Consider the following 72,089-nt stretch of genomic DNA (forward strand, 5'->3'; position numbering starts at 1 on the left):
TGAAATTAATTTATTTATTTATTTATTTTTGGCTGCATTGGGTCTTCCGTTGCTGCGTGTAGGCTTTCTCCAGTTGTGGCAAGCGGGGGCTACTTTTTGTTGCAGTGCATGGGCTTCTCACTGTGGTGGCTTCTCTTGTTGCGGAGCACCGGCTCTAAGCGCATGGGCTTCAGTAGTTGTGGCGCATGGGATCAGTAGTTGTGGATCGCGGGCTTAGTTGCTCCGCGGCATGTGGGATCTTCCCGGACCAGGGCTCGAACCCGTGTCCCCTGCATTGGCAGGCGGATTCTTAACCAGCGTGCCACCAGGGAAGCCCCTGAGTTCCAGTTTTATTTGGGAATTTACTGAGGCTATAGCCGAGGGGACAGTCTCTCAGGTTGCTCAGAGGAACTGCTCAAAAGAGGTTGGGGAGGCCAGTATGTGTGTGATTTTGGCGAAGGGGTGTGTGCACGCAAGTGCATATCTCGGCAGAAGATTGCTGCTAGTCACGAGGAACAGATATCCCAGTTAATGATTTCAGTGCTTTTCTAAGTATGGGAAGATGCAAGGATCTGGGTTCATAAAAATTTCTCCCGAAATATATCTAACTATCTAAGGGCCTGTTGGCTGTTAATGTCTCTTCCTGATCTTTGCTCTGAATTCCTTTCAGTGTGTACTATAGGTCAGCAACTGCAGTGGCTAATGACTTGATTCTTGTAGAACTGGATGGTGGGCAACATGCTTTATTTTACGGATAGAACAGAGAGGTTAAGCAGTTTGCTGAAGTTCACACAGCCAGTATCTCACGGAGACAGAATTAAAAGCCAGGTGGTCCAGCTCCACCATCCATACGTGCGTCACTTTTCAAGACTGATTCAGGATGGCGCGGTTTAGGAATATTGTTTTTCTCCTGTGAGTGCAAGGGAGCCACTGAAGGTTTATGGCAGAGAAATGTACCTCCTAAAATTTCACTAGTTCTTAAAAAGAAAAAAACTTGTCAAAGTGATTTACTTGTTCTTTATGTCTTTTGTCTTTATGGCATTCCTAGACTGGGCAAATTCGCTTTATTACAAAGGTGGAAATTCAGAGGACTTTGGTGATTTGCCCAATACCTACCAGGAGGGGGCACCAGAGGCAAGAAAAACATGCAGGTCCAGCTCAACATCACCAGTGCTCTTGAGCTGAGGCTGTCTTATGTTGGGTGCCGCTGGAATTCCTAGTGAGTCTCCAAAATGTCAGTTCCCCCAAAGCCAGGGGCTTGGATGGAAATGACACCTGGGGAAGTGGCACCTACCATCTCTGTCATTGTGGTTACACTGCTTTCTTCTCTAAGCCTCAGCTTCCTTGCCTGCAGGGCTGATGTTCTCTGGACTCCCTGCCCTGGGCTGAACCAGCCTGTTTTCCAGCTATAATCAGAGCTCTCCACCTAGGGGCCTTTTTTCAGACTTCAGTCAGAACGAGGCGAAGATAACAAGGACGGGGGGTGGGGGGCTGGGGGTGGGGGGAGGCCCAGTTTCCCTCCCCTTAGGACTGCCCTCCACACCCCACAACACACCGGACTCCCCAGCCAACTGCGCCACAGTCACCTCAGCCCAGTTCTGCTCCAAAAAGTCAAAAGCAAAGCTCTCAGCTGCATTACCACAGGGAGCCCCCGGCACACGCAGACCCAGAAGTCACTGGTAGTGAAAGCAATGACAAGTGCTGTCACTTTATTGGCAACTGATTCCACACTGTGCTAGAAGCTCTGCTGAAATGCTCACCTCAACCTTTACTCATTCCCATTCTACCATCAGGACTGTAACTGCAGCCACACACCATCTGTGCTGGAAATCAGCTCACCTTTCAAAGAAAATATCTAAACCCTAAGCAATATAATATGCATGGAAAGAGGAGTCTGTAGTTCAGTTAACTTTTTCTAATGCTCATCAAAATAATCATGAACATGAAAACTGCTCATCTAAAATCACCTTGCAAAACCCACTTTAGGGAAAACTGATCCGATCTAATTCTAGTTATTATAAGAAGAAAGTATTATAAGAAGTAAGAAAGAAGAAAAGTATTATAATCTCCTAAAAAGGAAGTATTATAATCTCCTAAGAAGAAAGGATTATAATCTCCGTTTAACAGATAAAGAGACTGAAGGCCAGTGGGGACTTGCATAGCAGCTCCTCCCTGGGTCTCCACTCCTTTTTCTGTCAGGAGCTGGAGACCCTACCAAGACCCCTTCCAACCTTTCCAGTGGGAAAACAAGATTTCTGAATTCTTGTTAAAAAACAAAATTCAACCAGGTACATTTGAAGATCTAAGTGGCTTTATTCAATGATTTATGAACAGGGCAGTATCTCGTCTAGCAACCTGGAGGGTGCTCCCAGGGTTGCATAAAATAGAAGGTTTTTAAGGAAGAATGGTGGAGAAAGGAAGCTATTAGCAAAAGAAAAGAAAGGCTTATTTTTAGGCCAGGGCATCTTCTTTTGGAGGAGAAGGAAAGGCAAGGGCAAGGGTTTTATCATGCAGATGCCCAGGGGATTACCTCATTGATGCTAATAAGAAAATTCCAAACGGGTTGGTTAAGATTACGTTTCTGGTGAAGGTTGAAACTGCAATTTGGTCAGGTATTAAAACCTAAGTTTGGTATCATGGCTTTAACACAAGTGATACCATTTGGGGCCTGTGGTTTTTCTCTTTAACAGTCTGCCTTCTTGGACTCCGCCCCTGTCCTTTTCCTACCGAACTTCCCCTTGTTCTTCAACTTTGCCTCTTCCTGGCCTGAGGGCTCAACTTAGCCGCTCACGTGGCTCAGCTTTTAAAGTCACTCCTTTTGCAAAGCTCCCCTGGATCCCCATGTGAGGAACTTTTGGGGGATCCCAGGATACCCTACCTAACACGATGGTGGCAGAAATGATGGAGACATTGAGTGGGCTGGGCTTGATGGGCTACTGTCAGAAAATAGCTCTATTTTTTACTCCTGTCACTAATATTCAGTGCCACTATGTCTTCTCTCTCTTCCTCACCCAAAGGACTGTATATCCTCAGGCAGATCCCTTATCTTTTTGTTCCTTCTCAAGCCTCATTTTCAGGTACTAAAATGTTTAGTCCAGGGCTTCCCTGGTGGCGCAGTGGTTGAGAGTCCGCCTGCCGATGCAGGGGACACAGGTTCATGCCCCGGTCCGGGAAGACCCCACATGCCGCGGAGTGGCTGGGCCCGTGAGCCATGGCCGCTGAGCCTGCGCGTCCGGAGCCTGTGCTCCGCAATGGGAGAGGCCACAACAGTGAGAGGCCCGCGTACCACAAAAAAAAAAAAAAAAAAAAAAAAAAAATGTTTAGTCCAAACTAAATCAAAACTTAAATCCAGCTTAGAGCTGCTCCTCTTCCCCAGCCCTGCCTTTTACCCAAGGCGTGTGTTGTCTTTTTTTTACACTTTTTTCTACACGTCAGTCTGTGTTTTTCTTCATAGCCCTTATTTACTAATCCAGATATTTACTGAGCACCTACTCGGTGCTAGATATTTTACAGAGTTCTTGAACTAAATCAATGAACAAAACACGGCAAAGAGCTGTCTTCATGTAGCTTAGATTCTAAAGGAAAGAGACAGATAAAAAATAATGTGTAAGTAAATTCTATAATGTGATAGAAAGCAATGAGTATTAAGGAAAAAATAGTACTGTGTAAATGTGGGGAGGGAGAACCAGTGGCTCGAAATTTGAAGTAGGCGGTCAAGGTAACAAAGAAGGTGACAAAAATCTTTGCCAAAGATTTGAAGGAGGAAGGGGGTTATCCACAGATACCAGGGAAAAGTAGTCTGAGAAGAAACAGCACATGCAAAGGTCCTGAGGCAGAACGTGCCTTCAAGGAACAGGAGGCCAGTGGGGCTCTTTCGCAGTGAGTGGTAAATGGACAGAACATAAAGCCAGAGGATGGGAGTGTGTATGAAGACCATGTGGGGCCTTGGATGGTGTGGTAAATACTTTGCCATTTCTTTTGCATGAAATTAGGATTCACTGGTAGGTGATGAGTAGAGGTGAGACCTATCTGACCTCTGACCTATCCTTAACAGTATCTAAAATGAACTTAATCATTTTACATGTTATTAGCTGTCTCACCTCCGCACTGGGAGGGAGCTGTCTTGGTTACCTCTGTGTCCGTCTGAGAGCAGCAGTCAATAAATATTTGTTGGCTAATTGACAGGGACAGATATTTCCAGGGAAGACAGTGTTCCACGGCTTATCATGGGGAACTTGGCTCCAGAAGGTCTAAACCAAATGATCGGGCGGGTCCTTTTGCCTCCATTTCTGGGAGGACAAATGACTTTGTCTTAGGTTCCCTTCCATTCGTGGGACCCTAACTACTGTTCCCAGGATCAGGACCCTCCTTCTTCAAATCTCTTGCATCCACATGGTCTGCAGGAAGGTCAGTGACCCCAGGCCCCCTGCCCAGGCTGCTGTGTGAATTTAAGTCCAAAGACTCCCCTTCAAATCTCTCCCATTGTGATTTACTAAGTGCTTACTATGTGCTATGCATTTGGTTTAGTTTTTAACTATGAAAACTTTTAAGTAAATAAAAATTCAAATTGAATCAGTTTAAAAAAAAAAAAAAGGACACTTTGACCTGTTTCAAGGTCAAACTGGCTCTCCTCTCCAGAAGCAGCTGAGGTTAGCAAGTTCTGATACTAGAAATGTTGTAAACATGTTCGTGTGCTGGATGCTTGACGTGCATGAAGTTCAATCCTCACACGTCTAAGAGGTATTTTAGAATTATCCCCCATTTTCGGATGAGAAGACTGAGGCTTGAGGCGTGGCAAGGGCAACAGAACTTCTTCAAGAGCACACGATTCAGTAATAGAAGAGGCCAAGTTCAAATCTAGACAAATTTCAGGCCCCCGATACTTAACCATGAATCCTACTGCATAGTCATGAATGAAGAGATTGCCAACCACTGAAGCTGACGAACCAGAGGGTATTTGTACACAGAAGAGGGGGTGACTGGTACAGAAGAAAGCACAAATCCAATCTCAGGCAGAGGGGCAATTAAGGCACTCAGAGCAGCAGTGAGGAGGAATGCATGGGACAAGGTGAAATCCCTCCTCAACCCACGGAAGTAAATGAAACAGAGGTGAGAGGCCTTGATGTCTCTGATAGACACCCAAGACGGAGTGGGGAGCCTTTAAAAGGAGAGGAGGCAACAGGAGAAACAGCTGACCATTTCAGGGTTCCTGGTAGACCCATAGAGAGCCTGAGATTCTCAAGAGACTCCAAGAACTAACAAGGAGGTAATTCTTATGTCTTGCCGTCAAATTCCTTCAGAAAGCCTCATCTCCCTTTCCAAGCGTTTTCAACTATTTCTTAAACAGAGCCTTAGCAGGGACAGCAACTCAGGTGTCTTATTCTTCAAGATCTAGGTCTCCACTCTAGGTATTCTCCTACTCTTTGTGGCAAATAGGTCAAAATAAAGGGAGTGACTGGAAAGAAGGGAAGGATTTGTACAGCTATCCTCATGGTCTTGGTTCTCTGAAGCCTCTCTGTCAGTAGGTAGTGAGAGGGCACACAGCAGTGACAGCAAGAGGGATTTAGGGCAGACATTGGGGAGAACTTCCTAGAAGACAGTTGAGTCTCATGACTGTGTGATTTTGAGACATTCAGAAATACCTTTTGCAGGGGTATTTAAGAAAGGATGGATACCTTTAGGACTGGAGGGGCTAGGTGGTGAAATTCTATGAATTTCTCCAGAAAGTGTCTGGAATTCTTCCCAGGACACACAGCTGCTGCTCTACATAAACAGGTTTCTCAAGCGTATTATTTCTAGGGTTGCCCAGAGAAAAGCAAATTGCTTCGGGTATCCTCTCCAGATATATCTCTTCTCTTGTCTCGCCAGACCCTGGACCCTGGCTTCTAGGATCTTTAAGCCCTTCTGGCTTCCCTAGATGTCCCCTAACGTGGGTCTCTGTCACTCGTGTCCTCAGCAATTAGTCACTGCCAGGTAACCGGCACCCTCGTCTTGCCCCCGGCCTGTGAGCCTCCAACAGAGACATCTGTTTTTAGGAAGCCCCCATTCCTGCCTGTCACGGGGCTCTTTTAGCAGCTGCATGGCTGGTGGCCAGCACGTCGAAGGAATAACTCTCTAAGAGTGGGCACGGGGTGCAGGGGAGCGGGCGGGGAAGCGCCGTGGCATCAGGGGTCCTTTCCCCATCCGCGAGGATACAGGAGCCAAGGTGGCCTGAGATGCTTTTCCTTTGGTGGGTGTTCCTGGAACACAGTCTGTCTCAGCAGCTTAGAGCCCACTGATTTCCAGCTCTAGTCTTTGTGCCCGAGAATCCACTGTAAGTCAGCAGCCTGGGCATGAGCCACCCTTCCGGAGGCTAGGGTTCCAGGCCTGGGCCGGAGACCGATTTTCTGTGTGGCCTTAAGCAAGTTACTGTTCCACTCTGAGTTTTTATATTATCCACTCAATGATCTGGAAAGGGTTTTGTTTTTCTGACCCTGTGACTCAAAAAGAGCTGCGTAAGAGGTAACGTTCACTGAGATGGCCAAGGGGGCAGGCGGAGTGGGATGCTTCGCGGAGGGGGAGAAGCTCAGGTGCTCAGCTCTGGACAAAGCATGTTTGACAGGCCTGTTAGAGGAGGCCTGTTGGAGGAGAGGCCTGTTGGAGGAGAGGAGGCCTCCATCTGAGGAGAGAGGTCAAGCTGATCAGGGTGCAGGAGAGAGACCCAGGCTGGAGACACATGTACGGTCCTCGGCAAGGCAGCTGGGGTTCAAGCTACAATACTGGATGAGATCATGCATGGAGTGCGTGTGAGTAAAGGAAATGAGGAGGAATCATTAAAAGAGACTGAGAGTAAGAGGGAAATCAGGTGGAGGAAAGGGCTAAAGGAAGTGAGAGGACAGGACGTACATCAAGCCAATGTGAGCTCTGCTTCTCCCTTCCTGGTTGGAGCATGAACCTACTGGCACTAACCAATCTTTAGAAGTCAGGGCTAGCAAGGAGACTGACAGTCCACAGGGAAAAGCAGTCTGCCATCTCTAGGGGCCGAGACAGGTCTTCCAGGTCTTAGTGCTACAATTATCTGTAGATAGAAGGAGGAACTCACCCTGAAAAAGAATAGTCACCTCACTTGCATTCAATATTATCTCAATATCAGGTTCAAGTTGTGCAATGTCAGAAGAGGTGGTCGTTATATCACATGATAAAAAGTTTGGACTTTATCTGGACAGTAATGAACTCAGTCAACAATTTATTTCTAAATGATTAGCTTGGTAACCGAGTGGTAAATGTATTAAAGGAGAATTTGAGAAATGCTTAGAAGAAGAATTCCTTCTTCTTGGAACCTGGTAACTTAGTGACTAAGTAAGGCAGATAGGGTTAAGGGCAAGGAGACACAGAAGTGTGATGTCTAGGTGTTTGACTAAGTAAACTGGGAGAGGTGGTTGTAAGACTCTGAGAGGAATAAGTTTGGAGGCAGGAACACAGACTTCAATTGTGGTCATGATAATTTATCTATGCTGTCTATGAAATACTGAGGTTAGTGTATATTTAGTAATCAGCTGCATATTTAAGTTTGAACTCTGGGGGAAGTAAAGATTTTAATGTGGTTAGGAAATTATTGAGAGAGAGAGAGAGGGAATAAATGGAATGAGAGAAACGGGTGTGCATGAGTCCTTGGAGAACAACAATACTTTAATAGAATAAAGAGGAAGAGAATCCAATAATCAATATTGAGAAAGAAGACTCAGAAGAGGCAGGATGTGATAACAGAAAGGTAGAAGAGAGCAATGAAAGGGCTGATTAACTTCGCTGTTTAATTTTAGCTACCCTTAATTAAAACTTCAGTCCACCAAAAGAGCCAGTCTGCCTACAAAAGGAGAGAGAGAGGGGAGGAGTGAGCAGGGCAGGGGCATTTGCTCAGAAGAGCAGGTATATTTTCAGACTCTAAGATCCAGCTTTTTGATGGAGTCATGACTTTTTTCAGTCATTCTTCTCTACCCACCCATGGGCACCATTCTATCATCCACGTCCCTCCAGGGCCCAGGTACTCTGAAAAGAAGAGGGTCCTGGGAGAAGAGAAACAGAGACCCCAGGGGCTGTGAGCTGGATATAGAGCCTATCCACAGTGGGTTTGGGAGGTCCAGATGTCCCAGCAAGCCCCGCAGAAGGTATGACAGAATGTGATATCTGAAACATGTAATGCAGAAAGGGCCCTACTAGGGTCTATCAGAACTAGGCTGATAGGATCTCTGCCATATTTTGATGCTACTATCTCCCCACACAGCTACCAGGACAATTGAGTCAGGAGAAGATTATAGAGAACTCATACCAGCTCTTAAATGACCTAGACCAGGAGTGACTTGTGTCACTTCCACCTGCAGTTCATTGTCCAAAAGTGGAATTCAATAGCCTCACCCTCACTATAGAAGAAGCTTGGACATGAGAGAGACGTGCACATGGAATCTTTAGAGAATTCTACTGTCTCTGAGGGATGAAGGGATAATAAACTCGCTCAGTGTCCCAGAGCTGGTAACGGATAAAAGCTAGACTGAAACCCAGGCTGCCTGGCCCCAGAGCCTGTCTTCTTGTCCACAACGCTGGTATTACAGTTCCACACGGGAGATCTACTGAGATCCAGAGGGCACCTTGTGCACTTTCCTCCTGTTCCCTTTCTCTTCTCAAAAATGACTGCCTCCTCTGCTTGAGTAACAGGGTGTTTTGTACTCCATAATCTTTAGCTCACTATGGCCAGTCAGTCAGCCCTGCCTTCTTACTTGCTCCTCTCCATAAAATAAGAGTCTGTCCTGAGCAAGGATTCACCATGAATGCATCAGCCAGAAAGAGCAAGACCCACCCCTCAGAAGCCCGGCTTGCCCCTCAGCCCTAGCAGGGGTGTTCTAGCTGTCTCTAGCAGTCTTTGGTGGTGGCTTTGCGCAGAGGTATTTTTCTCCCTGGTTCAATGGAGGTTGGGAGGCAAAAGGTGCTGGGAAAGTTGCACCAGGATACTAGACATCCCCCTTCCCCTTACAACTCCCCAAAATGGCTCTAGAAGAAAACGAACAGTACAAGCCACTACTTGTGACGATCTGGACTTATCCAATGCAACATCAGTGTCAACCCAGTGTCTACGTGCCTGGGCCAGGCACGCTGCAGACTTTACATTGTGCAAACCTTTCAGAGATCCCCTGGGACAAATCTTATTAACAGCCACCCACTCCTCCACTTTTCAGATGAGAAGACAAAAGTTAGAAGAGGTAAATGGCTTGCCATGGGCCATCTTATAAGTGTCTGTGCCAGGACTTAAGCTCGAGACTTTGGGATTCCAAAGACCCTGCATCTTGCCAGTACACCACACTGTTCCTCTTAGAATTCCACGTTAGTACAAACAGCCAACATTGATTACGCCAAGCACTGTGTTATGTACGTTTCATGAATTATTTCATCTAATACTAACAATGACAACAACAAAGAGCAACCATAGGAAATAGGTGTCACTATTAGCACTCCCATCTCATAGAAAAGGAAACTGAAGTGTAGAAAAAGGAGGTCCACGAAAGTCAAAGAGAGCGTAAGCGGCAGACCTAACGCTTAAACCCAGATCTCTCTGCCTCGGATCACAGGCTTTAACTACTAGGCAATGCTGCCACCTGACTGTCATTGAAACGAGAACATTGGAGACCTGGGACTGGGAGAGGGGAGCAGGTTAGCTACAGAGAACTTGTGAAAGTGCTCCATTTGGCTGTATCTGTTCATTCACACTGCAAGGCCTCCCTACCATAACTGGAGATTACGTTATATAGTTTTTCTAACCGATTTTCTCTCCATGAGGGCTTGTGATTGCTTTCTGACCTGTTATACGTGAGCATCTCCTCCCCCTTCTGAATCATTCAATTCCTGCCAAGTTCTCCACCCCAGCTGTGGCCAGGAACCAGGTTCTGTTGTGTGCACAGAGAGAACTGAACTTCTGATCAGAGAGAACTGAAACCGCAAAGTCCCCATCCAAGACCTAACCCCAGTGTTTCCTAGACAGTACCAGGTAAGATGGAGGTGAATGACAGCTTCTTTGGTGGGGGGGTGTTTATATGTGTGTGTTTATCTGCCACAGGGCAGTAAAGTATATACTGAACTTAAAATCTGAAGACCCAATTTCAAATTCTGGCAGTGCCACTTACAGCCCTTGAGCATATCTTGTAACTTCTCTGACACTTCTTTTCCTTTACTGCAAAATGAGGATGGCGATATCGAGACAGAGGGCTCAATGGGAATATACATGTGATATGCCTAGCACCGTGGCCGGCACGTGGGTGACTGATTTAATGTTAGACAGCTCTGAATGTGGTGGGCTGTGGGAGGAGGGTACCGAGAGGGGTAAAAAAGACCCAGAAGTTAGACACTGGAAAGAAAACTCCATTATGCAGAAGTTTGTTCACAGTATATAAGGTGAATGCCTTTTATTAAAAAATATCTTTTTAGGGCTTCCCTGGTGGCACAGTGGTTGAGAGGCTGCCTGCCGATGCAGGGGACGTGGGTTCATGCCCTGGTCCGGGAAGATCCCACATGCCGCGGAGCGGCTAGGCCCGTGAGCCATGGCCTCTGAGCCTGCGCGTCCGCAGCCTGTGCTCTGCAACGGGAGAGGCCACAGCAGTGAGAGGCCCATGTACCGCAAAAAAAAGAAAAAAGAAAAAAATATAGATCTTTTTAATATTTAACATGGAAGGGGCTGGCCTCAGAATTTGCTGGGAGTTAGAAGGCACCTCAACATTTACTGAGCCCTTATTCTGTATCAGACTCAGTGCTGGCAAAGTGATTTATATTGACTATCTTGCTAATCCTTGTGGAAGCCAGATAGTGGGTGTTACTATGATGCCCTCAAGTTTGGAGACATGAATGGTGGTCAAGATCACTCAGCTGGTACCCAGTGGAGCCCAACCTGGCTCTGTAACTCTAGGATCCCCTGTAACACACTAAGGATGGTGCCTCATAAAATAAACAGCTTTTCAGTCCAAATGCTTGTGAAATCAAAGTTCTGTTGCAAAAACTCTTCAAGGCACTGTGCACCAGTCATATGAGATTACAGTCCATATAATGACCTCGTTTTAACTTCATTACCTCTTTAAAGATTCTATGTCCAAATACAGTCACATTCTGAGGTATTGAGGGTTAGGACTTCAACATATGAATTTTGAGGGGACACAATTCAGCCCATAATAAAGGATTAATTAATTTCCTCATTATTTCTCTTGGTGGTGTTTTGGTTTTTAGCCACTTATTAAGGGGTTGTTTGCACTGTCCTTGAGTATTTTAAGGAGGATCCTGCAGTGATGTAAACACCTGTGTATAAAAATAGCAACTGAGTCTGGTTTCTTGCTCTCAGTGAGCTCATGCCTGTGTAGAGAGGTATGTGTTGGAAAAAATAGCAGGAAAAGCAGGTTTAAAACTAGCTCTGCTACTAAACTTGCCTTGAAACCTTGGGGAAATCCCTGTCCCTCTTGGGATGTTGGCCTGGAATGGGGGTTTTAAGCTCAAATGTCGACAAGAGCTGGATAGGTACCGTAAGGGCAGTAGCAAGTAGCTGTAACAACATAGGGAGTAGTGGAAACCCTGTTGAATTGGACAACATTCCATTTAATTTTCAGCTCCAACCAGTTGGTGCCAGGTTGAAATAAAGGCCCCGCGTTGCCAGGCCTTCTGAGTTTTCAAGAGAAATCTTCAATTCACATTTTAAATGAAATCTCCCAAATTTTAAATATTGGCAATTCAAATTTTTTCCTCCAAAGGATGAGGGTCAAACGTCTGAGCCAGCTGGTTATCTTAGGGTCTTTCTTCCCTTAAGTGCTCTGAACAAAAGACAGTACTGTTTATTGACAGGCACTAAAAAGGAAGGGGACATACTTCAGTTCATGTGGTCTAAGGATCCACACAGACAAGGAAACTCTAAGGGATGAAGCTTTCCCATTATCTGTCCTCTTTTCTGCAGACAGTAGCAGGGTTCTGAGGGCAGCATCAGAATTAATTGTGGTTTGGTTATTGCGTCTAAACAGGCTGAAAATAAATTGAGTCAAGTTTTATTGATCTCTTTTATGGGTCTGTTGTCAAACAGTATTATCTTATTGCTGAAACGGGGAGGAGGCTTAATTGTTGGCAGTGATGAAGTGCTTGAACCTCAGAGCTATCTGTGAAGTGGCTTTCTTCTCACAGAACAAAAGTTCTAGCTTAAGCCAATTTTCACAATCAAACTTCAAGAAGCATCCTAATAAATGAGTGTTCTGCTCCCATGTTAGAAGCATTTGTTGGGATCTGGAGTGGCAAAGAAACTCTATTTCACAGGTCAAGTGATGGATTGGTAATAGCTACCTGGATGCTGTCCTGGGGAAAACCCCGAGGCCAGATCCCAGTCCAGTAAGGAAGGTGCTGTGATATTAGCCTCCTCTGTCCTGAGTGTGCTGGTGCATATTTGTCAATATTCTTAGAGTCTCAAGTGACAGAAACCCAATCTCAGGCAGGGAAAACTGTTGGCTCATAGAATTCAGGACAGGATATTACCTAGACAGGGGTAGAGATGCAGACGGGCCTCAGGAACAATAGTTCTGAACCAGAGACTTGCATGCCTCTGAGATACTCTCTGCCCCTTATTTCCATGTCTCTGAAATCTTCCATGTTTTCTTCACTCATGCAGAGCAGTTATCTCCACATGACAGGAATTATAGCCACCGACAGTGTCCAAAGTGTGCATTTCGTGGCTTCCACCAGGCGAGACTGCCTTATATACCCTTTGGTAACAAGCACACACACAGATTTTGGAGAGGGATTATGATTAGCCCAGTTTGGATTAAAAAATCATAGGAAATGACTGCTCAGCTCTGGACCAGTCAACTTTGAACAGGGGGTGGAATCATCTAAAAATACGTTCGTTTCCATGAGAACCATACATTTGGGCTCGGTGGGAAGAGAGGTCTCCAGAGCAAGGATAACATGAGGTACAGGACTTTCAAAATGATGAGTTTCTACCAGAAAGGGGATGACCACATGGCTGCCATCCCAGGCGGTCCAAAAAGAGAAGGAGACCCTCAGAAATATGTGCCAACCTTACCTGGTAGCTATAGCCCCTCCCCATCATTTTTGGCCTCATCTGGGAAGAGAAATCCCCACCTAAATCAGTAAGTTGTGCCTTCCAAATTCCAGTGAGCTGAAACAAAGTTATCACTCTAGCAGTTAACCAGGAATGTGCCTTCATTTTGTGGAAGAAGTTCCTGCTCTAATGACCGACGTATTAGCCGTCTCTTCTCAAGGCAGGTGGTGGCCTGAGAATTCCGTGCCTGCTTCCTGAGGACTGCTCCACCATGCGATGGCTGATGAAGTTCCGGGTCCTCTGGGACATCCACAGATCCCGCTGTGGCTTCTACCCTGCCCCTCAGTACCTGCGCTGCCAGTCTTTGTCGGGAGCTGGAGCCCCAAGATGGAATGACTGTGATACACCTGAGGAATTTAACTTTGCAAGTGATGTACTGGACTACTGGACTCAAATGGAGAAGGTAAGGAGGCACCCAAGCTGGGGTTGAGAACAGGATTAACCTCTTGCTCCTAGTAGGTTGAGGGGCACAGAACTAAGAATGGCTTCTGGCTAAGCTTACAAGTATCATGAAAAGCTTATGTTTTGGGCTACAATTCTCAGCCTGGACACTTCCTCAATTTTCTGAGCCCCAGTGGTTTTATCCGTGAAATGGGGATAATCTCATTTAAGAAACAAGACAGCAGGTGAAAGTATCTGGTACACAGTCAGGTAACTGTGACCAAGTGTCAAGTTCTAATCACAGGTCAGCAAGTTGTTGTTGGTCTGGATTCTCACCTTCAACTACTGGAACTGTGAGTCTAACTAGAATTCATCTCATCACACTTGGGCTTGACTTCAGCCTACACCGAGAGGGAGGGTACAGGCAACCTGACTGTGCACATGAACATCTGACCATGTAACAAAATCATGTCATCTATCTTCCTATGAGGATGGCAAGTACATCTGGAGTCTTCCCTATCAACTACCTACTTGAGCGTGTGGCTTTACGGTGTGTCCAGAGAATCCTGTCCCTGTGGTATCTGCAGAAAAACGCACGTTCTTGGTTTGTCTTTTACCAAGAGACAGACCAAGAGGGGAGCAGTGGTGACACTAGGAATTGGGATAGACAGTGGGTGGTGTTCCAGCTACTAAGTCCCAGCTGGTAATGTCCACATTGTGAAAACCCACTGAACACTGTCTTTGTACAGAAGAAAGAATTCACCTGAGATGGAGTCAGAGAGTTGATGTATTTTTAATTTCCCATGAACATACATTCATATGTTAGTATTCAAAGCTTACATGCCTTTCATAGGGACTTTTTTCCTACCTCCATCTTTTTCCTTTTTCTGAATTTCCATAATAACTCCAGGGAAAATAGAGCCCTCAGTTATGGAGAGCCTTTTTTTTTATGTGCCATGTCAAGCACTTTGCACTTAATATTCTGATTAGATGGACACTTTAATTATCCCCATTTTCCAGCTGAGGAAACTGAGGTTCCAAGGGGTCAAATAACCTGCAGAACTCACAAACCTATTAAGTGAAGGAGCAGGATTTGGGTCCAGGCTGTCTGATTCTATAATCCACTGTTTAACCTGGTCTCACAATCTGATGACGTCCAAACATCTCTGCCTTCAGACTACAAACTGACTTTCATCACTGCCCAGACCAAAACTCTGGTTAGACCTTTTGAATCATGAGAAATGGCTGGAGAGGCCATCATTTTTTTTCTGTATTTGTCTTCATAAAGTCCTTATTAGTTCACACATCAGCCCCTGGAGATTATCACCATGTAAATATTTGCTCAGGGAATGCCGCATCTTTGTTGGGTCATTGTCAGTTCCTCCATATCTCCAAACTTCTCCTATCCCCAGCATCTCCACCCCATTTACATTCATTCTCACAACAGTTCTGATCTGTCTGTTTCTACTTTTCCAATTGCCTTGATCGTGATCCGTGTCTCTCTAGTGACGTATGGTGTCTGACACCTAGCAATCCCTCAGTACACCTTTGTGGGATACATTAATTTTGAAACTTGCCGTATGAGCACTGTATGGATTGATGTTGCTCCCATGGAAGACCTTCTAGAGGGCATGCCACCATAGTCCACTCTGGCTTTCTGGGCCTCCCCTTACAACTTAACAAACATCATTCAGAAACTGATCCGTAGCCTAATCAACAACACAACCCAAACCATGACAAACAGAATTGATTTTGACTCAATTTTCAACACATTTTACTTTTTAAAAATGTTAAGTTAGAAATCCAACATTTTAATGTAACTTTTTTTTTTAGCATAATCCAGGCAACATACGTCCAGGGGTGGAATATAGTCACTCATTCAGGCCACCAATTTACAACCCCTGACTATCCTTGGGAATTAAACCCTATATTACTCTAGGCTCCAAGGATACTACACTCCAACTGATTCATGGAGCAGCCTCCCAAATCTATTCATGAGAGGTCACGTTCATGTCCAAAATCATTCATTCTGTCTCTTTGATACTGCATTCATTCATTCAGTTAGGATTTAATGAGTACCTTACATGTGTTTTCAGGATACAAGTTTTTTACCTCTTCGGTTAGAATTATTCCTAGGTCTTTTATTCTTTTTGATGCAATTGTAAATGGGATTGTTTTCTTAATTTTTCTTTGTGATAGTTAATTGTTTGTGTATAGAAATGCAACAGAACCCACACAGTTCAAACCTGTGTTGTTCAAGGGTCAACTGTATTTGCTTTATGCATTAGGTGCTCTTATGTTGGCTGCCTATATATTTACAATTGTTATATCTTGTTGGATTGATTCCTTTATTATTATGAAATGTCCTTCTTTGTCTCCCGTTATGCTCTTTGTTTTATTATTTTATTTCTATTTTTTTTAATTTATTTTATTTATTTATTTTTGGCTGTGTTCGGTCTTTTTTGCTGCGCGCAGGCTTTCCCTAGTTGTGGCGAATGGGGGTTACTCTTCGTTGTGGTATGCGAGCTTCTCATTGCAGTGTCCTCTCTTGTTGTGGAGCATGGGCTCTAAGAGCACAGACTTCAGTAGGTGTGGCTTGTGGGCTGCAGAGTGCAGGCTCAGTAGTTGTGGTGCCCAGGCTTAGTTGCTCTGCAGCGTGCGGGATCTTCTAGGACCAGGGCTTGAACCCATGTCCCCTGCATTGGCAGGTGGATTCTTAACCACTGTGCCACCAGGGAAGCCCCGCTCTTTGTTTTAAAGTCTATTTTGTCTGATATGTGTATTGGCACACCAGCTTCTTTTTTTTTTTTTCACTTCCATTTATATGGAATACTTTTTCCATCCCCTCACTTTTTCAGTCTGTGTATGACTTTAGATCCGAAGTGAGCCACTTCACAGGATATAATGGGTCTTTTTTTTTTTATCAATTCAGCTACTCTATGTCTTTTGATTGGAATATTAATCCATTTATATTTAAGTAATTATTGCTAGGTATGTACTTATTGCCATTTTGCTGTTTTCTGGTTGTTTTGGTAGTTCCTGTTTTGTTCTTTTCTTCTTTTTTTCCTCTCGTCCCTTGTGATTTGATGACCATGTTTAGTATTATGCTTGAATTTCTTTCACTCTTCTGTGTGTGTACCTATTATAGGGTTTTGGTATGTGGTTGTCATGACATATATATATATATATATATATATATATATATATATATATAGTTTTTTTTTTTAAGTTGATGATCTCCTAAGGTCAAATGCATTCTAACCACCCTACATTTTTACTGTTCCTCCCCATGTTTGTTGTTTTTGATGACATATTTTACATATTTTTCTTTTGCATATCCATTAACTACTTATTGTGGGTATAGATGATTTTATTTCTTTGCCTTTTAACATTCTTACATAAGTGGTTCCTGATCTTGGAGAAGTGGCCTAATGTAGGAGATGTCCTATGGGCCCAGCAGCACACTCCCCTCTGGTCACCAGTGTTATATGCTCTAGGGTTATATGCTCTAGGGTCCCCCCCTCTGTGGGCTATGTGGGCCCTTCTGTTGTGGCATGGCCAACTACCGTGGGTGCACTGGTAGTCAAGGCTGGCCCCCAGACTGGTTGGCTGACATTTCCTGTCTCACGTAGTGGTTGCCAGCCTGTAGCCAGGGATGGTCCCTGATGTGGCTGGCCATGTGGCCTGGGATGTTCCAGGGCTGATCTTGGCCCTCTGATGGGTGAAGCTGGATCCTGGGATAGCCGGCCATGGGGTTGGGGCACCTGGAGCTGGGGTTGGCCCACCGTGATTGGGGTCATCTTTAGATTTAATTTAACCCTGAAATTCCTTATTTATATTCCAGAGTTGTTGTTTTTTATTTATTCATTCAGTACATATTTAACGAACATTTACTATGTACCAGGTGCTCTTCTAAGAGCTTTAATAAAGAATTTAAAAGTTATCACTATTTTTTTGTTATTGTTTTATTGAGATATAATTAAAGTATAATTATCACTGTTTTCCTAAAAAAATAAAAACCAGCAGTTTTTCAGGTCAAACTCAGCACACTAGCATGCATATCGAAATATTTAGACATAAAATCTGGGGGTTTCACTGCAGAAAAGCTTTTAGTAAAGGATTTAATTTTTTTTAATAGATAGGTTATTAAGATTTCTATTCATCAACTTTGGAAAGTTAAATTTTTTTAGCAATTTGTTCATTTCATTCAAAATGTCATAAAGTTATTTTCTGACATAAAGTTATTAATATTTTTATTATTGCTATTTTAATGTCTGTAAGATTTGTAATAATGTACACTTTTTTTTCTTGATATTTTTAATATGTTATTCTCTTTTTTTTTCTTGATAAGTCTTCCTAAGAGTTTACCAGTTTTATAAATCTTTTCAGAACCAGTTTTGGTTTTACTGATATTCTCTATTGTGTATTTGCTCTCCATCTGATTGATGCCTACTGTTATCTTTATTATTTCTTTTCTTGTATCCTCCCTTGATTTAATTTGTTATTCTTTTTTTAGCTTCTTGAAATGGAAGCTTATGTCCTTACTTTTAAGCCTTCCTTCTTTTCCAATATATGCATTAAAAGTATAAATTTCCCACTTAGCACTCCTCTTAGGTACATTACACAAATTTTGATATGTCATATTTTATTACCATTCTGTTCTAAACATTTTTTATTTGCCTTTTGATTCTTCTCTGGCCCATAGATTACATAGAAATGTATCGGTTAGTTTCCTGATAGTTGAGGTGGGTTTCTCATTGTCTTCCTGTTAAAGATTTCTAGCTTAATTCCACTGTGGTCAAAAAGTATACTCTGAGTTTTGAAACTTCTGGAGGTTAGTAAACATTACAAATGCAATGGAAGAGAATGTGAGTTATATCATTGTTGGGGAAAGTGTTTTATCTATGTCAATTAGGATTTAAATTCTATGAAATCTATCATATTCTATCATTAATTTACAAAAACTATAGAAATTCTACTTGTATTTCATTTTAATTAAAAATAAGGGAAATTCACATAAATTCTTATGTGTTTTAACATTCAGAAAGAATCATCTCATTCATCAATCACATGAGTAATTGATCTACCTTTCCAATTTTCCTTCTTTATATTTTAGTTAGAGATTAACAAGGAGTAGCTATGTAGGTTTTTGTTTATTTAAATCAACTGTATTTATCTACAATTTACCTAGAATACAATTCGCACACTTTATATGATAGTTTAATAAGTTTTAGAACATTTCAATCACCTCAAAAATTTCCTTTTGTCCTTTCCTAGTCAATACCCACCCATCCCCACCCTGAGCCCCAGGTAGACACTAATTTACTGTCACTAGCCATTATATTTCTCTTTCCTAGGGTTTCCTAGGGTTTCATAGAAATGGAATAATATAAGATACACTCTTTTGTGTCTGGTTTCTTTTACTCAGCATGTTTTTGAGATTCATTCATACTGTCTTGTGTATTACTTCTTCATTCCTTTTTATTGCTGACTTAGTGTTTTATTTTTTAGATCTATTTCTCAATTTTCCTTTGGCTTCAAACCTCACTGCATAAAACTTTAAATCTCATATCCAGTTTAAAGGTTGTGTTTTATCTTTTGAAAACATGCTAATCTTAATATCACATTATCAGATTAATTCTGAGACCCCAAACCATAAATGCTTAAGCAATATCTTCTTCAAGTTGCAAGAGTTAGGAGTCTAAACATTTGTCTGAATAAAAACAAAAATTATTTTTACCTTGATACGCCAAACTTTCTATCATTTTGTAAACTCATACACAAATATTATATAGTCTGTTCCCCTTATATAGACAGTGCACAACTAGTCATTTATACTTGCTAACATTCCTTAATCTGTTGGAGAATAATTTTTTTCATAGCACTGATTTTTCCATAGATATGACTATATGTATATACATATATCTGTGTGTGTGTATGTATGTATATATGTATATAAGTCTTATCTCAGGTGAGACACACTCTTTTGTTCCAATCATATGAGGCAAAGATGGTAGGATTATGTTTGCACACATGTGGGAAATAATTTCTGGTAGATTATACACCAAACAATTATCAGTGTTGACCTTCAGGGAGTGAAAATGTGATGAGAAACTTGAAGACATTTTTCTGTTCAGAAGAAATTTTTCTGTTAGTAAGATTGTGCCTTGCGTGAACTTTTACTCTGAACATGCTTTGTTTGGGGAATTAAAAAAACTTTAAAAAATCATTTTACTTGGGGAAAATAAAAGACTTGATTTAAACAAGAAAATGAAAGTTGTCCATAAACATTTAAAACTGTTTACATACATGTGTATATGTATGTCTTGTTCACCATTGTATCCTTTTGGTCTAAGAACAGTGCCTAAGAAATAATGAGAATTTGGCAAATATATATTGAATGAATGAATGGATACTATTATATAAATTTGGTTTTAATGTAAATATGGTGTTGCTTTTCTAAATTGATATTGTATTATAAGATTTCTACTGCAAAAATATTCTGAAAGTTTTCTTGATTGGTTTTATCATATTCCATCACATGGAAGTAACAATTCTGTCGAAAGCATATAGTTGAATTCTGGGTTTTTTATCCATTTTGCCAATCTAGTTCTTTTGATTGGGGAATTTCATTCACTTACATTTAAAGTAATTACTGATAAGGATGACTGACTATTGCCATATTGTTAATTGATTCCTTGATGTCACAGCTTTTGTGTCCCTCAGTTCATCCCTTACTGCCTTCCTCTGTATTTAGTTGATTTTTTGTAGTGATATGTTTTGATTTTCTTTTCGTTTCCTTTTGGGAATATTCTGTAGATAATTTCTTTGTGATTACCGTGGGGATTACATATAACATTCCAAATTATAACACTTCATTTGAAACTAATAACAACATAACTTCATTCACATACAAAACCCTACTGTTTTCCAGTTCCCTTGCACCTTCCTATATTATGTTATTGATTTCACAATCTTTACATATTGTCTACCCATTAACATAGATTTATCATTATTTTTTATGCTTTTGTGGTTTCTATACAGTGAAAGAATAAAAAGTGAAGTTATGAACCAAAATTATAACAATACTGTTTTTATATTTGTCTTTATATCTATCTTTATTAAAGAACTTTATACTTTTATATTTAAGTTACTCTCTAATGTCCTTTCATTTCAACTTAACTCCTTTTAGCATTTCTTGTAGGGAAAGTCTAAGGATAATGAACTCCCTCAGTGTTGTTTTTTTTTTAATCTGAGAATGTCCTAATTTCTCCCTCATTTTTAAAAAACTATTTAATTTATATTGGAGTATAGCTGACTAACAATGTTGTGACAGTTTCATGTGCACAGTGAAGCAACTCAGCCATACATATTCTCCCTCATTTTTGACGGACAATTTTGCTAGATATAGAATTTTTGGTTGACAGTTTTTTTTTCTTTATCACTTTAAATATATAATCTCACTGCCTTCTGGTCTTCAATCCACTGGTAATCTTATTAAGAATTTCACCTGATGAGTCACTTTTCTCTTGCTGCTTTTAAGATGCTCTCTTTGTCTTTGTCATCTGTAGTTTGATTGTAATGTCTCTCTGTGGGTGTCTGGGTTTTCCTACTTGGAGTTCATTGAGCCTCTTGTATTTGTCTCTCCATGCCTTTCCTCAAATTTGAGAAGTTTTTAGCCATTATTACTTCAGATAAGTTCTATGCTCCATTTTCTCTCTTTTTTCTCCTTCTGATAGTCCCATAATGTGTATATTGGTCTATTTGATTGTGGCCCATAAGTTTCTTAGGCTCTGTTCATTTTTCTTCTTGTATTTTTCTTTTTGTTCTTCTGACTCAATAATTTTAGATGACTTGTCTTCAAGTTTATTGATTCTTTCTTCTGCCTACCCTGTCTACTGTTGAGTCCCTTTGTGAAGTTTTCAATTCAGTTATTATATTTCTCAGCTTCAGAATTTCTGTTTGGATCTTTTTGTAATTTGTATCTCTTTGTTGATATTCTCATTTTGTGCATATATTATTTTCCTGATTTGCTTTAGTTCTTTGTGTTTTCCTTTAGCTTTTTCAGTGTATTTAAGACAGTCATTTAAAAATCTTTGTCGGGGGGCTTCCCTGGTGGCGCAGTGGTTGAGAATCTGCCTGCCAATGCAGGGGACACGGGTTTGAGTGCTGGTCTGGGAAGATCCCACATGCCGCGGAGCAACTAGGCCCGTGAGCCACAACTACCGAGCCTGCACGTCTGGAGCTTGTACTCCGCAACAAGAGACGCCACGACAGTGAGAGGCCCGTGCACTGCGATGAAGAGTGGTCCCTGCTCGCCGCAACTACAGAAAGCCCACGCACAGAAACTAAGACCCAACACAGCCAGAAATAAATAAATAAATAAATAAAATTTAAAAAAAAAATCTTTGTCTAGTAACTGCAGCCTATGTCTCTTTAGGGTCAGTTCCTGGAGATCCAAGTTGTTACTTCGAATAGGCTGCTTCTCTTTTTCTTTGTAGACCTTGTGATCTGTTGTTAAAAATTGCATATTTAAAAAAAGTAGCCTCCTCTCTCAGTCTTTGCAGCCTGGCTCCACGCAGGGAAAGACCTTCAATAATCTGCTCAGTACGAAAACTTAAGGTCTTCTCTGGCATGTGTCTTTCCTGGTCCTGTGCATGAGCTTTTTTTTTTTTTTTTTTCTAGTTTTGGCTGCTGTTTAAAGTTTTAATTTTCTTAAAAGTCTCCCTAGGGGGCTGCCCTGGTGGCACAGTGGTTGAGAGTCCTCCTGCTGATGCAGGGAACATGGGTTCGTGCCCCGGTCCAGGAAGATCCCGCATGCCGTGGAGCAGCTGGGCCCGTGAGCCATGGCCGCTGAGCCTGCGCATCCGGAGCCTGTGCTCCACAACGGGAGAGGCCACAACAGTGAGAGGCACGTGCACCGCAAAAAAAAAAAAAAAAAAAGTCTGCGGCTTCTGGGGGACTTAAATATTCTATTCTTTTTTGTCTGTAGTCTCTAATCCCTAGGTAACCACAGGTCTACAGTTTCCACACACTGTGACATTTGCCACTGTTTTAAGATACCTCCAATATGCCATCATACCCATCTGAGCTCCAAGTCAGTCAAGACAGAAACCAGTGCCTAAGGCCGCCTCCAGACTAGCCAGAACGTTGCACACAAGTTTCAATCTTTTTCATCTATCCCAGGAGAGGGGCTGGGAATTGGGTGGCTTCCTCTGACTACACTGTACCACATCAGAGAGTGGGTGGTGCAAGAATAAGCAAAATCACCACAAAATTTCTTACCATTTTGATTATGACTTTTTATTGTTTGGGCATTTGTTGGTTGCTGTGGGTTTGTGACTCTTTTCTAAATTCCTACAAAGCCATCTTAGTCTATTGTTGTTTACTTGATGTTTTTGTGAGGAGAAAAGGGCCCTGGAGCTTCCAAGACTGACTTCTTGCACCTCTTGAGGTACCTAAATTTAAAAAATAATTTCCCGGCTTCCCTGGTGGCGCAGTGGTTGAGAATCCGCCTGCTAATGCAGGGGACACGGGTTCGGGCCCTGGTCTGGGAGGATCCCACATGCCGCGGAGCAACTAGGCCCGTAAGCCACAACTACTGAGCCTGCGCATCTGAAGCCTGTGCTCCGCAACAAGAGAGGCCACGATAGTGAGAAGCCCGCGCACAGCGATGAAGGGTGGCCCCCGCTCGACACAACTAGAGAAAGCCCTCGCACAGAAACCAAGACCCAACACAGCAAAAATTAATTAATTAATTAATAAAAGGTGTCGTTATTAAAAAAAAAAAAGACCTGGGACAGCCAAATAAATGAATAAATATATTTTTAAAAAATAATAATTTCCCCAAATATTTAGGAATTAAATTATCCTCTTTTATTTTGTTGTAATAACAATAACAGCAGTAATTTTATTGAGCACCTACTATATTCCAGGCATTATTATACACACTTGACCTTTTAAAATAATTAATTTGAACTTTACTACAGTCTAGGTAGTATTATTATACCCTTTTAATAGGTGAGAAAACTGAGGCACAGAGAGTAACCTACTGTCCATGTGGAACTAAGACAGACACATGGGGAATAAAATTGTAAGTCTTCAATAAGTAACATGAAGGCTCTTCATGGTTTTATGTGACTTAAGACGAGGGAGTTACAGTAGACCCGAAGAAGTTGGCTGGATCACACCTCCCCCCAACTTCTCTTGGCGCTATAAATGCTTTAAAATGGGATCTAAGACCTTGAGCTACACTCACAGTGGAATGTGACTGTGGTAGTGGATTGGCCAAATTAGTACCCCTTTCCTTTGAATCAGGAAATAACATGTAGCATATGATCCTAACCAGGAAGGCAAGAGAGGTCCAAACCCAGCCCTGTGGTGGGTGAATAATCAAGGGGATGAAGTGAAGTGGAGTTTCAGAGAGATGACAGACTTAACCCGTCGTGCAGCCAACGTCTTCACACAGACCTGTGGCCTCCAGGAGGGAGACCATCTAGCCTTGATTCTGCCTCGAGTGCCTGAGTGGTGGCTGGTGATCGTGGCCTGCATCCGAACAGGTCAGTGACCCAAGCAGACCTTTGGGCTCACCTAGAGCCAGTGTGTCCTGAAATACTAGGTGTTTTCTCTTCCCCCCAGTTTTTATTCTAAAAGTCTTTCTTTTTCTCAGACTCACTCAAATATTATTTTACTCCTTCTCATCCACTCTCTCCCTTATACTCACACCCTCTCAAACACAATGTCATAATTCTCTCTCTGTCTCTCTCTCATAAACACACACACACACACACACACACACACACACACACTTTCTCTTACACGGTCTCAGACATTCTTGCTTCTTTATAAGATTCATCAATTGTTAACGTTTTGCCATATTCGAGCCCTCTCTCCCAGTGAGTCATTTAAGAATCAGTTGCAGACACTGTGACACCCATAAACACCAGATAAACACTGCAGCATGCATCTGCTAAGATGCAAGACATTTCCTTCACATAACCACAGTAGAGTTATCACACAAGAAGTTTAACACTGATGCAATAGAGTTACCTGATATACATCCATCGTCAAAATTCCTCGATTCTCCCAATAATGTCCTTTATAGCATTTATTTGGTTTAAATCAAAAATCCAATGCATTGCATTTAGTTGTTATATCTCCCCCCGTCTCCTTTAATCTAGAATGTTTCTCTACGTTCTACACTGTCTACATGACGATGACAATTTTGAAGCATCTAAGCCAGTTGTTTTGCAGAAGGTCCATCAAAATGTGTATTTCTGACTCCTTCTTCATGATTATCTTCAGGTTAGACATTTTTAGCCCAGGCACTAGAAGGGCAACATTGTGTCTTCCCTGGTGCCTCACATTGGGGATATATAAGGTTGGTTTGCCCTAATATCATTGATATTATCACTTTAGAAAGGTAGTATCCACCTTTGTAGAGGTACCTTTTCCTTTTGTAGTTAGTAAGTAATCTGTCGTATAATATTTATGGGACTGTGTGAATATCCTGTTCCCCAACTGTCTTTCCCTTTATGGTTTGAGAATCCACTGATGATTCTTGACTGAATTGAATATTTTTATGGTGGTCTTTTATTAGGATTTTCTATTTATATCATTCCTTCTACATTTATTAGTTGGCATTCTTCTATAGAGATTTTCCTTTCCCTTTTAACTGCTTATCTATGCATTAATCTATATAATCAGTATGGGACTCATGGATTCTTTTTCGAATCACTTCAGTTGTTCTATAATGCATGCTCATACAACAATATGTCGTGCTCTTGGTCACATATTCTCTGTCTCATGTTTTCTCACAAATAGTTGATTAATCCGTCAAGATCAAGAATTAACAGCAGTGGCTGAGGGAGTATAGAGAAGCCATGCCATCTGTATAGTGAAGAGATGGTCCATGAGAAACCCAAGACATGACTTGAGACCTCTGGGATAAGAAGAATTAAAGAGGAGTAGAAGCAAAGGATGGAAATTCCGAGAATGGTCATAGCACATGGAAATGCTTAGAGTCAGGAGTAGCCTATACGAAGAATGGTCATCTTGAAATAGAGAATAGAGTTGTGCGAGAGAAAGATGGAGAGTGAGCAGTGCCCTCAGAGTCAGGATGGGGAGTGTGGTGTTTTCCTGGAGACAGGGTCCAGGTCTTAGTGGGGAGAAGAAATGTGGAGGGGAAATAGTCAGTGCTCTGTGGAACTAAGCAGGCTAATAAAATGGAAGATGGGTAGTAGGAAGATTCAGGACAGGGCATCTGGTGGAGAAATTAGAATGCAATAGGGGCACACAAGACTTGAGCTAATTGTTGGTGATGGAAGATGGAAGGGAAAGTAGAAAAGTTCAAAGGACATTGTAGTTAACTTTGGGTATGACGAACGAAGGAAAGAGAGGAGATTCAAGATGACACAAGGAATGATGACAACAGATGACAAGAGATTCACAATGACAGAGAAGGAAGTGAGAGGAGAAAAATGGGGGCAGGGAGGCAGAGTCAGGGACACTGTCCTACTTGTATCTTTCCCAGATCCTGTGTAAATTTGTATGGAGAAGGACTCACCTGTCTACTGGCTAGATCCATTTAGAGTAGAAATTATTAGGGCAGGCTTTTCCAATTTTAATGTGCATAGAAATCCCTTGGAGATCTTGTTAAAATGCAGATTCTAATTCAGTAAGTTTGGGGTGGGGGGTAAGATTCTGTGTCTTAGGCGGTGTTGATGCTGTGTACCATCCTTTGCATACCAAGAAGTTAGGGAATTTCTTTGCAGATAAACCAGATCTGACAGCCAAGGTTGTGAGGCTGTGAAAGAGATACCAGAACAGGCAGTTTCTTTCTCATCCCTAGGGATCGTCTTCATGCCAGGGACCACCCAGATGAAGGCCAAGGACATTCTCTACCGACTACAAGTGTCTAAAGCCAAGGGCATCGTGACCACAGATACCCTTGCCCCAGAGGTGGATTCTGTGGCTTCTGAGTGTCCTGCTCTGAAAACCAAGCTCCTGGTGTCTGACCACAGCCGTAAAGGGTGGCTGGACTTCCGATCACTGATGAGGTGAGTTTCTGGTCTGATGAATGTGCTTTCTGAGGAATGGCAGGAGAAAGCCACTCACTGCCTAGTGCTGGTACAGAAGCAGCCAGTGGGAGGAAGCTCACCAGGTCTGAGCTTCTCTTCACAGCTATGTCACTGATTTGCTGTGCAACTCTGGGCTAGTTCCTACTCCTCTCTTGGCTGCAATTGTTTTATGTATTAAATGAGGAAATTGAACTTCTATTGAAATTGAACTCACTAAAATATCATCACCCCTGTGCAAAGGAGATGTGTAAAGTCAGAGGGTTATTGTGTTGCATGTTCCTTGTAGGTGGGGAATCTGAATATTATTTTTATGTAAATAATTAGCAATTAAAGAAGTTGAACAAAAGGTTAAGATGAATTTTTACGGTGAAACATGGTACTGAGGAAAAAATGACAGGCAGCTTTGGGAGCAAACACTTTCCATGTCCTAGGGGGTGGGTGTCTATAGGGACTCCTTGAAGGAAAAGTTAGGGAAGTGCTAAAGGTAAGAAAGACCCCTCCACCTCCAAAACTCTGTTTCTGCAAGTCTTCAGGCATTTTTCATATCACACACAAACCATGCTGGATTTGTTTTCTTGAAGTAATTCCACAGTTTTTAAAGCTCTTTACTTCAACCCCCAAGAGCAAATATTACAGTGAAATCGCATCTTATGCTAGATTCTAAAGTCGGAGAATTAGATTAAAATAGCTTAAACAAAGAATACTCATTAAAACTCGCCTAAATTTCCCAGACTCAGTATGGTATCATTTCTCCACAAGAGCCAGGGCTCCCTCCAGCACTGGGATTGCTTGCAGCCTCTCTGCCTGAGTACTATAGGAAGCTTGCATTTACAATTGTAATAGGCCCAAGAAAGAGACTCTCGGCCAAGGAGAAGCTCCCCAAGAACTGAGGCCGACGGAGGGAGCTACGGATCCTACCTTCCACCTCTAGCTCATGCTAGGGCAGATGTACATGTATATATTCCTTACACTGTCGTTCTCCCTAGCTTTCTCTTTCCCACCCTTCAACACCAAGTTTATGAGGTTAAATTCCCGTGAAGCTAGTCTGTGTAAAATACAAGGTTAGCAGTGTGACTAAAAGCATAGTATATGGATCGCACTGTCTGAGTTTGAATCCTGGCTCTGCAACTTGCTGGCTATATGTCTTCAGGTAAGTTACCTAACCTCTCTGAGCCTCAGTTCCCTCATCTACAAAATGGGCATAAAAGCAGTACTTGCCTCTTAGGGTTGCTCTGAAGATTGAATGAGTTCTTATTTGTAAATCATTTAGAGCATTGTCTGGAATCATTGGAAATACTATTTCAATGTTTATTAAATTAAAAATAATCCATCATATTTTCCCCACTTTTTAAAATGAAGAAATGTCAGTCCACCTATCCAAGTCACCCATAAACTTTGTTTGGTGCCTAATACTGGGAGCGCAAACCCCAGTTTTCTGACTCCAAGACTCATATTGCTTCTTTTGCTTCCCCAGAGGATGGAAAAACAGGAAACATGACTTCTGTCCTTTTGTGTTGAATCCCTTTGCAGATCAGAATCCCCAGTTCACACCTGTATTAAGTCAAAGACCCTGGACCCAATGGCCATCTTCTTCACCAGTGGGACCACAGGCTTCCCCAAGATGGCAAAACACAACCATGGACTTGCTTTGCGATCCTTCTTCCCTTCATGGTAGGAGAGAGGGCACCAGCTTAGAAGCTGGGCCACGGATCTGGGGTGAAGTGTGTATGTATATGTGTATGTGTATGTGCTGGGAAAGGAGCTCTTGGTGGAATTGACCCCATGCTGTTTATGCTTTCTGCTCTCTTTGGTTCAGACCCCTAAGGGTGTGAGAAGTATAGGCTGACAGAGGCATCTGAATGACAAAGGAGGCACATTTGGGTCCTGCCTGAGCACCTTTACAGGAGGAATGGAGGAGATGTGGGTGGAAACGGCAGGCATTCTGCAAACCACACAAATGACAAGCCCCTGTGTCTCTATCAGTAGTTCCAGGGTTTGGTGGGGAAAGATAAAATGCTCCAGCAATGTGACCTTACGTGACAGGTCCTCTCCTCTCCTTGATTGTGGACAAATTCGGCATAGAGTTTCCCAGTCATGAATGTTAGGAAAAAATAATACCTGGAACTAAGCCACTCCAAGCCACTGCCCTAACCTGGAACAAACATAGAGGCTGAAGCTGGGTTAACCATTTAATCAATTTTAAACCAAACTCTTCTCCCTTCTCTCCATCCCCCAACTAGTAATATTCAAACCAGACCATGTTCTATATACTTTGTACCTTATTAACCAGACCAGGGGGACAGAGAAGGCTTTTTGTAGATAGTTGGTATCTGTGCTAATGATAACAACTGAGTAGCAAAATCCTGGAGGAATGCGGGTGGAGAGAAGGGAAGGATAGTATAGTAGTCAGAATGGTATCTGAGGCTAACTGTATTTTGGAGTTAGCAGGAAATTACTGCAGCTGAAGACGTCTGATGTCCTCTGGTGCCTGTCAGACACAGGCTGGATTCTGGCTGTCGGAGGGTCCCTGCTTGAACCATGGACAGCGGGGTCTACAGTCTTTGTCCATCATCTGCCCCAGTTTGACCCCAAGGTCATTGTACAGGTAAGAAGACGAACCTTTCGATATCAACAAACTCCCAGAAAAAACTCATTTCGAGTTCAAACACTGGATCCAACTGAGAAAATACTTGATTAGCAAAGAAGCCTCTTAGTATAACTCTTAGCATAATATAACCCTGGCTCTGGGTTTCTCAAAGTGTGAAGCACTGAATCAACCATCGTATCAGAATTACATCAAGAGGTAACTTTGAAGAAAACACATATTCCAAACCTTTCCCTAGACCTATGGATCAGACTTTGTGGACCTGGGAACCAGAATATACATTCTGAGAAATGAAAGCAAACAGAACAAGCTCAGGTCTCCTGGATCCTGGATCCTGGCTCTACCAGGGCCAGGTAGCTGGTGTGTGAATGTTGTATTTGTGTGGCTACTCAATTTAATGACATATTTAGAAACAAAGGCCTTGGAATAGGACAGATCTAGTTTCGTATCCCATGATTGACATTTATTAGTGGTTTGCTTACCACTCTGAGCTTCAGTTTCCTTATCTGTAAAATGAGACTCCTAATGGTTACTATCGCCACAGAATTCTTGGGAATATTAATGAGATGACATAGGAAAGGTGTGTAAAGTGCTTAGCCCTGAGACTAGCCCAGAGAGAACACTCAGTAAGTGGTAGCAGTTGCTGTTATGCATACACCATGATAATAACTGAGGCCACCTGCGTGAACTCCTTCAACGTATTTCTCTTCACTTAAAAATTGTCTTTGTGTCTCTGCTCACTCCCCTGCTTTCTGTCTCAGAGGCAGACCTGCCCCTTCACCTCTCAACGTCCAACTCCCTCCCGACACCTGCTGCCGATCCTGTTCTTTTCCCTGCCCTTGTGTTTGGAGCCCCTCTCTATTAATCTTTAACTCATTAAACCTTTTCTCCTGTATTTGCAATCTCTCACTTTTCATTGACGCTACTCCCTCAGTCCATAAACATATTCAAAGTTCCTCATCCTAAGAACACCTGCCCTTCACGCTGGTACACCTTGGACCAGCCCCGTCTCTCCTCCCTTAAGGTCAGATTGCTCCACAGAACATTCTCCACTTGCTACCGCCTGTTCCCCCAGCTCACCCCTGAACACCATAGTCATCCAAGGCTCTGCCCTCAACTTTCCCTCCCCTCTAAGCAGCTTCCTGTACTTCCATTTCTCCAGCAGGTACTTCCACTCGGGTGGCTCCCAAAACTGTCCAGTCCTCCCTCCAAGCTAGTTTCCACCGGTTTTTCTGCTGGTTGGTTAAGTTCATCTGCTCATCCCTCCAGCACCTGAAACTGTACCTCCCACTTCTCACTCCCTGCCCCTATGTCAACATCTGCCTCTCCGTCATTATTTTCTGCCTGCATCCTGCCAGTCTCTGAAGCATAGAACTGCACAAACCACAATGAATCCACCTCTCTCCTTCCCCCACCAGGTCTAATTCTCCTTCCCCTACAAGGGGTGTCCCCACAGTCTCAGTGTATTTTAAGCTTGAATTATTTCAAAGAATTGAGTCCACAAATTTACCCCAAACCCTGAATTTGAAAGTTCAATTGTTTAATTTACTTTACAATTATTACTTTCGTGAATTTTTAAAAATAAACTTTTTAAATTACTTGGTTTCAGTCTCTCCTATTGAAGATGGGAGATGGTGACTAAAACGAAAAATGTTAAATTAAAATTTTACCATTCAAATTCACAAAACAAAACTTTCCCTTCATTCCCTCCCTACCCATCCCCTCAACTTAGACTTTCTTGTGTTGCTCCAATAGTACCTGACACATGCCATGTACGGAATTCATGCTCAATTTCGGTATACTGAAAGAATTAACAGATGAATAAATGGGCTCTCCTAGAGGAGAGGTCAGAATTAAAATGCTAATAACAAATCTATGTTTTAAATCTTAATTGAAAAAATAAAATTTTTTCTCTCCTGACTTTCTAGACATTATTCAAATACCCTATTACCCAATGCTTTGCTGCGCCCTCTGTATTTCGAATGATTCTGCAGCAGAATTCCGCCAGGTATGGTAGATGTGGCTGCCGTTGGTAACAAGAATCTTCGGGTAGGATTTTAAGTAATCTGATGCACTGTGGCCTGACTGATTTTAGCTATGGTTCTTTGAGGATACTGTGTGTGTGTGTGTGGTGGGGGGGTAAATGTTGGTGGTGATATTTAGCAGCTAGTCTAATTGGTTCTTTAAACAGGATTCAGAGAGCCAAACGAAACACTGAGTAAGCCTTGCATCATTGTGGGTTTTTACTTTTATAAACATTTTGTTATAAAATAAACATACAGAAAAGTATATAATATATACATTTACAGATTAATGAATTGTTGAATATAAAACACTTATGCAACCACTCACCCAAGGCCCAAAAATAGGACATGGCCAGTGTCCCCAGAGACCTCCTCATGCCTCTCCATCTCCACTAAAGGAATCCACTGTCTTGGCTTTTATGGTTCATTTCCTTATTTTCCCTCATAGTTTACACAGGAAATATCCCTAGACAAATTATTCTACTTTACTTGCTTTTGAGCTTCATGTAATCGTACATTATTCCATAATATCTGCTTCCTTTTTCAACATTATGTTTCTGAGAAGTGTCCGTGTTGTTAAATAATGCTGGAGTTAATTTTCATTGCTGTATAACATTACATTTTATGAAAGTAGCACATTTTAACTCAGTTCTATTATTGGGCATTTGGGTAGTTTTCAGTTTGGGACTATTGATGATTAATGCTGCATTGAATTTTTGAACATGTACATAAACACATAAACACACGTTGCTGTAGATCTTCTCTGGGAGAGGAATTGCTAGGTCACACTGACATTGCACCCTACTATCTTATTTTCCAAAGTTTTGAACCAAGGTATGCTCACCCTAGCAGGGTAGGAGAATTCCCATTGTTTCACATCTTTGGCAATATTTGTTTTTGTTCAAGTTTTAATTTTTGCCAATCTGATGGGCATGTAGTATCACACTGTAATTTTATTTTTGCATTTCCCCATGTTTGTGGATTAATTTTTAGCTCACCTGAAATCTGCTCTTTGAACCTTATGGTTGTTTATGTATCTTTTAGCGACTCTGAAATTGAAATGGCTACTTCAGAATCAGAGCTAACATGTTTTAGACATAAAAGACTTAAAATACCAAGGAGTTCAATTTATGAAGATAACTGAAATACAGCTTGATTTTATTCATGAACCCTCAATCTGACAGAATTATGTTTCCAACTGTATTTCAAAGCTCATATTACAGCTACTTTTTGCCACGTTCTTGAGATGGTGAACAAACCCCATACAAATTCAACCAGGGCATGAATATTGACTCTATTGGAGACTCTGCCCATTTTGTGTACTTTGGATAAAGCTCAAGAAGAATGAGGAACATACCCTCAATGAGGCCAGCCCTGCTGTCCATCACTACAGGCTCTGTATATATGAGCAGAGGGTGACAAGGGATTCTGCCACCTCCCTCATCCCTACGAGCTGGCTCAGCTCAGCCCCGTGCAAAGTGGTACTAAGACCCCAATCACTTCTACCCATTTCCTTCAGGGAATCCATCATTATTTTGTGATGGTTTTTGTATTATTTATGGAAATCTTCATGGGGAAAATAGATGAGAGGATTTACATCGCACAACGTACCTAGCAAACTCCTGCAAATATTCACAGCAGACTTTTCTGTTCTCTCCCAAATTCCTGCTCTCAGGGCTATTACCTGTGATCCTTCTTCTCTTCACTTACATGAACCCCGGTCTTCCTTGATGTCCCGAGCAATTCATTTCCAACCCCTAATTTGCGTTCTCCAGCCAGAAACACAAAAGGCCTTCAGTTCACATAAGCCCACTTTTCCCAGAAGGCGGTACAGCTCTATTACCATCCTAGCATATCCTTGGGGTCTTATCCCTCAGCCCTTATGGTTTATAAAAATATCCCTCTTAGCCACATAGAATGCTTAGAATGTGTTCCAAGCACACTTTTCTCCCTCTTGTTACATCAACATCCATATTCAGTCCTGATCTCCCTGATTTAACCCATTAGCCTCACCACCACCACCACCTACCCCTGCCAGATGAGTTAACAGGTACCAACAGGAAATGACTTCCACTTGGACTTGACCACCAGGAAAATGCCCAGAAGGCAAGTAAGAAAGCGAAGAAGCAGAAGGATGAATGTTCCAGATGACAATGCTCTGAGCTCTCCCTGGGCCTGGGGCAGAGCGCCCAAGCCCAATCTGCGGAGGCTCTGTTGACACCTTGCCTTCCCCTCAGCCTCAGGTTCCCCACCCTGGAGCACTGCTGTACTGGTGGGGAGGCCCTGCTGCCCGAGGAGCAAGAACTGTGGAGAAGACAGACAGGCGTTCTGCTCTACCAGGCCTACGGACAGTCAGAAACGGTAGGTGAAGGGTCCCTCTGGGCCAGTCAGGATGTGCTCGTCCACTGAGCCCAGCAGATGAGCTGAATCCTGCTATGAGTGTGTGCAGAGCACACAGCATTGCTCAAAGCCAGTGGGAGGCTCCAGAGCTCTAGGCTTATTTGTCCCAAATAAATTTGCAGAAAGGACAGTTGCAGCTCATCAACTTGTCAAAAGACCCATGTGCTGAAAACTATTGGACAAAAACTTAGAAAGGGGTCTAAGGACATGGTGCCACTGTACCTGTGATAATTAGTTATAATTAAGGGAGCCCAGGAGGGGCACTGGCATAGAAGGCACTCTCCAGAGACATGGAAGCCACCACTGCAAGTCCTGTCCACTTCACCGTCCATTCCTAGGCAGCAACCACAGGAGCAGGCCGGAGCTAGCCCCGGAAGTTCACTAGTTCATTTCTGGGTGTTTATGAGGAGAGCACACAGCTTTGATGGTGAGAAACTAGCAGGAGGAGAGATCTTCTATATACACGCCACACACACACACACACACACACACACACACACACGCACAGACACACAGACACACAGACACACACACACACACACACACACACACAGAGTGTGATCCCAAAGAGGATCACTGACCCGTCAGGTGGGCAGGGCATTCAAAGAATCAGGCATGTCTTGAATCTCAAGGACTTTATCCATGATAGTGTGGGCAGGTATCTCACTTCTAACACATTTTCAATGCATTTCCGATGCTGGACAGAGCCACTTTCCCCTACTTCCCTATCATCCCTTTAGCTGACAGATGTATGACTGTCATCTCAGGGCCTGTAGCAAAATAGCCGTTTTAGTCTCAATTGACATACTTGTCTGACATTATTTTGCATAAATACATAAATAAATAATCAGTTACTGGGTCTGCTTCCAGTCTTGAGAAATGTTAAGACTCTAGGTCTGTCCTTGCTGGTCCACAGTTTGCATTCAGACAAGAAGGGTGAGGTTAGAACTATGCGCTACACCCATGACGCCAGTCCCTTTGCATTAACTATTCATAACAACAGAATACTCCCCGATACCCGGATGGTGCTTTATTTCTCCAAACATTTTCACACCTATTCACTCATTTCTGCAACATTTTCCACATTAGAGTGTGAGCAGTGACATAGCAAAGGGGAAAGTACTTCCTCTCTCAGGAGCTCAGACCCCAGTTCACATCTCAGCCTTGCCAGTTATAGGCTTCGAGACTGTAGGCATAGCACTGAATCTTGCAGAGTCTAGCTTTCCCATCTCCAAAATGGAAATATGCCAGTCTTGCCAGGTTATGATAAGGTAAATGAAAGAAAGTATACAAAGCTCTGGGCACAGTGTCTAACCCCTATTGCAGCTATGGTTGTCACTGTTGTTTTTAGGTAGGTATTGTGTTTAGATGCTGGGGTGCAGAGATGGATGGGACAATCTCTATTCTCTGAATGCTCATTATCTACTGAGGGAAACAGACAAGCAACAATAGAAGTGTGGGGAAAAATACCACAGAAAGAGAATCTCCCAACTTCCTTTGATTAGGGCCTGAATGATAGCTAGTAGTAGTTGTTTACTGAATACTTGGTGTGTGCCTGGCACACACTCACAAGCACTCTAAGCGATAATGTTATAATTACCCCCATTTCACAGAGGAGGAGATCAAGGGGGATTACTTGGTACATAGCTAGTGAGTGGTGGAGTCAGGGTTCAAACCTTGGTCTCCCTGTGTGTAAAGCGCTTAACTTTAGGAAAGTGATAATTTCGAGAACCATAAAGAAGGAATAAGGTTCATCAGGAAGACATGGGGGTAGGGGAACAACGTGAACAATCTGAATAATCTCAGCACAGCTCTGAGAAGCAGTTGAGGCAGCTACAAGTAAATGGTTGTGAAATATACTCATGGCCCTCCCCGGCACAGGGACACATGTCTGGCATACAGTGGGCACTCCACACCCTACATTACATGCCCACGGCCCTGGGCTCACTCCTCTGCTTCTTCATGGCCTCTCCCACTGGACTCTGTAGCCCCAGCACTGGGCTCAGGCCCAGTCCATGTCAGGTGCAGTGAATGTCTGCTGACTAGAGTGGGGTCGATGGCTTCTAGCTTCTCCACGAGGGCTCTTTGCACAGCATCAAAATGACATCTGTGAGCAAGGTTGCTGTGTTTGATTTTTGCTGCCTTGTGATTAGCCTGGAGTCTTGGCCAACCCCAGTTCTCTTCTTTGCGAACAGGGAACAACTTGTGGCACTCTCCGGGGGATGAAGATCAAGCCGGGTTCCTTGGGGAAGGCCATCCCACCCTACGACATTCAGGTCTGGTGGTAAAGACATTGGCAGAGAGCTGTTAGTGCTCGGCTGGGGTTGGACCACTGTGTGACATGAGGTGACAGAACCAGTCATGCCTCCCGGTTGCCCTTCCTCTTCTCCGCCTACTTTTCCTCCAGTTTCCTGGGGAGTTTTCAGTTGAGAACTGCAATGTCCTGGGCGTGAGCGCAGCTTGCCAGGACAGCCAGAGGCCTCATGCACCGAGCCTGGGAAAGAGTACTTGCAGTAGCACAGGCAGCTCTCTCCACTGCGGGTGCCTTTAGTTTTTCCTGATCCGTGTTTTCTCGCTTGAAGACACATTTGTGATGTCTATATATGCATGAAGCACATAGACCCGTGGCTTGGGTTTTACCATTTGCTGATTTCAAAGACTTTTGACAGTTTTATTCTGTTTTCTGACAGGGCTCCTCTACCACAACCCCCTCCCCCAACTACCCCCACTGTGTCACATGAATGAGCCAGGCAGTGTTTGGGTGGGGCAGGAGTGTTGGGGATCCCTGCAGGGTCGGATTCACAGGTCTCTTGCTCCAGATCATTGATGACAAGGGCAACATCCTGCCACCCAACACTGAAGGAAACATTGGCATCAGGATCAAGCCCACCAGGCCCATAGGCATCTTCATGTGCTATGAGGTAAGGACACCCCATCTGCCCCCACATGGCCCAAGAATCCTTGCAGGGAGCTGTGTAGGTGCTAAGGGACTGGACTCAACTCTGCACCTTGAGACTTCTTCCTTCTTCCTTTATTCACTCCAAGTCAATGAAACCTGTTCTAATTAATCTCAAAGCTCATAGTGTGTTCCCACATCCCTTTCTGTCATAACCCATCTGGCACTTATGGGCTGACTGTTGGGGTAGAAAACAGCCTGGCTTCAGAACCACCAGACTTGGGGTCCAGTGATGTCTTGTGGTTAAGAGTGCTGGCTTTGACTGGGTTCACATCATACCACCGCACTTACCAACAGGGTGCAAACAAATCTATTATACTCGCTGAGCCTCCAGGGGCGCTATTATCCCCGCTTTAAAGAGGAAGAAACTGCAGATTAGAAGCTTAACGTTTCTTTCCCATGTCAAATAAATGGCAGGCCTAGGATTCAAAGTGGTGTGTTTTGGACCCCAAACTCTAAATGAGAAATCCAGGGACTACAGAAACCTACAGTAGAGTATAAGGAAACCTGCTGTAACTCTTCATCAGACAAACCCTAGCTAGCAGTGGCCACTAAGAGGAAATCCTCAGCTTCCAAGATGGACCGTAGAAGGGTAGACAGACCCTGAAATTGATCTCAGACTCCATCTCCTTTCTACAAAGTCACAGCCACTGGTGTCACTGTTGTGCTCACACTGTGGCCTTGGGTGGGTGGGTGGGGCCCTGTCCCTCTGTGGTACTATTGTCCAGAAGCAATCATGCAAGCCTTAGCCTTAATTCTCAGTAGCACAGTGTAAAGGTTGGATAAAAGGGAAAATGAACACAGAGTAACAGGTATCTAGATCAGCAGTTCTTAATACTGCCTGCACGTTAGAATCATTTGAGGGATTCTGTTTTTTTAAATACTTGGATCCAACCACAGAGATTCTGGTTAAATTGAATTGGGATGGTCCAAAGCCATGACCTAAAAAAAATTGTACATAACATATTTTATTTAGCAAAGATGTCTTGCCATATGGCCACACTGATTTCCTTCATTTCAGATGTTCTCATGGCATTGAGACATGTCATTCTACCTTTGAGATTTGTTGGCTTATATTCTGTTCTTTTATTTTCTTTTTATTGAGGCATATATATATATATATGATATAAAATTTACCCTTTTCACCATTCCTGAGCATACCGTTCAGTAGCACTGAGTAAAATTTACAATATTGCACAACCGTCACCACCATGCATCTGCAGACAATTTCCTCCATCCTCAGAAGCAATTCTGTTCCCATTAGACAACAGCTGCCTAGTCCCCATCTCCCCGCAGCTGGTAACCTCTAATGGTACTTTTTGTCTTTAAGAACTTGCCTATTTTTAGTTACCTCATATAAGTGGAATCATACAACATTTGCCCTTTTGTGTCTGGCTTATTTCACTTAGCACCATGTTTTCAAGGTTCATCCATGTTTTAGCAAACTGTCATCTTTTGAGACTGAATAATATTCCATTGTATGTATATACCAAGTTTTGATGGACATTGGGTTGTTTCCACCTTTTGGCCTTTGTGAATAATGCTGCTATGAACACTGATTGTGCAAGTAACTGTTTGGGTCCCTGCTTTCCCTTCTTTTGGTTATATACCCAGAAATGGAATTGCTAGATCATATGGTAATTCTGTTTAACTTTTTGAGGAATTGCCATATATGTTTTCCACATGCACAAGGCTTTTCATTTCCTCATATCCTTACACTCACTTGCTATTTTCAGTTTATTTTTAATAATGGCCATTCTAATGGGTTTGAAGTGGTAACTCATTGCGGTTTTGATTGACATTTCTCTAATGACTAGCATCTTTTCATGTTCTTATTGGCCGTTTGTATATCTTCGGAGAATTGTCTATTCAAGTTCTTTGCCCATTTTTAATTGGCTTGTTCATTTTTCTGTTGTTGTTGTTTCTAAGTTGTAAGAGTTCTTTATGTAGGCTGGATATTAATACCTTATCAGATATGCAAATTATATGCTTTGCAAATATTTTCTCCCATTCAGTGGGTTGTCTTTTCACTTTCTTGATAGTATCCTATGACATACAAAGTTTTTAAATTTGGTGAACATTTTATGTATTCAATATTTTTCTTTTATTTCCTGTGCTTTTGGTGTCATATTCAAGAAATCATTGTGAAATCCAAGGCAAGATTTTCCTCTGTGTTTTCTTCCAAGAGTTTTATAAGCTCAGCTCTTACATTTAAGTTTTTGATCTATTTTGAATTAATTTTTGTGTATGATATAAGGTAACTTCATTCTTTTGCATGTGGTCATCCACGTTTCCGAGCACCATTTGTTAAAAAGACTGTCTTTCCCACTGAATAGTCTTGGCATCCTTGCCTAAAATCAATTGACAGTATATGTGAGGGTTACTTTTTGGGTTCTCTATGCTCTTCCAGTGGTCTGTATGTCTCTTTTTATGAACGTATCACATTGTTTTGTTTGCTATAGCTTTGAAGTAAGTTTCTGAAATCAGGAGTGTAAGTTCTCCAACTTTTTTCTCCTTTCTAAAGGTTGTGTTTGCATTTTGGGATCCCTTGAGATTTTATGTGAATTTTAGGATGGGTTTTTCTATGTCTGCAAAAAACACCACTGAAATTTTGATAGGGATTGCATTGAATCTGTAGATAATGTTGGGCAGCACTGTCACCTTAATATTGTCTCAAATCAATGAATATGGGATGCTTTTGCATTTATTTATGTCTTCTTTCTCTTTTTCAGCAGTGATTTTTAATCTTCAGTGTACAAGTCTTTCACCTTCTATACTAAATTTATCCTTAGTATTGTATTCTTATTGATGTTTTTTCTTTTTGGATTGTTAATTGTTAAAGTATAGAACTGCACCTTAAGTTTTGTGCATTGATTTTCTTTCCTATAACTTTGCTGAATTCCTTTATTAGCTCTAACAATTTGTGTGTGTGAGAGAAAGTTTTTTAGGGTTTTGTACATGTAAGATCATGTTATCTGTGAACAGATCTAGTTTTAATTCTGTTTCATTTTGGTGCCTCATTTCTTTTTCTTGCCTAACTGACCTGGGTAAACTTCCAATACTTTGTTGAGTAGAAATGGTGAGATCAGGCTCTCCTGTCTTGTTCCTGATCTTAAGAGAAAATCTTTCAGTCCAGTGAGAATGATGTTAGCTATGCTTTTTTTTAAAATATATGGCCTTTGTCATGTTGAGGATGTTTCCTTCTATTCCTAGTTTCCTTCTATTCTATTTCCTTCTATTCCTATTCCTATTTATTAAATAAACTGCGTGTTTTTATCATGAAAGGGTACTGAATTTTGTTAAATGCTTTCTCTGCATCAATTGAATAGATATGGGGTCCCCCAGCCCTCACTGTCATTCTATTAGCATGGTTCATTATGTTGATTGATTTTCATATGTTGAACCAGGAATAAATCCCACTTGGACATGGTATATAATCCTTTTAATATGTTGCTGAATTCTGTTTGCTAGCATTTTGCTGAGAATTTTGCCCCAATTATTCATAAGGGTCTGTAGTGTTCTTTTTTTGTAGTATCTTTGTCTGGATTTGGTGTCAGAGTAATGCCGACCTCATAGATTGAGTTAAGGAGTTTGTTTCTCCCCTTCAATTTTTTGGAAGAGCTTGAGAATAATTGGTATTAATTCTTCTTTAAATGTTCGGGAGTTTTCATCAGTGAAGGCATCAGGTCTGGGGCTTTCTTTTCAGGGTGGGGAGGGATGAGAGTGTTGATTACTGATTCAATCTCCTTACTAGTTATAGGTCTATTCATATTTTTTATTTCTTCATGATTTATTTTTGGTAGATTATGTGTTTCTAGAAATTTGCCTCTTTCATCTAGATTATCCTGTCTTTTGGTGTATAATTGTTTTAGTGTTCTCTTATAAACTTTTCTTTTTTGGAATGTAAAATGGCTAGTAATATCTCCTCTTGCATTTCCGATTTTAATAATTTGAATCATCTCTTTTTTTCTTAATATAGCTAAACATTTGTCAATTTTTGATCTTATCAAAGAACCAACTTTTGGCTTTATTTGTTCTGTCTATTGTTTTCCTATTCGCTATTTTGTTATTCTTAGATCCAAACTTATTTCCTTCTTTTGCTAGCTTTGGATTTAGTTTGCTCTCCTCTTTCTTGTTACTTAAAGTGTTAAGTTATTGACGTGAGATTTTTTTTTTTCCTAATGTAGGTGTTTAAAATTCCTAAGCAACACTGCTTTTGTTACAATCACAAGCTTTGGTATGTTGTAGTTTGGTTGTTATTTATCTCCATGTAATTTCTAATTTCCCCTGTGATTTCATTTTTGACTTATTGGTTGTTTAAGACTGTATTGCTTAATTTTCTACATATTTGTGAATTTCTCACTTTTCTTTTTGTTGTTAATTTTTAATTTCATTCTATGTGATCAGATAAGATACCTTATATGATTTCAATCTTCTAAAATGTACTAATCTTTGTTTTGTGGCATATTATGTGACCCATCCTGTAGAATGTTCCATGTACATTTGAGAAAAATGTGTGTTCTGTTGTTCTTAGGCAGGGTATTTTGTATATCGGTCAGATCCAATTGGTGTGTAGTGTTAGTCAAGTCCTCCACTTCATTATTGACCTTCTTTCTGGTTGTTCTATCCATTATTGAAAGCAATATATTGAACTCTCCAAGTGTTATTGTAGAACTGTATATTTCTCCCTTCAATTCCATCAATGTTTATTTTATATAATTTGGAGTTTTGATTTCTCCCTTTAATTCTGTCTATGTTTGCATCATATATTTTGGCACTATGCTGTTAGGTGCATATACGTTTCTGAATGTTATATAGTCTCAGTGAATTAATATTTTTTTCAATATATAATGTCCATTTATTGTCACTTGTGCCAGTATTCAACTTCAAGTTTATTTTGTCTGATATTATTAGATAGCCACCCTTTTGTCTCCTATTTGTAGGGAATGTCTTTTTCCATCTTTTCAATCTACTTGTGTCTTTGAATCTGAAATGAGTCTCTTATAGACAGTGTAGAGTTGGATCATGTTTTATCATCTATTCTGCAAATCTCTGCCTTTGGATTGGAGAGTTTCACCCATTTACATTTAAAGTAATTATTGATAAGGAAAGACTTACATATGCCATTTTGCTATTCATCTTCTGTATGTCTTAATGCTTTTTTGCCCCTCATTTCCTCCACTACCGTCTTCTTTCTTATTTAGTTGATATTTTTTAGTGACATATGTTGCTTCTCTTCTAATTTCCTTTAGTTTATATTCCTTAGATATTTTCTTCATGGTTACTATGGGGATTACATATAACATCCTAAAATTATAACAATCTAATTTGTATTGATACCAAATTAACTTCAATTACATACAAAAGCTGTACTTCTAAGCATTATGGTGGTGTGAGACAATCCCTTTGTCTCTCTCCTTTAATCTACAACTAGTAAAACATCCATAACACAACACCAGTTCCTCTGCTCAACACACCAGGACACAAGAGAGATCTACACATCTGTAATCTGAAGGTGGATGGGTTGGAACACATAGAAGAGGCAGAACCAGTGCCCATGATACTGGCCTCCTGGCTATCATGGCTGAGCCACAGCCCCAGAGAATCCAGCAGCAGCAGCAAAGGTGACACACATGACTCTGGCTTCTAGCTGCAGCAGTGCCCATGGCCACAGAGAACTGGGCAGCAGTAGAAGTGAGCCCCATGATCCCAGTCCCTTCAGCCACAGGAGCACATGAAACTCCAGACCCCTGCTTGTGGTGGTGCCCATGAACATGACAACCTCTGACCCCAGCTTCTACCCCTCCCTCCAACTACCCCCACTGAGGCAGCAGTGGCCGCAACCTAGGCAACCCCAGACACAGCGGAAACTTCTGCCATACCAGTGCTCCTGGTGGTGATGCCAGCAACAGAAGTGACGCCAGCAACAGAAGTGACACCGGCAACAGCAAGGCACCAGTGACCCCAGGAGCACAAGAAGCAATTATGAGGGCATGGGGCCACACCTTCCACAGAGACAATGGAAGATGGAAAGTGCAGATTCTCAAATACCACAAGAGGCAGCTCTGGAAAGACGAACCAAAAACCTGGACATGAAAGGAACCTAAGTGTCCATCAACAGATGAATGGATAAAGAAGATGTGGCACATTGGGCTTCCCTGGTGGCGCAGTGGTTGAGAGTCCACCTGCCAATGCAGGAAACACGGGTTTGTGCCCCAATCTGGGAGGATCCCACATGCCGCGGAGCAGCTGGGTCCGTGAGCCATGGCCGCTGAGCCTGCGCGTCCGGAGCCTGTGCTCCGCAACGGGAGGGGCCACAACAGTGAGAGGCCCGCGAACACAAGAAGATGTGGCACATATATACAATGGAATATTACTCAGCCATAAAAAGAGACGAAATTGAGTTATTGGTAGTGAGGTGGATGGACCTAGAGTCTGTCATACACAGTGAAGTAAGTCAGGAAGAGAAAAACAAATACCATATGCTAACACATATATATGGAATCTAAGAAAAAAAAAAGTCATGAAGAACCTCGGGGTAAGACGGGAATAAAGACACAGACCTACTAGAGAATGGACTTGAGGATATGGGGAGGGGGAAGGGTAAGCTGTGACAAAGTGAGAGAGTGGCATGGACATATATGCACTACCAAACGTAAAATAGATAACTAGTGGGAAGCTGCTGCATAGCACAGGAGATCAGCTCTGTGGTTTGTGACTACCTAGAGGGGTGGGATAGGGAGGGTGGGAGGGAGGGCGATGCAAGGGGGAAGAGATATGGTAACACATGTATATGTAAAACTGATTCACTTTGTTATACAGCAGAAACTAACACACCATTGTAAAGCAATTATACTCCAATAAACATGTTAAAAAAAAAAAAACTTGTGCTGTAGTGCCACCTACTTAAAAACAAAGGAAAAACCTCTAGTTACCAATTATTGGTTTGTTAGAAACAAAGTAAGCAAAACTTTATCTATTAAGAAAGGTGTTGGATACTTCAAATGCACTGGTACAGGAACATCTCATCAAGCACCATGAAAAATGACAGCAATGCAGTATACCAAAAAAGAAATGACAATTCTCCAGAAACCAAAGTGAAAATCACAGAAGAGCATGCTTTAACTAATGGAGAATTCAAAATAGGTATCATGAAGAAACTCACTGAGCTACAAGAAAACTCAGAAAAGCAATTCAATGAGCTCAGGAATAAAGTTGATGAACAGAGGAATACTTTACAAAAGAGATTGGTTACCCTAAAAAAGAAACAAACGAATTCTGGAGCTGAAGAACTCAATAAAATGAGATAAAGACTGTACTAGAAACCACTGGAAATAGAGCAGACCATATGGAAAGGAGAAGTAGTGAGCTCAAAGATAGAAATCTAGAAATGATTCAGGTAGGAGAGAGAAATAAGGTTTTAAAAAATGAAGAAACTCATTAGAAAACATAACATAAGGATAATTGGTATTCCACAAGGAGGAGAGAAGATGAGATCAGAGAGCATATAAAAAAATAAGAAATAATAGCTGAGAACTCCCCAAACCAGGAGAAGGAACTGGATATATGACTCCACAAGCTAACAGAACACCTAATTATCTCAGTGCAAACAGACCTTCTCCAAGGCACATTATATTAAGCTATCAAAATCAATGATAAAGAATTTTAAAGGCAGTGGGGAAAAAAAGACATTGTCCTGCAAAGGTACCCACATTAGCCTATCAGCAGATTTCTCAGCAGAAACTCTATAGGCCAGGAGAGAGTGGAATGACATACTCAAATTGTTGAAAGATAAAAACTGTCAGCCAAGACTATTCTAACCAGCAAAGTTATCCTTCAGATATGAAGGAGAAATAAAGGTTTTCCCTGACAAACAAAAGTTGAGGGAGTTCATCGCCACTAAACCTGCCTTACAAGAAATGTTGAAAGGAGCTCTTCTACCAAAATGAAAAGACAAAAGCACACAAAACTTAGAGTAAATAGAATCAGAAAATTGCAACTCTATATAAGTTGTTAAACAGTTATAGCATAAAAGGGGGGAAAGCAGTAAAAATAACTAAGGTACTTCAATCTGGTAACACACTTACAGTATAAGAGAAGATAATTTGAGGCACACACACACCAAATATAAAGGGGGAACAGGAAAATGATGGAACCTGTATAGGCAAATGAGATAAGATGTTATCTACAGAAAAAGGGCTGTTTTATTTATGAGACATTTTATACAAACCTCATGGTAACCACAAAACAAAACATAAAAAAAGAATAAGCTGAAGAAAAACAACATAGAAAACCACCAAACTAAAATGGCAGAAAGAAACACAAGGAAAAAAACAAAACAAAACAAAACCCCAAAAAAACCCAAAACAAACAAACAACAAAAAAGTGGCAATACAGAGCGACCAGAAAACAAAAGATAAAATGGCAGAACTAAGTCCTCATATATCATCAGTGATCACCCTAAATGCCAATGGATTAAGGTCACCCATCAAAAGAGACACAGTGGCTGGATGGATTAAAAAACAAGATCCAACTATATTCTGCCTCCAGGAGACTCATCTCAGCTCTAAAAAAAAATAGGCTCTGAGTGAAGGGATGCGAGATGATACTGCAAGCAAAGGGCAGCCAAAACAACTGGGTGTAGCTATATTCATAACAGACAAAAGACTTCAAGCCAAGAAAGGTAAGAAGAGCAAAAGATGAACATTACATAATGATAAAGGAGATAACCCTTCAAGAATATATGATATTTATTAATATATATACAGTCAACCCTCCAGATCTGCACGTTTTACATCCACAGATTCAACTTACCTGCAGATCAAAAATAATTCAGAACACAATTCCAGAGAGAAGCAAAAAGCAAATCTAACTTTGTTGTGTGCCGGCAACTATCTGCATAGCATTTACATTGTATTAGGTATTATAAGTAATCTAGAGCTGATATAAACTTTACAGGAAATTGTTTGTACATTATATGCAAATTATAAGAGACTTGAGCATTCCTCAAATTTTGGTATCTGCAGGGGTTCCTGGAACTAACGACTGTATATACCTAACCTAGGAGTACCAAAATATATAAAGCGATTATTAACAGATGTAAAGGGAGAAACTGATGGCAGCACAATAATAGTAGGGGACTTTAACACGCCACTTACGTTAATGGGTAGATCATTTAGACAAAAAGTCAACAAGGAAACAATGGCCTTAAATAAAACATTAGACCAAATGGACTGAATAGACGTATATAGAACATTCTATGCAAAAGCAGCAGACTACACATTCTTCTCAAGTGCACATGGAACATTCTCAAGGTTAGGCCATGTGTTTGGACACAAAATAAGTCTCAATAAATTTAAGAAGACTGAAATCCTTTCAAGCATCTTTTCTGAATATAATGGTATGAAACTAGAAATCAGCTACAAGAAGAAAGCTAGAAAAGTCACAGATATGTGGAGACTAAACAACATGGTGCTGAACAACTACTGTGTCAAGGGAGAACTTAAAGGAAAAAATTAAAAATACCTTAAGACAACTAAAAATAAAAGTATAACATACCAAAATCTGTGGGTTGCAGCAAAACTGGTACTAAGAGGGAAGTTTATAGTGATACAGGCCTACGTCAAGAAGCAAAAAAAGTCTCAAACTATTTAACCTTACACTTAAAGGAGCTAGAAAAAGAATAGGTGAAGCCCAAAGACAGTAGAAGGAAGGAAATATTAAAAATAAGAGCAGAAACAAATGCAATAGATACTTAAAAGACAATAGAAAAGATCAATGAAAGAAAGAGCTGGTTCTTTGAAAAGATAAACAAAATTGACAAACCTGTAGCTCAACTCACAGGAAAAAAGAGAGAAGGCACTGATAAAATAAAAAACAAAAGAGGCATAATAACAATGGATACTACAGAAATACAAAAGATTATGAGAATATTATGAACAAAAAATGGACAACCTAGAATAAATGGAAACATTCTTAGAATCATGCAACCTTCTAAGATTGAATCATGAAGAAATAGAAAATCTGGATAGACTGATCAACATTAAGGAGATTGAAACAGTAATTGAAAACCTCCCAGAAAGCCAGATGGCTGCACTGGTGAATTCTACCAAACATTCAAAGAAGATTTAATACCTATCATATTCAAACTATTCCAAAAAATTGAAGAGGAAGGACGGTTTCCCAACTCATTTTACAAGGCCAACATTAGACTGATACCAAACCAGACAAGGATAACACACACAAAAAATAAAATTGCAAGCCAGTATCGCTGATGAACATAGATGCAAAAGTTATCAACAAAACATTAGCAAACTGGGCTTCCCAGGTGGTGCAGTGGTTGAGAGTCTGCCTGCCAATGCAGGGGACACGGGTTCGAGCCCTGGTCTGGGAGGATCCCCCATGCCGCGGAGCAACTAGTCCCGTGAGCCACAACTACTGAGCCTGCACGTCTGGAGCCTGTGCTCTGCAACGAGAGGCTGCAACAGTGAGAGGACCGTGCACCGTGATGAAGAGTGGCCCCTGCTCGCCGCAACGAGAGAAAGCCCTCGCACAGAAACAAAGACCCAACACAGCCAAAAATAAATAATTAAAAAAAAAATTAGCAAACCTAATACAACAATACATTAAAAGGATTATACACCATGATGGAGTGGGACTTATTACAGGGATCCAAGGATGGCTCAAATTAAGCAATGTGATACACCACATTAACAAAGAATAAAAATCATATGATTATCTCTACAGTTGCAGAAAAATCATTTGACAATGTTTAACATCCATTTATGATTAAAAATAACTCTCAATAAAGTGGGTATGGAAGGAATATACCTCAACATAATAAAGCCCATTTATGACAAACCCACAGCTAAAACCATACTCAACAGTGAGACACTGAAAGCCATCCCTCTAAAATCAGGAAGAAGACAAGGATGAGCATCCTCGCCCCTCTTATTCAACATAGTATTGGAAGTTCTAATCACAGCAGATAGGCAAGAAAAAGAAATAAAAGTCATCCAAATTGGAAAGGTGACAAATTTTACTTGTCACCTTATTTGCAGATGACATGATTTTATATGTAGAAAATCCTAAAGACTCCACCAAAAACTATTGCAACTAATAAATGAAAAGAGGAAAGTTGCAGGGTACAAAATCAGTATACAAAAATCTGTTGCATTTATATATAATAACAATGAACTAGGAGAAGAATACATTAAGAAAAAAATCCCATTTACAATCACAACAAGTAGAATAAAATCCTTAGGAATAAATTTAACTAAGGAGGTGGAAGACCTGTACACTAAAAACTATAAGACATTGTTGAAAGAAATTGAAGAAGCAGCAAAGAAATGGAAAAACTAGTTCATACTCATGCATTGGAAGGAATAACATTGTTAAAATGTTCATTTTACCTAAAGTAATCTGCAACTTCAGTGCAATCCATATCAAAATCGCGATAACATTTTTCACAGAAATTGAACAAAGAATTCTAAATTTGTCTGGAACCACAAAAGACCCCAAGTAGCCAAAGCAATCCTCACTGAGAAAATAGAACAAAGTGGGAGGATCACACTTGCTGATTTCAAATCATACTACAAAGTTATACTATTCAAAATAATTTGACAGAAAAACAGACACATAGATCAATGGAAATATTTGAGAGCGCAGAAATAAACTCACACATATATGAACAACGAATTTCTGACAAGGGAGCCAAGAATCTACAATGGAGAAAAGAAAGTCTCTTTAATAAATGATGTTGGGAAAGCTGGACAGCCACAGACAAAAGAGTGAAGCTAGACCACTATCTTACGTCATACACAAAAATTAACTCAAAATGGATTAAAAAACTTGAATGTAAGACCTAAAACCATAAAACTCCTAGAAGAAAACATAGACAGTGTGCTCTTTGACATTGGTCTTAGCAACATATTTTTGGCTATGTCTCCTCGGTTAAGGGCAACAAAAACAAAAGTAAACAAATGGAACTACACCAAACTAAAAAGCTTCTGCACAACAAATGAAACCATCAACAAAACAGATAAGGACAAATACCTGTGATTTCACTCATATGTGGAATATTAAAAAAACAAACGAACAAAACAAAAGCATAGATATGGAGATCATATTAATGGTTATCAGAGAGGATGGGGGTTGGAGGGCAAAGTGAGTAAAGAGGGTCAACTGTATGGTAAAAGATGGAAACTAGAGTTTTTGTGGTGAGCGTGCTGTAGTGTATAAAGAAGTCAAATTATAATGTATGCATGAAACATATGTTATAAACCAATGCTACCTCATTAAAAACATGTAAGCAGTAAAAGAAACAAAAACAAGAAACTCTACTTCTGTAGAGCTTTGTCCCCTCTTTCTGATACTGATTCCATAAATTATATCTTTGTACACTGTGTACCCAAAAATATAGACTTAGAATTTTTTATAAATTAAAAAAAATACTATAGAAAATTAAAAGTGGAGTCACAAATCAAAATTACAGTAATATTGGCTTTTACATTTGCCCACACACTTAACTTTTCCAAAGATATCTTTATATGGATTTGACACATGTCTAGAGTCTTTTCATTTTAACCTGTAGGAATCCCTTTACCATATCTGCTAGGGCATGTCTAGTGGCAATGAACGCCCTCAGCTTTTATCTGAAAATATCTTAATTTCTCCCTCATTTTTAAGGAGCATTTTGAAGGCAGGATAGAGAAGTCTTGATTGACAGGTTTTTTTCTTTCAACACTTTAAATATGTAATCCCACCACTTCTGGCCTTCAAGGTTTCCTGTGAGAATCAGCTGATAATCTTACTGAGGATCCTTGTATGTGATGAGTCACTTCTCTTGCTGTTTTCAAGATTCTATTTGGCTTGCAATATTGTGATTTTTATGTATCCTGGTGTGGGTCTCTTGAGATTATCTTATTGGATTTCTTTGAACTTCTTGTATTTGTAAATTCATGTGTTTCATTACATTTGAGAAGATTTTGCCCCTATATCTTCAAATACTATTCCTGTCCCTTTCTCTGTTTCATTTCCTTCTCTCATAATGCACATGTTTCTCTGCTCGATGGTGTCATGCAAGTCCATTAGGCTCTATTTGCTTTTCTTCAATTTTTTTCCTGTTTGCTCCTCAGACCCAATAACTTCTATTGTTCTGTCTTCAACTCTCTGATTCTTTCTTATTCCTGTTTTAAACTACTGCCACACACTTCCGTGAATTTTTTGTTTTAGTTATTGCCCTTTTCTAGAACGTCTGTTTGGTGCCTTTCCATAATTTCCATCTCTTTGTTGATATTCTCATTTTGTCCACATGTCACTTTTCTGACTTCTTGTAGTGCTTTGTCCATTTCTTCCTTTACCTCTGTGACCACATTTAACAAACTTGATTTAAACTGTTTGTCTAGTAAGTCTTATGTCTGGCCTTCCTCAGGGATGGTTTCTGTCAATTAATTTCATTCCTTTGAATGAGGCATGATGTTTTTAAATATTTATTTATTTTATTTATTTATTTTTTACTTTTGGCTGTGTAGGGTCTTAGTGCAATACACAGGATCATTGTTGTGGCATGTGGGATCTTTTGTTGCAGTGTGCAGGCTTCTTTCTAGTTGTGGTGTGTGGATTTTCTCTCTCTAGTTATGGTGCACAGGCTCCAGAGTGTGTGGGCTCTGTAGTTTGCAGCATGAGGACTGCCTAGTTGAGGCAAACGTGCTCAGTAGTTGTGGTGCGCGGGCTTAGTTGCCCCACAGCATGTGGGATCTTAGTTCCGCAACCAAGGATCAAACCCATTTCCCCTGCGTTGGAAGGTGGATTCTTTACTACTGGACCACCAGGGAAGTCCTGAGGCATGATTTCTGTTTCATTGTATGTCTTGTAATTTTTAGTTGAATATTGGGCCTCTCACTATTACAATGTGGTAACTCTGGAAATCAGATTCTCCTGCTTCCCTGGGGGTTGGGGTGTCTGGGGTTTTGTTCTTGTTCTTGTTTTGTTTGGTTGACCGCTGAAGCCTATAACAGTATGTTTGTTTTGAGACGTTTCCAAACTCTTCTTGCAACTACAATTATTGGCCATGTGTGATCACACTGAAGTTTCTGATCATTTAGCTCATGTTCAGCTAATGTTTTGACAGAGATTTTCTTGAGTGTCAAGAGGTCAAACAAACAAAAATACCAATAACAACAAAAAGGAGAGAACAACCAATGTACAAGTTAGGTCTGTGCTGGGGTACTCCTTCACCACTTAGCTCAGCTTGCTCTGAGCCTAGAGATCAGTCTGAGGTGAAACCTTAAGGTCTTCTTAGGACCCTTGTGAGCACACGTCTTGCTCAGGTATGTGCATGGTTTTCTAGATACCGCCATGTGCACAGCTGTCTTGAATATCCTAATTTCTTGAAAGACTGTCACCCCAGCTTCTCCTCCAGACCTTGATGATCTATTGTATATCTCCACCCATAATTTCTTACCTCAGGCATCTTTCAGTTTTGTAGTCTTCCAGGTAGCTCCTATGAACAGTTCCTATTGCTTTTCCCACTTATATTCTGAGTTACATGAACTGCGTGCCTTGCACCAGTCCTCCCATTATCCCCAGACAGGTTACAACAGGTGTGTACAATAATTTGCAAATGAGATCTTCTCTGCTCTCTCTGGTTGGAGCAGGGGCACTGGGAACTGGGCTGCCATCTGCTCAAGACCAAAACTGCCATGCAGAAGAAAGGCTGGAGCAAGGGTGAATAAAATGTCACAAAACTTTGTACTATTTTTAAGATGGCTTTTTCTTGATTGGGTATTTATAAGGTTGTTTTAAGCCTTTGACTCTTTCCCAGACGTTGTACATAGTCAATTCAACTTCTTGTACTTTTTTTGTAGTTTTTGGGGGGAAATGAGACCTTAAATCTTCCTCATTTGCCATGTTTTCTTGACATCACCCACCAGTAGCACTTTTTAAAAGTAGTCAAGGTGAAGAACTCAATTTGGTGCCTCTGTAGACTCTGACCCTCTCTGTGTGGTAGATGTGATACTATTCTCCTACCATTCAGGAGCTCTTCAATGGCTCTGAGATCTACTTCCAAGAAGTTCAGGCCCGGTGAGACAAAGGAATTCCTTCCCTGGGTGTGGGAGTCCCATCTGCAAGGTTCCAATCTCCTACCCTACCTCAGATGATTGACATCAAGAAATATCATTTCCTTCAGGGAAGACATGTCTACAGGGATGTGTCAGGTCAACTGTATCACAGTACACTGAGATGGACAGCAGTTCAAATGGTACATGAATTCGGGGTGGGACTTTTTCTGTATGCTTTGATGTGGTGTCTCCTAAATTTCAGTCATTCAAGTCCACGTCAACTATTTTCTGCCACATCCATGCACCATGTATATTATTACTTACATTATTTTTCACTTTAAATCAAATTACTTTAAAGCATTTGTTTAAAACAGAATTTGATCTGGTATCTCAAGTGGAAAACAGTATCTCTTGCCAAAAACCGGAGGCAATGGGCTTCCCTGTTGGCGCAGTGGTTTAGAGTCCGCCTGCCAATGCAGGGGACACGGGTTCGATCCCTGGTACAGGAAGATCCCTCATGCCGCGGAGCAGCTAAGCCTGTGTCCCACAACTACTGAGCCTGCACTCTAGAGCCCGTGAGCCACAACTACTGAGCCCACGTGCCACAACTACTGAAGCTCGCACACCTAGAGCTTGTGCTCCAAAACAAGAGAAGCTGCCGCAATGAGAAGCCCGTGAACTGCAACAAAGAGTAGCCCCACTCGCCGCAACTAGAGAAAGCCCGTGTGCAGCAATGAAGACCCAACCGAGCCAAAAATAAATAAATAAATAAATTTTTAAAAAATTGTTCTTAAAATTGGTTGAACATTGTTCACTAATCGACCACGGGCATGCATTGAGTGCTTGCATGTCATGAAAGTAGACTCAGAGATTATAAAAATTGCCCAGGTGCCAGGTAGAGCCAGAAGCAGGATTCAAACCCAGATCCGAGCTCATTGTTGTAGCTCATCATCTCTAAACTCACTGTTTTTGACAGAGTAGTGTCGTTCTCTTTGCAGAATAACCCAGTGAAGACAGCCGAAGTGGAGTGTGGGGACTTTTACAACAGTGGGGACAGAGCAACTATTGATGCAGAGGGCTACTTCTGGTTCCTGGGGAGAGCTGATGATGTCATCAATGCCTCCGGGTAGGTATGGCTGACGCTGAACCAGAAGGTACCACCCTCACGAGCCTGGTGGGAGGTAGCATGCCCAGACATTCCTTCATGCCTTGGTGATGGACTCTCAGCCTAACTCTGAACCAAAGTAAGACATCGTGCAAGTTAGAGGCACTGGGAAGGAAAACTTGACTTTGGGCCCTATTTGTTGAGGGAGCTTACTCTGTGTGCTCCTGTAATGAACCACGTGTCACAGAAGCACATAACAACAACAAAAACAATAATAAAATTCACCTTTCTGGAATACGTATTATGTGACCGTACTCTCTGTAGAGCTTTATACGAACCACTCCCAGTGCTGTAAGGTAGATGTGATTATGCCCATTTTATTTTATTTTATTTTATTTTGTGGGGGGAGCGTATGTGTGTGGAGGCCCCAAGTGCACGGCATGCAGGATCTCAGTTCCCCGAGCGGGGATTGAACCCGTGCTCCCTGCAGTGGGAGCACGTAGCCCTAACCACTGGATGGCCAGGGAATTCCCATGATTATGCCCATTTTACATGAGCAAATGGAGTCAGTGACCAGTGAAAAACGTTGCCTGAAGTTTCAAAGACAGTACAGGGTGCAGCCCAGATTTGAACAAAGGTGGTCTGACTCCAAGTCTGTTGTTCCTAACTCTTACATGATTTATAAAGAAAAAAATGACACGTTACACTAGAATAACATGTTTTCTTGGGAATTTCAGGAAAATTGTGTTTGTTGTTTTTCATTTCTAAAACCAATGCTGATATAGTGAGGAACAGGCTGTAAAATTTGTACAAATGTTTAAGCTAAGGAGTTTTCATGCCAGGGGAAGCTGCTTGAGCTTGAGCCAAGCCCCAGAGCTCTGGGAGGATGAAGCATTCACCTCCTCTCTCACCTGGGGGGCACCTGAGCCTTGTATTTCTTAGCATGGAACGTTCAGGACTTCACATTTCAGTCCCATTACACAGGCCCTGGCGCCCTGTGACAGATACCCTCCGTGCCAAGGGAAGTTGTGTCTCTCCAAAAGATGCGATCTGAGGAACTGGGTCACCCTCACCCGGGAATTGCCTCAGAAGGAACCATTGGTCCTGCAGGTACCGCATTGGGCCGGCAGAAGTGGAGAACGCCCTGGCAGAGCACCCAGCGGTGGCTGAGTCCGCTGTGGTGAGCAGCCCGGATCCGATTCGAGGGGAGGTGAGGAACGGGACGTGGAGGTCATCGTGGCTGGGCGTGGGGCTGGGAAGGCAGGTGAGGGGAAAACTTCCCGGCCATACCTACCCAGCCTTGGACCTAGGGTGAAGCGAGGGCATGGTTGGTGTTCATGTGACTTACACGATGTGGTCAGCAGGGGGCACTGTGGCCTCATCTGTGACTGAAACGATGCTGATAGTGAATGCTGCTGCTGCTGCCATCTAGCAGTTAATCAGCTCTTACTGGGTGTCAGCTCATTTATCCCTCACAGAACACAATGAATTAAGGACTCTTTTAATACCTTTTTGCAGAGAAGGAAACAGAGGCATAAAGAGGTTAAATAACTTGCCTGGATTACACAGCTAATAAGTGGTGGGAAATTGAGCACTCTGGCTCCAGAGCATGCATCCTTGATTCAACAAGTGTTTATTGAACACCTTCTATGTACAATCCCTGAGAAGTTAAATGAGGACATGAATAATAATAGGAAACTAATAAATTACCAACGTTATTAAATGCCCACAAGGTCTTAACTATTATTAAATGCCCACAGGACTCTACCTACAATAATAGTGAAAATGGTGATGTTAACAATGATAGGAATACAAATACATTTAAACAGGCTTCACGTTTTATGTGTATTATCTCATGGAATCTTTGCATGAACCTGATGAGGAATGCACCTGTCCTCTCCCCATTTCGCAGAGAAGGAGATTGAGATTAAGATAGGTTAAGTAATGTTCCAAAGCAAAGAGTGGAAACTGAAAGCACTGAGATTTGAACCTGGGATTTCCAAAGGCTCTGCTGTCAGTTTGTTTTCCCATTAATTTTGTAAGCATTTATTTTATTTAAAAATTTTTTTTAAATTTAAAAAATTTTTAAACTGAAAATTATTATTATTATTTTTTTTAACGCGGGCCTCTCACTGTTGTCGCCTCTCCCGTTGCGGAGCACAGGCTCCGGACGCACAGGCTCAGCGGCCATGGCTCACGGGCACAGCCGCTCCGCGGCATGTGGGATCTTCCCGGACCGGGGCACGAACCCGTGTCCCCTGCATCGGCAGGTGGACTCTCAACCACTGCACCACCAGGGAAGCCCTGAAAATTATTTTTAAATTTTTATTTATTTATTTATTGGCCGTGCAGTGTGGCATGGCTCGCGGGATCTTAGTTCCCTGACTAGGGCTCAAACCCGCGGCCCCTGTGGTGGGAGTGTGGAGTCTTAAGCACTGGACCTCCAGGGAAGTCCCAGGCATTTACTCCTTAAACTATACTTTGGTTGTCCCTCTCTCTGAGCCTCCACTCTGGTTCTTCACTGCAGGTAGTGAAGGCTTTCATTGTCCTGACCCCAAACTTCCTGTCCCATGATCGAGACCAGCTCACCAAGGAGCTGCAGCAGCATGTGAAGTCAGTGACAGCCCCGTACAAGTACCCAAGGAAGGTGAGCGAGAGCAGATGGATGGGGTCTGGTCCCTGTGAGTGGTTCTGGGGGCTCCACTGCCTCAAGTCTCATACAGTGTCTGGGGTGAAGCCTAAGTAGCCAAGAGCACTAATATTTTTCTCTGCAGAAGAAGCGTTTCAGCTTAGGGGTGTGAGGGAGCCCACTGAATCGGATGGAACCTCGATCCTGTGTCAGAAACTCATCCATTGCTGGAGTGTCAGACTAAAGAAAAAAATCAGACAATTGCCCAAGGCTATCCAGGAAGGTTATTTATAATCTTTCAAAATTTGAAAAAGACACCCAAACCAGCAACTTCCAAGCTATTAAAAAACATTCTGTCGTGAGAAATAGATTCTGTATTGCAACCCAACACCCATATACACACATAGCAAAGAACAAAGAACAAAATGATATTTACCCTAACAACATGTAATACATTCTGATATTTTTTGTTCAACTTCATTTGTTTTAAATGCTGTGCACAAGCTATAAAACTGTGCAGCAATAGAGAAATGATGAAATTACTCATGGAATTTAATATTATTCTGTAATTTAAACTGATAATGAAGATTTTTAACATAAAATATCACAATAATATATTATTGAGATAAAAAGCAGGCTAAGAAATAACATACGTAGTGCTATCTGATATGTTTAAAAACAAGTTAAAATTTTCTTCTTTTGTAGTAATACTTTGCTGCATTGTCTGAATGTTTACAATCAATACATATTATAAAGCTATATAGCTAACATTTATTGAGCATTTACTGTGTGTACTGGACTCAATGCTTTACATGCATTATTATTTCATTTAATCCTCTCCACAACCTGAGATAATCATCCCAGTCTACAGAGAGGAAACTGAGGCTTAGAGACTCAAAGTAAATTGCCTGAGATTAGACTAAATAGAAGCTGGAATTCAACCCCATGTGTATCTGACAACAGAGTTCATGCTGCTAACATCAGGATCTGATGCTTTATCGAGAGTAGAGTAGAGGATGCGTACCAGTCAGGAAGGGCTACATGTTACTGTGGGTAACAAAGAGTCCCAAAGTTGCAGTGGATTATAACAAGGACGGTGTCTTTCTTGCTCACGCCACTTGTCCACCATAGCTTTCCCGGAGCCTTTGCTCCACATCCCCTCATCCTGGGACCAGGATAAGGGAGCAGCCACCACGTAGGTACCTCCCAGAGCACTAGAAGAGATGGACAGAGGGGGTGGCCTGTCTCAGTGACTCCCAACTTTTCTGTTAGAGGTGGCACACTTCACTCCTTCTCATATTTCACTGGTCAAAGTACATCAAAGGGCTGCATCCAACTTCAGGAGGTCAGAGGAGAATCTGACATAAATGGTGGACCCCATTAAGGCCCCCACATGGCGCCAGCCTGTCTGGGGGACTGTGAGAGGGCAAAGGAGGAGAGCTGAGAAAAGGACGGGGGGACTTAGTCAGAATGTGTTTGCTTTATCCTCAACCAGGTGGAGTTTGTCTCAGAGCTGCCCAAAACCATCACTGGCAAGATAAAAAGAAGTGAACTCCGGAAGAAGGAGTTTGGTCAGATGTAATTGGCAGTAAACTCAGAAACCACTGTGTGATGTTGGCCAAATGCCTGGCGGCCTCAGGTTCCTCACGATGGTGAGGGTGAGGAGAGGAACGCTGAGAGAGTTGACTTGAAAGAGAGCCAGGAGTGTCAACATTCCAGCATTTTTGTTCTTTTAAATTAATATCAATCACTATCCTTCCTCCAAGTTCCCTGTTCCTTTCAGATTGCCCAGCTGAGCGCTCAGAATGGGGCTGAAGCAAATTAAATACTGACTCAGCATCCACAGTGAGTCTGTTGTGCGTTTATTCTGGGAAAGATCCAGTGCTAAATGCTGTCCCTCGTAATTCCCCCAACCCCCATCAGAGACTGCCCCAGGGCCTGATTCTCCCTCCTGGTTCCAGAGACTCTGACCCAGTCGACGACCAGGACATAGAGGTCTAGGAGGAACAGTCCATGTGGCCACCGGGGTCTGCTCCTGCCTGGCTTGCCTCTGCCCAACTGGGGGTGAGGCGGGAGGCAGGGCAAGTGTGGTGTCTGGGGAATGGAGAAGAGGGGAGGGCAGCCCAGCCTGGTGACGACACTTGCCTGCCACACCATCCCTCACCTGCACCCTCCAGTGGACCCGCTGCCTCCCCTCCCACCAATAATGCTGCTGCTGTTGCTGCTTGCAGGTCCCAGCCTGGACCAGTGCAGGTGAGTGAGTACCTGCCCTCTGGGGGCCCAGGAACCCTGCAGGACTCCTCCAGCCCTTCCCAGGGACCCAGGAGCTTTGCTCCCCAGCCCCTCCCCAGGGGCCCGGAGTCCTCCCCAGGCACCTCTCCTTACACTGTGTAATGCCCTGTGCCATCCAGAGCCCTCTGACCCCCCTGGCCTGTGGTCCTGTGAACTAACCCTTCACTCCATCCATCCTTCTGGCCTGAGATGGAACCACCAGAGGCTGGAAGGAGCAGAGGCAGAAGAGGCTGAGCCTGGGGGTGAGAGAAACGCATATTGTCTCCTTCTCACCCATTCCTGGGGGGTCACCGAGAGGGAGATCCCCTCTGCAGCTGCCCTCTTCTGAGGTGCACAGATACACACACTCACAGGGTAATATACAGACGTCACAAACACATAGACGCACAGGTAAAGAATCACCCCCAGCCTCACCTGGGGACTCAGGTGTTGGGCTCATGGACAGCTCACACACAGACCAACGCAGGCAAGGACACCCTGGGGGGAACACACACACATATACACACAAGTACACATACTCAGGGCCATGTGAGACAGCCCCCCAGGGCAGACCCACACACATCCCAAGGAGGCGCACACACGCACACACACACACACACACACACACACAGACATGTAGGCAGAGACATAGACACAGAACACAGCCACATACACACAGGCAAAAAAGGAAGACAAACACACAGATACAATCAGGAACACCCAAAGGGACAGCAACTTCACACACAGCACAGTCACACACATTTAAAACACAGACACAACTCCACGGACCCATATGCCCTGAGACACAGACACACACACGGATTTGCACAACCAACGTACATTCATTCAGTGACAAAGGTGCAGACACAAATGCGTACAGAGAAAAACAGAGAGACACTCAATGTCTCAGTGCTGTGCAGTGGGAAATTCACGTTCACAATCGAGATGCTCACAGACACAGAAACTCAGACACACAGGTTCATACGTGCAGACTTACACAACCACAGTCGCACACACACATGCTCCCAGACAGTTCTGGGACTCCAGTGGATACCTCCACAGGCAGTCGGGGTGAACAGACCCTGGCATTGAGGTAGAAGGTAGACGGGCTCCAGGCGCAGCAGCTGGAGCTTGTCTCCTGCTGACATTTCAAGGAAAAGATAAAGGCAGGAGCAGAGAGAAGCTCAGCTCTGCCTGAGTAAAAAGATGAGACTACCATATTTTTCATTCTTGAGGTCAAGGAGACCTCCTGGACTACACATGCACAAAACGGTTCCTCAGGGGTCAGAAAATGGAGGGGGCGCTAGCCCATAATATGTCCTGCCAACCTCTCAGAGACTCTCACGCTGGAATCTATCTTGGCTAAAAGATGCCTGTGCACCTTGGGTAGGACCCTGAGTCAGACCAAATATGGGCACAAAGCAAGATGAATCAAGGTGATTGGCTAGAGGGAACCCGGAGAACTGCAGCCATATAAGCAATTCAAGCCACCCCAAAAGCATGACTCTCTCTCTCTCTCTGAGCCCATCCGTGTGTCTTTCCACATGGACTTTTCTTCTAATAAACGCTTTATCTGCTTCCCTACCTTCTTTCTCTCTGCTGAATCCTTTCTTCAAAGAAGACAAGGACTGAGGTCCTGTTTCAAGCCCACCGGCCCTCGTGGTCTAGTGGTTGGGATTCAGCACTTTCACCGCCACAGCCTGGGTTTGATTCCCGGTCAGGGAACTGAGATCCTGCTTCAAGCCACCACACCCTCGAGATCAGCATGACCTACCCCACCTAGGCTGTCATGGAAGGGGGTGTTTTCCTGGCTCCGAACCCAGTGCTAGGCACCTGTCCCATTGAGGGCCTTCCAGAGGGCTGTGCTTATGCTCTGAGACACCAGAGAATGGCCAGGGTAGGGTGGCTCTGGGGACAGGGCACAGGGGAAGGACTGGGCTATGACAGCATGCACTTAACGTGGGGGTGTTGCATGGGACCTAGCAGATCCCAAGGTCAAGCGAGGGAAAAAAGTGTGCCTCCCCAGGACCCGCGCTGTGTGTCAGAGTGGGCTGTGCCCTCTCCCACAATAACAACAGTGACAGTAAAGACATCATCAGGACCATTGTATGATAATATTATCATCACCACAGCAATGACTGACCATCAGCCCGAGGTGGAGGAGTGAGGTGTGACCATGGTCGCCTGGTTTGCTTCATCTTCTGAGCAGGGCTGACCCTGAGCAAAGGCAAAGATTCTCTCTGGCCCCTTCTCTCTCTGGAGGCCTCAGCTCCAGCTTCTTCCTCTCCCAACATTCCCCCCACTCCCACCCAGACCCAAGTCCCCCCTGACCCTTTTCTCAGCCTGGGTACAACACCTCTCCCTGACTCTCCATCTGTGCAATGGGGATAGAGATGGTATGGGCCATAAGAAGATGCCTGCAAAGTACAGTGCTTAGCACAGGCTGGTAACAGGAGGGGCCTTTAAAGCCTTCACAGCTTCTAAGGTGCCGGTTCTGGGAGGACAGTCGCCCCTGGGAGATGGTGAAGCTGATGGGCACAGGTGCTCAGCACATGGCCTCCCTTTGTCCTCATGACAGTCTTTGGACACAGGACTGGGCATTTCCATCTTAGGGAGGAAACCCACCCAGGGTCACACCGCTGGTAAGCAGCACAGCTGGGTCTCAAGCCCAAGGCTCCTGGCCCTGCCTTCAGGGGCCACGGAGAGCTCCTCCCCTGGATGGGAGGCTGAACCCGCTTTGGGGATGCTTCGTCTGCTGCACGAATGGTCTCACCCTTTCCAGGCCCCTTAACTCTGTTCACTTCTCCTTCTTTCCCTCATCCCTGCTTGAGCTGTAACCAGGGTGACCCTGGCACTGTTCATGGAAGTCCCCAGTCCCTTACAGGCTGCGTCTGCCTCCCATTCACTTCGCGGCTAGTCTGACTTCCACCCCTTCTGTGCCTAGTCTGTCTCTTTATAACCACACAGCCCAAACGTGGGACTCTGTAGGCAGGCAACTGCATCTAAACAGATTTCAACACTATTGTTTAGTTATCCCTGTTTTTTGTTTTTGTTTTGCTTGGTTTCTTTTTTTAATCATTTCTTTGTATTTATGGTAAAAAGACATTGATTTTCCATTACAGCAGTAATAGAATGTTTCCTGTTTACAGTAAGTTTCCATAATAATAAAATCTATGGGGTTTAAAGCAATGATTTTAAAGCTGTCATGGGCCTGATTGTTGTCTAACCACCCGGGTCTCCGGGCCCCAGCCCACCTGCTTGGCTCTCCCCACCCAGCACTCCTGGTACTGCCAAGCTGATTGGGTGCTGTCCTCAGATTCCCCGGAAGAGAAGCTGGTGAACTTTCTCCATTGAAATTCTCAATTTCTGGAGGTCCATGGCAATCAATAATGAGAGTCAGACTGGATTTTTTTCCCCCTGTTTAGGTTCATAAGCTAAAGCCCATGCTAACAGGTGATGTATCTAGCCCTGTTTCAGGTGTTAAAATGTCTACATTAATTAGGGATGATTTTGAGACCATACCCGTACCATCTATGGTCACACAGAGTAGAATTCGCAAGCCAGAAGGAAACCTATTTTATTACCATATCATCATGACCACGTAATGCAGTTCAACTGTAACATCTTTCCTTCGGGTTTTCTTCTTTGCTCATATTTTATTTGTAAGTGTACTTCTCAATTTCCAAACATGGGAAATTCTAGTTAGCTTTTCATCAGGACTCTTCTAGCACAATTGCATTACCAAAAATCATGCTCTGTGTGATTTCATTCCTCTGAAATATGTTGAAATTTGCTTTGTGGCCAAAATAAATAAGCTTAATTTTTGTAATTATACTATATGTGCCTGAAATTAATGTTTCCTCTGCAGTTGTTATGTGATATTGAGGGATATATGGATATAGCTATATGATTAAAATGGTTTGCTAGTAAGATCTTCTACACCTTACAGATGCTCTGTGGTGCTCATTGTATGACTTGTTGAGGGAGAGGTGTGAAAACCTCCCACTCTGCTTGTGTATTTGATTATTCTTGTATCTCTGTCATCAAATCGATTTCGGCCACTGCCCATGGGAAATCTCGGGAGTCCTCAAAGGAAGGAAGAAGCATCCAGAAGTGGGGGACAGGGGACCTGGGTTCAGGAGGACAAGAAAACCTAAGGTCAGGGAAGGTTCCAGAGAGGACTTGGGGTTGGATGGTGCACAATTGGGCAGCACGTAGAGGTGTCCACTGTGATGGACCAGGGACATCAACAGTAACACAATAATTGTGGGGGACATGAACACCCCACTTACATCAATGGACAGATCATCAAGACAGAAAGTCAATAAGGAAACACAGGCCTTAAAGGACACATTAACCCAGATGGACTTAATTAATATTTACAGAGTGTTCCAACTGAAAACAGCAGAATACACATTCTTTTCAGGTGCACATGGAGCATTCTCTAAGATAGATCACATGCCAGGCCATAATGCATGCCTTGGTAAACTTAAGAACATTGAAATCATAACAAGCATCTTTTCGGACCACAATGCTATGAGATTTGAAATCTACTACAAGAAAAAAAAAACTGGAATAAACAAGCATGTGGAATCTAAACAATATGCTACTAAACAACCAATGGGTCACTGAATAAATCAAAGATGGAATAAAAAAAATAGCTAGAGACAAATGAAAATGAAAACAAGGTGATCCAAAACCTATGGGACACAGCAAAAGCAGTTCTAAGAAGGAAGTTTATTGTAATACAGTCTTGCTTCAGGAAACAAGAAAAAGCTCAAATAAAAAACCTAACCTTATGCCTAAAGCAACTAGAGAAAGGAGAAGAAACAAAACCCAATGTTAATAGAAGGAAAGAAATCATAAGGATCAGAGCAGAAATGAATGCAATAGAGACGAAGAAAACAATAGAAAAGGTCTATGAAACTAAAAGCTGGTTCTTCGAAAAGATAAACAAAATTGAAAAACTTTTGGCCAAATTCATTAAGGAAAAAAGGGAGAGGGCTCAAATCAATAAGGTTAGAAATGAAAAGAAAAAAAAACAAGTTATGCCTGACACCATAGAATACAAAAGATCATAAGAGACTACTATTGCACAAGCAACTCTACAGCAATAAAATGGACAACCTAGAAGAAAGGGACAAATTCTTAAGTACAATCTCCCAAGACTAAACCAGGAAGAAATAGAAAATATGAAGAGCAATCACAAGTATTGAAATTGAAACTGTGATTAAAAAACTCCCAACAAACAAAAGTCCAGAACCAGATGGCTTCACAGGCAAATTCTATCAAACATTTAGAGAAGAGTTAATGCCTATCACTCTGAAACTATTCCAAAAATTTGCAGATGAAGGAACACTCCCAAGCACATTCAGTTCAGTTTGGTTTCAGTTTGGTTTCAGTTCACCATCACCCTGAAACCAAAACCAGAGAAAGATACAACAACAACAAAAAGAAAATTACAGGCCAATATCACTGATGAACATAGACGCAAAAGTCCTGAACAAAATACTAGCAAACAGAATCCAACAATACATTAAAAAGGTCATACACCATGATCAAGTGGGATTTATCCCAAGGGTGTAAAGATTCTTCAGTATACACAAATCAATCAGAATGATACACCACATTAACAAATTAAAGAATAAAAATCATATGATCATGTCAATAGATTCAGAAAAAGCTTTCAACACCCATTTATGATACCAACTCTCCAGAAAGCAGGCATAGAGGGAACCTACCTCAACATAAAAAAGACCATACATGACAAACCCACAGCTAACATCATACTCAATGGTGAAAAGCTGAAAGCATTTCCTCTAAGGTCAGGAACAAGACAAGGACGTCCACTCTCGCCACTTTTACTCAACATAGTTTTGGAAGTCCTAGCCACAGCAATCAGAGAAGAAAAAGAAATAAATGGAATCCAAATTGGAAAGGAAGAAGTAAAATTGTCACTGTCTGCAGATGACATGATACTATATATAGAAAATCCTAAAGATACCACCAGAAAACTACTAGAGCTCATCAATGAATTTGGTAAAGTTGCAAGATACAAAATTAACACGCAGAAATCTGTTGCATTTCTATACACTGAAAAATGAAAGATCAGAAAGAGAAATTAAGGAAACAATTCCATTTACAATCACATCAGAAAGAATCAAATACCTAGCAATAAGCCTACCTAAGGAGGCAAAACAACTGCACTCCAAAAACTAAAAGATGCTGATGAAAGAAACTGAAGATGACATGAACAGATGGAAAGATATACCATGTTCTAGGACTGGAAGAATCAATATTGCCAAAATGACCATACTACCCAAGGAAATCTACAGATTCAATGCAATATATATCAAATTACCAATGGCATTTTTCACAGAAGTAGAAAAAAATTTTACAATTTGTATGGAAACACAAAAGACTCTGAATAACCAATGCAATCTTGAGAAAGAAAAACGGAGCTGGAGGAATCAGGTTCCCTGAACTTCAGACTGTACTACAAATCTGCAATCATCAAAAGAGTATGGTACTGGCACAAAAATAGAAATATAGATCCATGGAACAGGATAGAAAGCCCAGAGATTAAACCCACACACTTATGGTCAACTAATCTATGACAAAGGAAACAAGAGTATACAATGGAGAAAAGACAGCCTCATCAATAAGTAGGGCTGGGAAAACTGGACAGCTAAATGTAAAAGAATGAAATTAGAACGTTCTCTAACACCATACACAAAAATAAACTCCAAATGGATTAAAGACCTAAATGTAAGACCAGATGCTACAAACTCTTAGAGGAAAACATAGGCAGAACACTCTTTGACATAAATCACAGCAATATCTTTTTCAATCCACCTCCTAGAGTAATGAAAATAAAAACAAAAATAAACAATTCAGACCTAACTAAACTTAAAAGCTTTTGCACAGCAAAGGAAACCATAAACAAAATGAAAAGACAACCTACATAATGGGAGAAAATATTTGCAAACAATGCAACCAACAATGGATTAATCTCCAAAATATATAAACACCTCATACAACTCAATATCAAAAAAAAAACCCAATCAAAAAAATGGAGAAAGAGCTAAATAGACATTTCTCCAAAGAAGACCTACAGATGGCCAAAAAGCACATGAAAAGATGCTCAATGTTGCTAATTCTTAGAGAAATGCAGATAAAATCTACAATGAGGTATCACCTCACACTGGTCAGAATGGCCATCATCAAAAAGTCTACAAACAATAAATGCTGGAGAGAGGGTGTGGAAGAAAGGGAACCTACCCTGTTGGTGGGGATGTAAATTGGTACAGCCACTGTGGAGAACAGTATGGAGGTTCCTTAAAAAACTAAAAATAGAGCTACCATATGATCCAGCAATCCCCTCCAGAGAGAACCGTAATTTGAAAAGATACATGCACCCCAATGTTCATTGCAGCACTATTTACAATAGCCAGGACAAGGAAGCAACCTAAATGCCCACTGACAGATGAATGGATAAAGAAGAGGTGATACACGTATACAATGGAATATTACTCAACCATAAAAAAGAATTAAATAATGCCATTTTCAGCCACATGGATGGACCTAGAGATTATTGTACTAAGTGAAGTAAGTCAGACAGAGAAAGACAAATATCATATGATATTGCTTACATGTTGAACCTAAAAGAATGATACATATGAACTTATTTATAAACCAAAAACAGAATCACAGACATAGAAGACAAACTTATGATTACCAAAGGGGAAAGGTGAGGGGTGGGGAGGGCTAAATTAGGAGTTTGGGGTTAAATATATACACACTACTATATATAAAATAAATAATCAACAAGGACCTACTGTATAGCACAGGGAAATCTACTCAGTATTCTGTAATTACCTATATGGGAAAAGAATCTGAAAAAGAATAGATATATGTATATGTATAACTGAATCACTTTGCTGTACACCTGAAACTAACACAACATTTTAAATCAACTATACTCCAATATAGAATAAAAGTTTTTGAAAAATTGAAAAGGAAGTAATGATTTTCAGTTCTCTGATTTAAACAGTCTATGGGAGTAAAACTTGTTACCTGTTCCTTCCTGATGTTGAGCTGAACATTCTCCTGTTCATGCGGTTCTTCAGGTTCCACTTCTGCATGATTGACACAAGCTTCATTGAGGGCAATTTCAACCTAAAGCAAAACATTCTCATTGATGACTTAATTCCCAAGAAAAAAAATGCCAAGTAGATATCATCATTTTAACGTCCTAAGACATGAAAAAGTTGTTCCTTGCAAAAGCTAATGTGTACAATGGAAATCCTGCAGCAAATATAGGTAGCTTACCTCCAAAATTCCTGAGGTGTTCATTGAAATAGCACCTTTCAAGTCCTCTGTAGATTTTTCTTTTTCCAATATCTGCACATAGGATAGAAACAACAACTGCACTGAGATTTCAATGGAAACACTGGGTGATATGCTCAAAAGGTGTAACATCAACCAAACATATCCCACGGTGACCCCTAAGTTTCATGTGATAGTAGTTGATCCAGGTTGGGCCCAGGAAAAATATCAAGCCCATAAAGAAATGCAGAACAAAGAAAGACATTAAGGCACAAATATTTCGTAGCTTCAACAAATATCTTGCTCACTGCATAATGGAAGAGATGACTAGATGACAAGGGGAAAGCAAAGGTGGAAAATAGTTCATGTCAAACAGCTCAAAAGTGGGTGTTCTTGGGCTTCCCTGGTGGCGTAGTGGTTGGGAGTCCGCCTGCCGATGCAGGGGACGGGGGCTTGTGCCCCAGGCCAGGAAGATCCCACATGCCGCGGAGCGGCTGGGCCCGTGAGCCATGGCCGCTGAGCCTGCGTGTCTGGAGCCTGCGCTCCGCAACGGGAGAGGCCACAACAGTGAGAGGCCAGCATACCGCCACACACACAAAAAAAGTGGGTGTTCTTGATGGAATATAAAGAAAACTTTCCCGAGAGGCTTCCAGGAAGATGGCGGAAGAGTAAGGCACGGAGATCACCTTCCTCCCCACAGATACACCAGAAATACATCTACACGTGGAACAACTCCTACAAAACACCTACTGAACGCTGGCAGAAGACCTCAGACCTCCCAAATGGCAAAAAAAAAAAAAAAAAAAAAAAAAAAAAAAACCACGTACCTGGGCAGGGCAAAAGAAAAAAGAATAAACAGAGACAAAAGGATAGAGACGGGACCTGCACCAGTGGGAGGGAGCTGTGAAGGAGGAAAGGTTACCATACACTAGGAAGCCCCTTCGCGGGCGGACACTGCGGGCGGTGCAGGGGGAAAGCTTCGGAGCCGCGGAGAGAGCACAGCAACAGGGGTGCAGGGGACAAAGCGGAGAGATTCCCGCGCAGAGGATCAGGGCCGACCGGCACTCACCAGCCCGAGAAGCTTGTCTGCTCACCTGCCGGGGCGGGCGGGGCTGGGAGCTGAGGCTCGGGCTTCAGTCGGAGCGCAGGGAGAGGACTGGGGTTGGCGGCGTGAACACAGCCTGCAGGGGCTTAGTGCGTCACAGCTGGCCGGGAGGGAGTCCGGGGAAAAGTCTTGACCTGCCGAAGAGGCAAGAGACTTTTTCCTCCCTCTTTGTTTCCTAGTGCGCGAGGAGACGGGATTAAGAGCGCTGCTTAAAGGAGCTCCAGAGACGGGCGCGAGCCGCGGCTAAAAGCGCAGACCCCAGAGACGGGCATGAGACGCTAAGGCCGCTGCTGCCGCGACCAAGAAGCCTGTGTGCGAGCACAGGTCACTCTCCACACCCCCTTCCAGGGAGCCTGTGCAGCCCGCCACGGCCAGGGTCCCGGGATCCAGGGACAACGTCCCCTGGAGGACGCACGGCGCGCCTCAGGCTGGTGCAACGTCACTCCGGCCTCTGCCGCCGCAGGCCCGCCCCGCCCTCCGTGCCCCTCCCTCCCCTCGGCCTGAGTGAGCCAGAGCCCCCGAATCAGCGGCTCCTTTAACCCCGTCCTGTCTGAGCGAAGAACAGACGCCCTCCCGCGACCTATACGCAGAGGCGGGGCCAAATCCAAACCTGAGCCCCTGGGAGCTGTGAGAACAAAGAAGATAAAGGGGAATCTCTCCCAGCAGCCTCAGAAGCAGCGGATTAAAGCTCCACAATCAACTTGATGTACCCTGCATCTGTGGAATACATGAATAGACAACGAATCATCCCAAATTAAGGAGCCCTGTGGATGAAAGGCTCTTGGTGCTGCAGCCAGGAGTCAGTGCTGTGCCTCTGAGGTGGGAGAGCCAACTTCAGGACACTGGTCCACAAGAGGCCTCCCAGCTGCACATAATATCAAACGGCGAAAATCTCCCAGAGATCTCCATCTCAACACCAGCACCCAGCTTCACTCAACGACCAGCAAGCTACAGTGCTGGACATCCTATGCCAAACAGCTAGCAAGACAGGAACACAACCCCACCCATTAGCAGAGAGGCTGCCTAAAATCATAATAAGTCCACAGACACCCCAAAACACACCACCAGACGTGGACCTGCGCACCAGAAAGACAAGATCCTGCCTCATCCACCAGAACACAGGCACTAGTACCCTCCACCAGGAAGCCTACACAACCCACTGAACCAACCTTAGCCACCGGGGACAGACACCAAAAACAGCAGGAACTACGAACCTGCAGCCTGCAAAAAGGAAACCCCAAACACAGTAAGATAAGCAAAATGAGAAGACAGAAAAACATACAGCAGACGAAGGAGCAAGATAAAAACCCACCAGACCTAACAAATGAAGAGGAAATAGGCAGTCTACCTGAAAAACAATTCAGAATAATGATAGTAAAGATGATCCAAAATCTTGGAAATAGAATAGACAAAATGCAAGAAACATTTAACAAGGACCTAGAAGAACTAAAGATGAAACAAACAATGATGAACAACACAATAAATGAAATGAAAAATACTCTAGATGGGATCAATAGCAGAATAACTGAGGCAGTAGAACGGATAAGTGACCTGGAAGATAAAATAGTGAAAATAACTACTGCAGAGCAGAATAAAGAAAAAAGAATGAAAAGAACTGAGGACAGTCTCAGAGACCTCTGGGACAACATTAAACGCACCAACATTCGAATTATAGGGGTTCCAGAAGAAGAAGAGAAAAAGAAAGGGACTGAGAAAATATTTGAAGAGATTGTAGTTGAAAACTTCCCTAATATGGGGAAGGAAATAGTTAATCAAGCCCAGGAAGCACAGAGAGTCCCATACAGGATAAATCCAAGGAGAAATACGCCAAGACACTAATCAAACTGTCAAAAATTAAATACAAAGAAAAAATATTAAAAGCAGCAAGGGAAAAACAACAAATAACACACAATGGAATTCCCATAAGGTTAACAGCTGATCTTTCAGCAGAAACTCTGCAAGCCAGAAGGGACTGGCAGGACATATTTAAAGTGATGAAGGAGAAAAACCTGCAAGCAAGATTACTCTACCCAGCAAGGATCTCATTCAGATTTGATGGAGAAATTAAAACCTTTACAGACAAGCAAAAGCTGAGAGAGTTCAGCACCACCAAACCAGCTCTACAACAACTGCTAAAGGAACTTCTCTAGGCAAGAAACACAAGAGAAGGAAAAGACCTACAATAACGAACCCAAAACAATTAAGAAAATGGGAATAGGAACATACATATCGATAATTACCTTAAATGTAAATGGACTAAATGCTCCCGTCAAAAGACACAGATTGGCTGAATGGATACAAAAACAAGACCCATATATTTGCTGTCTACAAGAGACACACTTCAGACCTAGAGACACATACAGACTGAAAGTAAGGGGATGGAAAAAGATATTCCATGCAAATGGAAACCAAAAGAAAGCTGGAGTAGCAATTCTCATATCAGACAAAATAGACTTTAAAATAAAGACTATTACAAGAGACAAAGAAGGACACTACATAATGATCAAGGGATCGATCCAAGAAGAAGATATAACAATTGTAAATATTTCTGCACCCAACATAGGAGCACCTCAATACATAAGGCAAATACTAACAGCCATAAAAGGAAAAATCGACAGTAACACATTCATAGTAGGGGACTTTAACACCCCACTTTCACCAATGGACAGATCATCCAAAATGAAAATAAATAAGGAAACACAAGCTTTAAATGATACATTAAACAAGATGGACTTAATTGATATTTATAGGACATTCCATCCAAAAACAACAGAATACACATTTTTCTCTAGTGCTCATGGAACATTCTCCAGGATAGATCATATCTTGGGTCACAAATCAAGCCTTGGTAAATTTAAGAAAATTGAAATTGTATCAAGTATCTTTTCTGACCACAAAGCTATGAGACTAGATATCAATTGCAGGAAAAGATCTGTAAAAAATACAAACACATGGAGGATAAACAATACACTACTTAATAACGAAGTGATCACTGAAGAAATCAAAGAGGAAATTAAAAAATACCTAGAAACAAGTGACAATGGAGACACGACAACGCAAAATCTATGGGATGCAGCAAAACCAGTTTTAAGAGGGAAGTTTATAGCAATACAGTCCTACCTTAAGAAACAGGAAACATCTTGAAAAAACAACCTAACCTTGCACGTAAAGCAATTATAGAAAGAAGAACAAAAAAAAAAACCCAAAGTTAGCAGAAGGAAAGAAATCATAAAAATCAGATCAGAAATAAATGAAAAAGAAATGAAGGAAACGATAGCAAAGATCAATAAAACTAAAAGATGGTTCTTTGAGAAGATAAACAAAATTGATAAACCATTAGCCAGACTCATCAAGAAAAAAAGGGAGAAGACTCAAATCAGTAGAATTAGAAGTGAAAAAGGAGAAGTAACAACAGACACTGCAGAAATACAAAAGATCATGAGAGATTACTACAAGCAACTCTATGCCAATAAAATGGACAACCTGGAAGAAATGGACAAATTCTTAGAAATGCACAACCTGCCAAGACTGAATCAGGAAGAAATAGAAAAGATGAACAGACCAATCACAAGCACTGAAATTGAAACTGTGATTAAAAATCTTCCAACAACAACAACAACAAAAATCTTCCAACAAACAAAAGCCCAGGACCACCTGGCTTCACAGGCGAATTCTATCATTTAGAGAAGAGCTAACATATATCCTTCTCAAACTCTTCCAAAATACAGCAGAGGGAGGAACACTCCCAAACTCATTCTACGAGGCCACCATCACCCTGATACCAAAACCAGACAAGGATGTCACAAAGAAAGAAAACTACAGGCCAATATCACTGATGAACATAGAGGCAAAAATCCTCAACAAAATACTAGCAAACAGAATCCAACAGCACATTAAACTGATCATACACCATGATCAAGTGGGGTTTATTCCAGGAATGCAAGGATTCTTCAATATATGCAAATCAATCAACATGATACACCATACTAAAAAATTGAAGGAGAAAAACCATATGATCATCTCAATAGATGCAGAGAAAGCTTTCAACAAAATTCAACACCCATTTATGATAAAAACCCTGCAGAAAGTAGGCATAGAGGGAACTTTCCTCAACATAATAAAGGCCATATATGAGAAACCCACAGCCAACGTCGTCCTCAATGGTGAAAAATTGAAAGCATTTCCACTAAGATCAGGAACAAGACAAGGTTGCCCACTCTCACCACTCTTATTCAACATAGTTTTGGAAGTTTTAGCCACAGCAATCAGAGAAGAAAAGGAAATAAAAGGAATCCAAATCAGAAAAGAAGAGGTAAAGCTGTCACTGTTTGCAGATGACATGATACTATACATAGAGAATCCTAAAGATTCTACCGGAAAACTACTAGAGCTAAACAATGTATTTGGTAAAGTAGCAGGATACAAAATTAATGCACAGAAATCTCTGGCATTCCTATACACTAATGATGAAAAATCTAAAAGTGAAATCAAGAAAACACTCCCATTTACCATTGCAACAAAAAGAATAAAATATCTAGGAATAAACCTACCTAAGGAGACAAAAGACCTGTATGCAGAAAATTATAAGACACTGATGAAAGAAATTAAAGATGATACAAATAGATGGAGAGATATACCATGTTCTTGGATTGGAAGAATCAATATTGTGAAAATGACTCTACTACCCAAAGCAATCTACAGATTCAATGCAATCCCTACCAAACTACCACTGGCATTTTTCACAGAACTAGAACAAAAAATTTCACAATTTGTATGGAAACACAGAAGACCCTGAATAGCCAAAGCAATCTTGAGAATGAAAAACGGAGCTGGAGGAATCAGGATCCCTGACTTCAGACTTACTACAAAGCTACAGTAATCAAGACAGTATGGTACGGCACAAAAACAGAAAGCTAGATCAATGGAACAGGATAAAAAGCCCAGAGATAAACCCAGAGATAAACACATGTATGGCCACCTTATCTTTGATAAAGGAGGCAGGAATGTACAGTGGAGAAAGGACAGCCTCTTCATAAGTGGTCCTGGGAAAACTGGACAGG

The 72,089-nt window shown here is 42.0% G+C and overlaps 1 protein-coding gene across 1 annotated transcript; it reads left to right on the forward strand.

Annotated features, from left to right (window-relative positions):
- The first annotated feature begins 9,965 nt into the window (after window positions 1–9,965).
- Window positions 9,966–57,168, forward strand: LOC132504839 (acyl-coenzyme A synthetase ACSM1, mitochondrial-like). Its single transcript, XM_060122524.1, has 14 exons — window positions 9,966–9,991; window positions 13,245–13,487; window positions 23,814–24,024; window positions 26,316–26,523; window positions 28,075–28,215; window positions 28,993–29,149; window positions 31,078–31,157; window positions 33,411–33,534; window positions 35,769–35,849; window positions 36,393–36,494; window positions 52,590–52,717; window positions 53,807–53,906; window positions 55,224–55,343; window positions 56,821–57,168. Exons 2-14 carry the CDS (start codon window positions 13,296–13,298, stop codon window positions 56,905–56,907), a joined length of 1,731 nt encoding a protein of 576 aa, XP_059978507.1. The 5' UTR covers window positions 9,966–9,991; window positions 13,245–13,295; the 3' UTR covers window positions 56,908–57,168.
- Window positions 57,169–72,089: the final 14,921 nt, after the last annotated feature.

The sequence above is a fragment of the Lagenorhynchus albirostris genome, chromosome 15 (genome assembly GCF_949774975.1).
Source record: "Lagenorhynchus albirostris chromosome 15, mLagAlb1.1, whole genome shotgun sequence".
Classification (NCBI taxonomy): Eukaryota; Metazoa; Chordata; class Mammalia; order Artiodactyla; family Delphinidae; genus Lagenorhynchus; species Lagenorhynchus albirostris.

Coding starts and splice junctions, on each gene's coding strand:
- LOC132504839 (XM_060122524.1), top strand. CDS start 13,296: ATGCGATGGCTGATGAAGTTCCGGGTCCTCTGGGACATCCACAGATCC. Junction 35,850..36,392: donor TCCCACCCTACGACATTCAG/GTCTGGTGGTAA, acceptor CTCTTGCTCCAG/ATCATTGATGACAAGGGCAA. Junction 36,495..52,589: donor GCATCTTCATGTGCTATGAG/GTAAGGACACCC, acceptor TTCTCTTTGCAG/AATAACCCAGTGAAGACAGC.